At 37.8% G+C, this 72,089-nt stretch overlaps 2 protein-coding genes across 5 annotated transcripts; both read right to left on the bottom strand.

The window, feature by feature from the left end:
* Window positions 1-18,462: 18,462 nt before the first annotated feature.
* LOC147568837 (beta-glucosidase 4-like) lies at window positions 18,463-37,947 on the bottom strand. Of its 4 annotated transcripts, XM_086655229.1 has the most exons (17): window positions 37,397-37,525; window positions 37,202-37,268; window positions 30,386-30,444; window positions 29,789-29,864; window positions 28,876-28,950; window positions 28,555-28,642; window positions 28,001-28,220; window positions 27,737-27,852; window positions 27,373-27,581; window positions 27,242-27,279; window positions 20,631-20,721; window positions 20,438-20,546; window positions 20,152-20,360; window positions 19,663-19,920; window positions 19,360-19,491; window positions 18,924-18,962; window positions 18,463-18,704 (listed from the first exon to the last, which is right to left on the bottom strand). In XM_086655229.1, the coding sequence occupies exons 1-16, from the start codon at window positions 37,466-37,468 to the stop codon at window positions 18,925-18,927; spliced, it is 1,857 nt and encodes a 618-aa protein (XP_086511355.1). In that variant the 5' UTR covers window positions 37,469-37,525; the 3' UTR covers window positions 18,463-18,704; window position 18,924. The 4 variants fall into 4 exon arrangements, with proteins under 4 accessions (XP_086511355.1, XP_086511352.1, XP_086511353.1 ...); XM_086655226.1 differs by having other exon boundaries at window positions 19,360-19,920; window positions 37,397-37,947; XM_086655227.1 differs by having other exon boundaries at window positions 19,360-19,920; window positions 30,386-30,432; window positions 37,397-37,517.
* Window positions 37,948-43,297: 5,350 nt separating this feature from the next.
* Window positions 43,298-53,831, bottom strand: LOC147568838 (beta-glucosidase 4-like). Its single transcript, XM_086655225.1, has 16 exons — window positions 53,671-53,831; window positions 53,492-53,558; window positions 53,315-53,373; window positions 48,677-48,752; window positions 48,520-48,594; window positions 48,035-48,122; window positions 47,520-47,745; window positions 47,090-47,202; window positions 45,990-46,204; window positions 45,855-45,889; window positions 45,648-45,750; window positions 45,441-45,546; window positions 44,783-44,985; window positions 44,567-44,713; window positions 44,007-44,075; window positions 43,298-43,768 (listed from the first exon to the last, which is right to left on the bottom strand). Exons 1-16 carry the CDS (start codon window positions 53,743-53,745, stop codon window positions 43,665-43,667), a joined length of 1,761 nt encoding a protein of 586 aa, XP_086511351.1. The 5' UTR covers window positions 53,746-53,831; the 3' UTR covers window positions 43,298-43,664.
* Window positions 53,832-72,089: the final 18,258 nt, after the last annotated feature.

A 72,089-nucleotide genomic window follows, 5' to 3' on the forward strand; every position in this document is an offset into this window, starting at 1 on the left:
GAGACCATAAAGAGATTTATGGAGACAACATACTTTAGACTCCCCCTGAGATGAAAAACCAGGGGGTAATTTCATGTAAACTTCTTCATTAAGATCGCCTTGAAGAAAGGCGTTATTGACATCCAATTGATGGAGATTCCAACCTTTAATGGCGGCAAGCGAAAGAAGAACACGAACGGTTACTAATTTAGCAACTGGAGCAAAGGTGTCATTATAATCCAACCCTTCGATTTGGGTGTAGCCTTTGGCTACTAAGCGGGCTTTATATCGTTCTATGGATCCATCGGATTTGAATTTAATTTTATACACCCATTTGCAACCGATGGGCTTTTTGCCTGGTGGTAAATTAGTGATTGTCCAGGTTTTATTTTCTTCCAAGGCTGAGATTTCCTTGGCCATGGCCTCTTTCCAATGAGGGGACTTCATTGCTTGAGTGAAAGAGGTTGGTTCGGTAGTTGATAATACCGAAGAGAGAAATTGTTGATGAGAATTTGAAAACGAATTTATGGAAAAATAGTTTTCAAGAGGATATTTTATAGTGTTTGTATTGGAACACACATAGTCATCAAGATGACTAGGTGGGCGGCGAGACCGAACTGGTCGGCCGGAATCGGCAACGACAGAGTCGGAGCTCCTATCGTCGGATGAAGGGTTCGGCAATGAGGGGTCATTGCTCGGTGGTGGGTCGGACTGTTCTGGAGGCACACCAGAACCGGGATCCCCATCACGGTCTGCTGAAGGCACCCCTGATGGGGAAGACGGTCCTGTGCAAACAGGGCCTGTAGTCGGGTCACCAGGGGTGTCTGAAGGCACCCCTGTTCCTGGTTCCAGACTCGCGGGAACAGCGACAGCAGATCCATCAGTGGATCTGCTGCTGTCCGGCGGTGAGATGGATTGAAGTTTATCGTATGCCGGAAAGATGAACGTGTCGTCGTCATCGATGAAGATGGAGGGTGCCGGACGTGAGCTAGAGGGTTTGTCCGCCGGTTTGGATGACATCGGGAATCGGTTTTCAAAAAAGGTCACATCACGTGAAATATATATATACGTCGTGTGGATATATCATAAATTCGATAACCCTTTTGTCCATTTGGATAACCAAGGAAGATGCCGGCGGAGGAACGAGCGTCCATCTTAGTTTTGACCAAAGGGATTCGGGCATAACAAAGACATCCGAATACACGTAAGTGTGAAAGATTCGGAGGAGAACCCATGAGGACTTCATGAGGTGATTTTCCATCAAGGATAGGCGTAGGTAACTTGTTAATGAGATAGACGGCGGTTAGAACGCATTCTCCCCAAAAGGAAAGAGGGAGATGAGCTTGAAGACGTAAAGATCGTGCCACTTCAAGAATGTGACGGTGTTTGCGCTCAACAACTCCGTTTTGTTGAGGTGTATAGGTACAACTACGTTGGTGGGAAATTCCTTTTTCAAGAAACCAACGTTGTAGAGAATTATTCATAAATTCGGACCCGTTATCCGATCGAATTGTCTTAATGTTGCAATTGAATTGTGTGTGGACGTAATTAGAGAAATTCATAATTAACGTATTTGAGTCCGATTTGGAACTCATGAGAAATATCCAAGTACAACGTGAAAAATCGTCAACAAGGGTTAAAAAATAACGACACCCGGAGGTGGAGGGAATCGGAAAGGGACCCCATAAATCCATATGTATTATGTCAAAGATACGTGAAGAAGTAGTAGTACTATTTGGAAAAGGTAAGCGACTTTGTTTTGAAAGAGGACATAATTCGCACGGTACTTTATTCGATAAAAAATTAAAATTCAAACATGGAAGTCTAGAATTAAAATATTGAAAACGTGAAAAAGATGGGTGGCCAAGACGGCAATGCCATAAAACAAAAGACTCGTGACTAGAATTATCTCAAACTAGATTTGAAACTGAAAGGATGGGACGCTCCGTGCGAAGGAAGTAAAGGTCGTCATGAAGACTACCATGCCCAATCTCCGTCTTCGTTTTTCGGTCCTGAAAAAGACACAAATCACGGTCAAATAGGACGGTACAACGAAGTGATTTAGAAATCTGAGATATAGATATGAGATTAAATTGAAAAGAAGGGATGTGAAGAACATCCTTTAAATAAAATCTATTCGTAAAATAGATGGTACCAATATGATCAACCTTGACTCGGGAGTCGTCCGGTAATCGGACATATAAATCCGGTGGTGCAAGGGAATAAGAAGAGAATCTTGAAAGATTGGAACAAATATGTTTAGCGGCTCCCGAATCAATAACCCATGGAGGATGAGAAGAAGAAGAGTACTTACCTGTGAGATTGATGAGGGGATCCTTGTTGGTGCCGTTAGAGTGGTCGGTTGGTTGCCTATTTCGGTCCAATAATGCTAAAATACCTTGATATTGCTCATTAGTAAAAGATGACGCTACAGGCACCCCCGAACCGTTATGGTTCATGGCCGAACCATTGTTGTCCATAACCGAGGCAGTCACGACATCTTGTCGTGTTCGGTTCCTTCCACGTTGACCATAGTTGGGTGGATACCCATGTAATTTGTAGCATGAGGAAACATCATGTCCATGAATTTTGCAATTTTCTCAAAAAGGTCGAGGACGTTTAGTACGTTGTCTATCGGAACCGTTGACTCGGTTATGTGAGTAATCGTTGGAACCAACGGCAAGGGCAGCAGAATTAGAGTCAACATTCATGGGAGTAATGAGATTTTGTTGAACCTCTTCTTGCTTGATAAGTGAATGTATTCGAAGAATTGAAGGGAAGGGTTCAATTAACAAGATTTGACTCCGAATTGATGAGAACCGGTCATTAAGACCTTGAAGAAATTCCATAGCTCTATCTTGGTTGGTTCTTTCTACCAAAGAGCGACCATGACCACATATACAAGGCTCGGTGATTAGCAAGGAATTGAGTTCATCTTGAAGAGCCTTGAGATGTGTAAAATACGTAGAAACGTCTAAATTCTCTTGTTTGAGACAAGAAATAGCTCTCTTTAATTGAAAGATTTTAGGAGCATTGGTTTGATGAAATCTATCAAAGAGATTCTTCCATATATCGGATGCCGTCTCATCATATAAGATAGATGATCGAAGAGGTGGGTCTACCGAATTAATAAGCCAACTAGAAACGAGATCGTTACATCGTCCCCATTGTTCTAATTCATTAGGATCGGTGGGTTTATCGATGCTTCCATCTACGAAACCTAGTTTGCCTTTTGCTCTTAAAGCTTTTGACATTCCTCGAGACCATGAGGAGTAATTATCACCAGTTAGAAGTGGTGTAATAAGAATAGTAGTAGGAGAATCCGAATGGTGAACATCAAACGGCCCACTATTGAGATTAGTGTGAATTTGAGAAGTTTCCGAAGTTTCGGGAGTAGTCATGATTCAAAAGAAAAAAAAAAAAATTGAAGGCTCTTATACCATGTGAAAAGGTTAAACCTTTGAATGATAAACACACTCGAGTGGAACCGAGTGAAGATGAAGGAGATGTTCTTCTCGGTTGATAACAGAGAGAGAGTGAGAAAGATATTAGTCTCGGCTATAACCGAGAGGTTATGTGACAACTCTCGGTAAAGCCGAGAGTGATGATATGATACTCGGGTACAACCGAGAGAGAGATGAGTGGAGCTCTCGGTTATAACCGAGGATTGTTGATGATGATCTCGGTTGAAGCCGAGAGATGAAGATCGGTGAGCTTGTTGGTTGTTGTGTGAGAGAGATAGGTAAATACCTTGTTTATTAACACTACAACTTGTATATTACATTGTGTATGGATCTCTTTATATAGGTTTACATGATAGAGTTTAAAAATAACAAAACTAATCTAAACTAATCTAAACTATAATCCTAATATCTAAGGAATCCTAGTTGTAGTAGGATTCCTATTTGGACCAAGTCCACTCGGTTTGGCCGAGTGGAGTGGACCTTCCAACATTATAAGCATGCACAAAATTTAAAATGTCGAGAATACAAATGATATCCCGTGCTCCAAATATTTGTACCGTAACTTATTCATTTGATTACACTTATAATAACTCATTCGTCTTTTATTACAAAAGATATAAAAGATTTGTAGTTATGATTATTAAGAGTTGTAGTGTGAAAAGAAAGGAAAAAAAGTTGAAACCTAAGTGAAAACTTGGAAATATAAAAAGGCAAAAACGTTTTTTCCAATATGTTGTATTTGGCACAAAAGGTTATGCCAAACCAAACATGATCGTGCTTGGAACTTTAATTGGGAACATAAAGAAAGAAAAAAAAATTTGGCACACATAATTAAGCCTAACTAAAAATGACCTTGCTTGGAACTCTAATTGGGAACCAAAAAAAAAAAAGAAAACCATGCACGAGGTAGTATACTCTGAAGTCTCGAAAACATGACCTCTAGGCGAAATCGCCTCCCAACTTATTGAGCATTGGGGCAAATTAAAAGGCCTGGTGGTGGTATCTGTGATTCAGTGGTGGTGGTAGTGTGCAGAAAAGAAGAAGAGATGTGTTTAGTGGCGGTGGTGTGTTATGGGGTGTTCAGTGGTGATTGTGTGTGTTCAGTGGTGGTGGCGTGTTCGGTGGTGGTGCTTTGTTCCGTGGTGGTGAAGTGTTTGGAGGTGGTGGTGGTGTGTTCGGTGGTGGTGGTGGTGCTGGTGTGTTATGTGATTCAGCGGTGGAGGTGGTCTGTTTCGTGGTCTGAGATGGTGGTGGTTTTATGGTTAGGTCATGGTGGTTTCCTAGTAGTGGCGACAGTCTTTCAGTGGGGGCACAAATTTTCTGGTGATGGCGGCAGTGGTTCTCTTGTTTGGAGGCAATTTATGTTCTAGTACAATAAATTGTATGGCATTTAGGGTCTTTTCATTCTCGATCTTGATGATCTTTTCATTTTCGACCTTTAGGGTATTTTTATTTTGTTAGTGTCTTGTTAATTTCTTTCCCCTCACGAACCAGTCTACGTTCGAAAGTTCTGTGTAAATCTTTACTTATGTAACTCTCATGTAGTTCTAAGAGGAATAATTATTTTCATACCATGTAATGTTGTGGATTGATATTTTTACTTATGAATGTAATTATGGTGTTATTAATAAAAAAGTAAAGGGCCTCATTTGGAAAGGAGTGCCTGTAGAATTTATTTCAAACTAAGTTTTAAGTTGAGGTCTTATATATGGGCGACATTTCGTCATTCCTTATCCTGAGCTCTTTTACAAGTGAAAGCTATCGGAGTGAAGTTCGTGATCATACAATGAAAATGACTTTCTTTCGAAATAATCTTCGTGCCTTTGTTTTATTCGAATGAATTTTTTTCGATTTTTGAAGTGTTAAGTAATCTTTCTCGTCTATTTGGTTGCTTTAATGAAGGTTGTCTTGTTTTCTGACACATATCTATAGCAGTAAATAGAATTTTTCCTCAAATCCTTTATGACAAACTTGAATTTCATTACGAGGAGTTTGATTTTTATATTAAATTTGTGTCCTCCCAACTGAATACCAACTAAGTGCAAAGAAGAATTTATTTATCTATAACTTTGTGTGTTTTTTTGCCGGTTTTTTGGTTTTTTTGTTGTCGAGAGTATAACTTTGTTAATTAATTCATTTCGCAAACGTAAGAGTTGAGGCGCAATATAGTACCGCTTACGTATGCGTCATGTACCAAGTTGTTTTATAAATTTTCAAACTTGAAGTTTATATTTTAATTTATGAAAGACCAAGAAAATATCATTCAGAGGCAAGTTTGGCATATTTCCCAAGTTTTTGCTTATAGAGTACAAAAAGAATAAATTAAAACCGTGGTAAACTTATAAATATTTTCATGTGGGGCATGTTTTAGCATTCGTAGATTAATACATTTTTCTTTATTATTTTTAGTTATCCAATGTAGAAAAAAACAAAATTAATTAAGAAGTTTTGATAAACTTTGACATATTATATTGAAAAATGATAGTCTACCCGAAATGGCCGGCCGAAATCTGACCTGGCCGGCCACCTCGGACAGAGTTGTTTATGCAGCAAAAATATGGGTGGTTTTTGAGAAGCTCGAGATTAAGTCCCTGTACAATAAGTCATTTAATGGGCAGTCATTCCGAACAAATGAGGTGTTCATATAATCAAGAAGAACGACAAGATAAACAATTGTTCCTGGGTCTTCCAAAGGCCCAAAACAGAGTTTTCTTAATATTGGTTTTGGACATCATAAAGGATAAACAATTTTTTTGAAAGTTGATACGGGCAATCCGAAGACCCAAATGGATTTTTTCAAACAAATTGATTTTGAAAATCATTAATGATAAAACTGAAACTCACCATTAGTCGAATTCTGCAAATATAGACTTAAGGTTGGTCTGTGACATAGAGATGTCAACAAAGTATCTCCTGGATAATCATACATATATAATTGAGTGTGTTGAATATTATATGAATGCATGTGATGTGAATGCGGAAACTAATGTGGATCAAGGAATGAAACTTCGGTTTCGGTAGAAATTTCGGTCGGTCCAAAAGTGGAAATGTTTCGTGGAAACGTTTCGGTCTGTGTGGAAATTTTACAAATCTGCGGAATTGTTAATATCCTTACTAACGTTTCTTTAGTATGAAATGTGGATGTCGTAGGGGTCTTATATGCAATAAAATAGTTGAGTTAGGAGCCTAAATTGAAAATTTCACCCCTACTAACCCTAAAATAAGTAAGTTGGGATAAAACAGTCAATTTCGGGAGTAAATTGCACTGTATTTTAACTATTCAGTTAGTTTGGGGGCTATATTCAGTTAAGAAATTGTTTAAGAGTTAACTAAAAAATATAATTTAAAAAATAATAAATATTAGATTTTGTAGATTCTAAATATGCCCCTTTAGAGTATTACTGGCACCTCAGTAGGGCAATGGGATTGTAGGGGAATGGTTGCCCATAATTCTTTGCGGGGGTGCCTTTGGATATGGTTTTAAAGAGTAAGAAACCCTAACGTCATACTCATCCCGTTCTTCTTCTTATTCAGCCGCCAGCCTCTTTCTCTCTCTAGGGTTTCAAGTTAATCTTGAAATCTCTCAATATCTTGTCAAACTTTCTTACGATTTTCATGGTGAAGAAGAAATTAGTGAAATCAACACCAATTTTGAAGAAATTAACCAGGAAATTTGAAGATTTCGGTATTGATTTTGTTTTTTTTTTTTCCTTATTCATGTTTGTATTTTAGGTTAGTTTTGGATTTCGGCCGAAATTTAAGAAAGAAATCTATGTAAGCCCCTTTTCGTATCGGTTGTTGCTAAAACCGAAATATTTCGTCAATTTCGGTCGACATAGTTCGACATTTTATTCCTTGATGTGGATATAGAAAGTTCTTTTTCTTTGTTTCTTGTTTTAAGCACAGGTCAGTGCACGTTGTAATAATTTTAATCTCAAGGTTTATATGATCTATGTATCGTTCGAGTCTTATAATTAGAGTTTAGGATCGATGAGTCCATTGAAGAACTTCAAAGATGGAATCCTGATTCGAGTAAGAGAATTCGTATAATGAAACAATATCAAACTAGAAATCTTGATAAACTTGAATAAATTACATTTGTTTGACAAAGAGTAGTTCAACCTAGAAGTCTCCACCTAGTTAAGAAAACTAAATTTGATCTATCAATGTCAAAATACATGTTGTGGTAGTATAGTCTGACTACACTTTTTTTTTTGATGAGATAGTTTGACTACACTTATTCAAAATGTTTTGTTTTCAAAAGAATTGAGGTGTGAATAATTTTAGGATTGATTATCATAAGGTGAAAATGAAAAAGGATGAACTTTTTTTTTTGGTGTCCCTCTAATAATTTTGATACTGAGATTCGAAATTGTATTTCTCACTTTGAAAATTCAATCTTAATTATTTTGATATTAAGATAAATGAACTAAAGATTAACACATCTTGGTCATTCTTTGAACAAAAAAAGAAAAAGAAAAAGGTAGGTAGGTGGTTATTAGAGAAAATGGAAAAGAAGTTATGATCCATTTAGGAGGCATGTGCACCCTCATGCATGTGCTACTACTTATACATTGTAAATGTAATTGAATGAGAAATCGTTCCATTACAAGTAATACACTGCAGACTGGAGACGACTAAATAAGAATTGAGAGGGAAGTTTTATAGCCGCCTCCGATGATTGTCAAAGGCGCCTCTTTCCTCCCAAACTCCCACTTGAATTTGTCTTGAGGGAAAACACTTACAGGGTGCCATTAAAAATTTCCCATCAATCTCCATCATTTACACTTTTTTTTTGTTCAACCTCCTACAGAACTAAGCCATATGAGTTATCATCATCAAATGCTATTGTTATTTTTTGATTCCTACCTCCCGAAGTGAATGAGGGAGTAGACCCACTCTATGTAACTAGATGTGCAAGGAACATGTTTTTATTGCTACTTAAAACTCACTGGACATGGGTTGGCTGTTCAAGACCCAGTCTCTGGTTGGACCAGGGTACAAGCTAACTTGGCCCGGCCCAGTGTGAGACTATTTCGATTCGGTTTTGTTGGGCCCAAACCCGAGAAACACCAATACATGTCACTATGCCAAATCAACTCAGAAAACGATTAAGGTCTTTTCCTTCATACACATTGCAATGACATTTTTTAGGACCTTTGTATTTTATTTTAGATCGATTAAAGGTAATTTTTGAATAAACCATGATTCTAACTAAATTATAAGTCGTCTGTTTATGGAAACTAAATTGGCGCTTTTTTGGAACACCTAAATCGAGGCGGACGTGTGGTTCCATAACATCTTCTGACGAGAAAAATACCGGCGCAAATGATAAAGAGACCATCCGAAATATTGGGGAAGTAAAAACTATTTCCTCACAAGGACCCTTTTTTCTGTGTTTAACCAAATTGATGCTAGTTTTTTTGGGGATAAAAGTGACCCCTAGGTCATTTTTAAAATTAAGAATTTCTTGATGTCAATATTTAGAATTGTGAGTACATGAAATTCATATGAATAGACAAAGTAAGAATAAGTTTATAAGTACGCCAATCTAATGGCAATGAAAACAAATTCTATTTGTATAACTAGGTTTATTATTTTTAAGAATATTAAGTATGTAGTATCGTACGCAAATAGGTCGGTTTATGTATTTTTTTCGTTATGACAAAAAGCCTCCAGGGCTTTCAATAAGCCTTCAATCTAATCCGACTAATGTTAATATTTTGGGTTATGATTTACTCAAATGTCTGAGTACATGCCGAGTATATGAATAGACAAATGAGGAATAATTCTATTGTTACAACTATATGTATCGACGATTAATATATATTATGTTTATATGGTTCATTATTGTTAAAATAATATTACATTGTATGGTGCACAAGTAAAGTAAATTAATGATTTTTTTGTTAGGGCGAGAAGTTTCATGATTTCAGCTAGGGTGAGCAAACGTTTGGGTCCAAATTAAATTTTATTATCAATGGCTTTCCTAAGCCTCCATGTCTATGGGTCCAAATTCTAGAGTGGCACGGGAGATATAGGTAATAGTAGATACAATACAACATCAAAAGTTGCATGTGAAGATAGGCATAGTCTTTTATTGTTTTTTTTTTTTTTTTTGGTTGAACTAGTCTTTCATTGTTAGGAACTTGGAAAAAAAAAATATGTAAATGAGGAATTAATGATAGTGGAATACATTTAAATATATTAGACTTGATTGATACAAGACAAAACTCCCAATATGGGATCTGAAAATGTATTCATAAATAGATAGAATTGCTACATAAATTATGGAAATAAGTTTTTTTTTTTTTTTTGAAGGGAAATAATTAAGTATTAGTACTTGAAATGGTGATGTTTTGAAGAGGTAAGACTAGTAGTATTATTTATGGTTTCCATGTGATGTCCTCATTCCTTTTGTGTATCTAAACTAATTTGAAATACTTTCAACAAAAAAAAAAAAACTGATTTGAAATATTCTAAGTAGTGAACCCTAAGAGCATTATTCTATGAACAAAGAAATGACCAAATTAAGCCTTGTAAACAATTTTGGCTTAATAAAAGGTGATTAAGGGAATTTAGCTTCATGAAAGGTAAAATTATATACTTAATAAATAAATAAAAAGTAGTTTAATAGCTTGATTCAACAAAAGCTGTCATCCCATTATTGAAGAAACACTAGCTAGCATTGTGTTGAAATATAATGAAGATGATACAATTAGTTTCTTAATGAAATGTGATTAAGGAAGTTGATGTGAATTAAAGGAAAGAAATATCATAATTTAAACGAGTTATGATCCCTTGAAAGAAAAACAGAAATTAAGAACAAAAGAGAGGAAGAAAGCCATTAAGCCAACACAAACATTTCATTCATAATAAACATGACCAAAGTACAACATAATCCCTCCCTTGATTATTTTTTTCACTAGACATAACAGTAACACAACTTGCAAGAAAAAAAAAATAAAAATAAAAAACTAGAACATAAACTAGACACAACCAGGAACATAAACTAGACACAACAGGAACATAAACTAGCAAGAGAGGGGTTGTTTGGTCATGCTCTTTCTCCATGAAGCCATTAAGGAGAGTCATTTCCCTGGGGGAATATGGGGCGGCAACAACAGATCCTCACAACCTTGTTGCAACAATGGCTGTACCCACAGCCTTCAACGTGTAAGAACATGATGAACATGATGATCATCATGAGGATGAAAAGCATGGTGGAGGATAAGTTCTTGCTTGACTTCATTTGTAAAAGAAGAATATGATGAGCTAGGGTTTTTTTTTTTTTTGATATGAAGTAGATGGTGGTTGAGTAAGAGATGCACCACCCCAGCTGCCCTTTTTATAGTGTGGGAGTGGGGACAACCTATTCTCTGGTATTAATACTCCCCTACCAAAACAATAACACTGGAAAGAAATTGCCCAGCTGGTTTACGCATTTTTTTTCAATGCCTATATAAGGTCTCGGGTTCGAATCACCCCCTCCCTATGCCATAAGATTTTGATTGTTTTAACACATCCTCCTGACTGCAACCCCTACAAAGGCGGAAGGCCACTTGTGTCTCCGCCTCTAGTGCTTCGTCTTACTATATAGCTCTTTAACCTAGCTAGCTGTAAACATCATCCGACTAAATAGATGACTTGCTGAAAGCTTAGAATCCTTTCGTCGTAATAAAAATAATACATACATATTTCTCTGTACGATTCTATATGATATTTTCTTATATCGTACAAACATAATATACTTTCGTCGTCGATTTATTATTGATCCACTAAAATTATTCTCTCTATATTGCTTTCATGTATTACTACAGTTGAGTAAACCACAACACCCCAAAATATTAAACATCAAGAATTTCTTAATTCCCAAGAATGCACAGTTGAATGAGTTTATAAGGTTAAACAGAGGAAAAGGGATATGCTTACATTACTAGCACAAAAAGCCATATCATTATAATTTTGTTGCCTACCTTCAAACTTTTTGGGCATTGGGGGACAAAAAATTCCACTTGGGCTTTTATACTATTCTAAGTTCTAACCAATTAATAGGGCCGGACTTCCTCAATTCTGCCACGAAATTGAAGGGCCTCAGTTGACGGAAGTGCCTGTAGAATTTATTTTAAAACTAAGTTTTAGTTGTGCTCTTGTGGGTTTCTCAGGCCCACTTTTTTCCTTTTTTCATAGCAACTGGACCTTTACCTCCATCTTCCTTCAAATGTTCTACATTCTCCCTCACTGACTCATTTCTTTTTGACGACATAAACATTGCAAGATTTTATGGAAAAAGAAATTCCTTAATAAAAGAACATTACCTAATCTTTTAATAGTTAATAATTTAACGTACTCATTATATAACATTTCAAACTAATTGGAAATCCTACTTCTGCTCATATGATATATGAAATTATATGTGAAAAGGTTAAACCTTTGAATGATAAACACACTCGAGTGGAACCGAGTGAAGATGAAGGAGATGTTCTTCTCGGTTGATAACCGAGAGAGAGTGAGAAAGATATTAGTCTCGGCTATAACCGAGAGGGTATGTGACAACTCTCGGTGAAGCCGAGAGTGATGATATGATACTCGGGTACAACCGAGAGAGAGATGAGTGGAGCAATCGGTTATAACCGAGGATTGTTGATGATGATCTCGGTTGAAGCCGAGAGATGAAGATCGGTGAGCTTGTTGGTTGTTGTGTGTGAGAGAGAGAGAGATAGGTAAATACCTTGTTTATTAACACTACAACTTGTATATTACATTGTGTATGGATCTCCTTATATAGGTTTACATGATAGAGTTTAAAAATAACAAAACTAATCTAAACTAATCTAAACTATAATCCTAATATCTAAGGAATCCTAGTTGTAGTAGGATTCCTATTTGGACCAAGTCCACTCGGTTTGGCCGAGTGGAGTGGACCTTCTAACACTCCCCGTCAAGTTAGAGCGGGAATGGAAGTAACGCCTAACTTGCCAATTATGTTCTTGAACGGTTCTGCCCCAAGTGGCTTTGTGAAGATATCCGCTAACTGATTTTCTGTACTGGTGAAGCGTGTGGCAATGACGTTGTCTTTAATCTTTTCACGAACGATGTGGCAATCTATCTCAATGTGTTTTGTACGTTCGTGGAAGACGGGATTATCAGCAATGTGGAGAGCGGCCCGATTGTCACAGTAAACTGTCATCGGGTCAGAGTGGTCGATTCCAAAATCAAGTAGTTAATACTTGAGCCATTGTAATTCGCATGTGAGGATGGCCAAAGCTCGATATTCTGCTTCTGCCGAAGATTTGGCAACTGTGGGTTGCTTTTTTGATTTCCAGGAGAGAGGGATGGATCCCAACATTGTGAAGTATCCAGTAGTGGATCTACGGGTTGAAGGGCAGCCAACCCAATCTGAATCACAGTATCCTGTAATATGGAGAGGGCTGTCTGCGGATAAGAAAACTCCTTTATCAAGAGTACCCTTCAAGTATCGTAGAACGCGATGAGCTGCGTCTAAGTGTACTTGGCTAGGTGTTCGCATGAATTGACTGAGGTTGTTTACCGCGAAGGTGATGTCCGGCCGTGTAACCGTTAAGTAAAGTAATCTATCTATGAGACAACGGTAAACTGACGGATCTGGTAAAGGTGTACCGTCGGTGGGACTGAGACGGAGTTTTTGTTCCATGGGAAACTCAGAAGGACGTGCAGCGGTGAGTCCAGAATCTTTCAAAATATCAAGAGCATATTTCCTTTGACATAGAAAAATGCCTTGTGATGAGCGAGATACTTCGATACCAAGGAAGTACTGTAGACGGCCCAGATCTTTTAGTGAAAAGGCTTTATTCAGAAATATTTTTAACTGGGAGATAGCATGATCATTATTTCCCGTGATAATTATATCGTCTACATAGACAAGGACATAAATTTGAGTGGAGTGAGATCTAAAGGTGAAAAGAGAATAGTCACTTTTAGACTGAGAAAAGCCACGTTCGATGAGAACGGAGGAAAATTTGGAAAACCATTGTAGGAAGGCCTGTTTGAGACCATAAAGAGATTTATGGAGACGACATACTTTAGACTCCCCATGAGATGAAAAACCGGGGGGTAATTTCATGTAAAGTTCTTCATTAAGATCGCCTTGAAGAAAGGCGTTATTGACATCCAATTGATGGAGATTCCAACCTTTAATGGCGGCAAGCGAAAGAAGAACACGAACGGTTACTAATTTAGCAACTGGAGCAAAGGTGTCATTATAATCCTAACCCTTGCCATTTAATCATTGGCGATGCTCCTTAACCCGAGCATCTTGGTAGGCTCGTGTCCCTCTTGAACACATCCGAACGTACCACCGCATAAGTTCCAACACATCTCATGCAGCACCATACGGCTTACTACACACTGTCACACTCGACGTTGTCATATATCTCTGACGATCTGAACTTGGTTCCAACTATCACCAGAATTGGACGATGCTTAATGTCACCACGACACACCATCCTGAAATCCCATAACGTGAGCTGATCTCTTCTCAGTCACCACGTATTCATTGCACACTGTAGGCTTGAACTCGATTCCAACTTACCTCCAATGCATAACTCAAACATGGGCCGATCCACTTCAGATACAACGACCCTCATATTACTTGACGGCTTGAACTCGGTTCCAACTACCATCAGTTCTGTCTTGGTCTCGTGAATCTGTCATCTAGACTTCACACCAATATGACCATAAGCTTCAATGTTGGTTTCAGCTTACAGCACTCCATGCGACATACCAATCACAACCACGCTGGCATATCCATGTCTCATCTCAAGTGAGTCCATTCTCTTTGGAACTCAAATGCGCTTAGCATACACCGTGCCGAACTCTATCGCGCACCATACCACATAAGCACAACTTGATCTAGCACCAACTTGCCCAACGATGTACTCTGTCCATCTATCTTACCCTTGACCCCTGTCTTCTGTAAGTAGCTTGAACTCACGACATCCCAAGTCACTCGATGCTACCTTCGGCTTAAGCATAAGAGAGTATCCTGCAACACCTTGTTGCCATACCCTGCTCTAACGCTCAAGTATTACTTGGATCAACATAGCTCCACTCTTGGATGCCAATCCAACAAGCTTACTCAGACTAGCTTACCACAAGCTCTCAGCCTGACTCTACTTGCCATCTTGGTACACTTCCTACCAAGCATGTTGTCCACTCCAAGGACTCTATATCATGATGTACCCAATGCGCACCAAATCGTACTGAGCATTACTGCACTAAGCTCGCACATGACTCACCGTGCCATTCTCGGTTCACCCCATCTCTGCACTTGTCCTTACCCCTAAAGGACTCAAGTATATCTAGTACCTTCTTGTACACCAAGTCACACTAAACTCTTGCCACTGGGCTTGCACATGACTTCTTGTGTCAATACGGTTCCATCTCATATTTAGCATATGTCCTTCGTCTCAAAGGAACATAGACCCAAATATAGCTACCACCGTAGCATCCGTGCACACGGCCTATTCCTTCCATCGGAACTCTCGTCGCCTTATGCACCATGCATCCCTCGACAAAGGTCCCATCCTGTACCATAGCTTCAGAGACCCTGTCATCTTGAATGCATCTCACTCTGAAAGCCATCTCTTGAAATCATGCTCTCAACGTAGCTCTTCATACACACTCCAGTATACCACATACCATAGTGGGAGAATCACTAAGCTCTTCGTCACACTCTTCGAGCATAGATACCATCTCTTGAACCTGCCCTCCAGGCTCTAGAAGTATGCTTCCAAACATACCACATGTTCTTAGGCATATCTTCATGCTTGTCTTCTCAAGCTCCCAAAACACATCCATTTGCCACTATCACTAGGCTCTTGGAACGTATCTCGTAAGCTATCGAGCTCCCAATCCATCCATCACTAGGACCAGAGCAACATATTCGTTTGCCTATCGCATAGGCTAGTATACCAATTGTTAAATGGTTATCAGGATGCAATACATCTTCAACTCGTGCATCTCCATCCTGTAGCTCAGGCTCTGACATCCATTTCTCATCTAGGATCAGAGCTCCATACTCTTAAGCTTGACCAATCAAGCTCTGATACCAATTGTCAAATAGGTATCAGAGGGTAAAATATCTTTAGTCTTTCATCTAGGCTCTGATACCAATTGTCAAATAGGTATCAGAGTGCTATACTTCTCGGCCTGTACTCTTTCAGGCTCTGATACCAATTGTCAAATAGGTATCAGAGTGTAGTATATTTCTAGCCTGCACCTCTTCAGGCTCTGATACCAATTGTCACGGCCTTTTTGTCCCGTTAGGTCGACCCAGCATATTATGCTCAAAGACACGGGTCGATAGTGCGGAATATCAAATCCTAACGTGCCGTGCGGCGTCATGTACTCCCTCCTAGTACATAACCAGTCTTCCCGAACATATTTGGAGCATCTCGACTATCAAGTCATCTTGGTTCCCAACCAATAATGCGGCATGACATCAACGTGTCCCAACCTACGAGCATAGCTCGAGCCGTCCCGTATAACGCTTCCTTGAGTCATAGACTCTCGCCCACTATAAAGGATACCAACATATGTGCGGAGCACACCAAGCCGCATATGCGGATCTTGCCATCTAGTCTCAAGCATCCGGCACCTATCATCTCGGCTTACCATCCGGACATTGGGCATAGGAGCATCCATCTCTAATTAGCTACCTCATGCCCAACATAGCACATCAAGGCTGGCCCCTTGAATAGCTCAATCCTCCTTATAGAATATGCTAGCACGACGCACGCCTCGCCATGGCATGAGAACATGTAACACCTTTTCCAAAGGAACCCGCAGTAACCTATCTCCAGGTACTGTCCCGAGCCATTTCCTATGACAAGGGAACCCGTGCAATATGCTTCTCTCGCATACGCTAGGCCGGCCTCATGGGTTGCGCCACGAGGATGCTCACTTTCGTGCATACCATGCTAAGATGGGCGAGCTCCCATCCACGAGGTCTTGGCATATGCTGGATGCATATGAGGAAGGGAGACCACCCCCTCCTAAGGTGCAAACTTCTTGTTTTGCCTATTTCCACAAGGAAACATCAATCCTTTTAACCAGGCATACTCTCGTCCAAATGACCCTTTGTATCCTTGACAAAGTCTTGAAATGCCACGGATGTCCCCGTGCATGGCCTAAGGAAGCTTGCTGGCACTCTTGCCCTACTTCGACCTCGTATTCGGCCCTACAACCTATATGCTCGTACGTGCTCTCCTAGCACTCGTCACGTCATATGCATGCTCAACAATATGTACGTGACACTAGGTCGGCCTTGTATAAATCTGTTAAACATCCTCATTATTGGTAACAATAGAATCTAATGCAAAAAACATTCGCAACTTCCAAATAGAAGTAAAAATCCTCTTTCAAAGAAAGAGCATCACACCAAGGATCAAACTAAAACCTTTTTGTAGCTCCACTTCTGTAATGAGTTTTGAGTTTTACCAACGGAATATGAAAGCGACTCCAAACACTTATGCTTTGACTAGATGTAGCTAGAGTCGTCAACCAATCTGTGAGAAGAACTCCATATTTATCACGTAATAAGAGAGGAGATAAGAGAATAGTCATTCAATTTTTACTCTTAAAACCTAGTTTGTTGGAGTCGAAGCCAAATTTGGATCGGTTCCAATCGCCAAACTCAGAAATAGAGCATGCCTTTGTAATCTTCTTGTTGAACTCCTAAGTTTAGAGAAAAGAGTCACTTGAATCCAATTCCGGATCAATAAGATATATAAGTATGAAGTTTGGACGAAATATGATTCGAGTTAGGGACCAACCGACAATAAATAAACGTTTCGTTTGGGGGATCGTTTGTGCAAAATGAGTGCGCCCTCATCGGGCGGCACACATTTTTGCTAGCCAATATTCTAACGGTTGCGCAAAGGTCTTGGTGGGACACTCGCTAAGCATTGGAGCTGCGAGGATCCAACAACCCGAGTTTCACCTGTACCGGGCATGGGGTGGGATATCACGTTCCCTCCATCTAACGACCATCAGTGCCTCCAGTTTGGCGCACTTCTGGTAGATCCAAGGTATCTCGTTTCCGCCGCGATTTGAGCCAAGATTGGACGTCCCATATTGCAGCAGACCAAGATCTATTAGAGTTAAGGGAATAGTCACATTTTCTTGACAGATGTGTCCCTAAAAACCAATAGATGTGTCCCTAATGAATGCATCTATTTGTTTCTTACAAACATAACCAAATGAACTCCAAATTTTAAATAGATTTTTCCAGAGCATCAAGGATTATTTGAAGATCATTTTAAAGAGTCTAATAAAAACATTTAAGAGAATTTTCAAGGAGTTTCATAAGAAGGGAATTCGGTCCATTCGCAGTAAGTAAGAGGTTAGTATAGTTTCGAGTTCGACTTCTTTGTGATTCGAAGTACCATTGAATCGTAAAATTAATCATTGTATCATGTGACACAAACGTCGGGTATTATACATGTCGTTGACTGTCTTAAAGAAAAAAGAATACCTCGCCTCCATTAAAATCTTCTTTTTCTAATCCTCCCCGTTTTCCTTTTCTTTTTCATTTATCTGGTTTCTATCAAGAAGTGTGTTGATCTTAAAGTAATAAATCATAAAACAGAGAAGGACTACAATACCTTTTTTTTAATCTTAAATCAATGGTGAGATTTGAATACAAATAATCTATTTTGGATAACGGTTAGAAATACGAAACATGCATGTTGGATTTTCACTCCCTTTGTCTATCTTCGCTAATTCGAAACGAAAGTTTTTTCTGTTGATTTACTAATAAAGTTAAAGCTATAATCTATTTCACCAGTGACTCGATTAGTGACTTGATGAATCCACTCGTTCAATCTGTACACCGGAAATAGCATAACTAATAGTGTTGTCCCCTTTTTTTCTTCAATTCCTAGTATCAACATATTAGCCTAGAAACGGATCGTTTCTATGGCAGAACATATTGAACTGATATTTTGTGGTTTAGAAAAGCATGCAAGCCCGACCGACCGAACACCAAAATCAAACTTAGATTTAAATAAAAGGTTCTTCTCAACAACCAACACCAAAATCAAATACCTAAATAAATTAGAAAAATTCAGATTCAAATAAAAATGACATAAACATGATCAGTATTACAAGTTTTTCAGCCCTTGTAACCATTACATCCTTGATCACCTTGTAACTAATGGGAATAACCTGCATGTCGGCCCAAGCTCCTATCTTGTCCATCGAAACCAGAGCATTTGAAATCTTCAAGACAAAGAAAACTCATATTAATATATGTTATATCATTATATGATAGGCTTACGACAATTATATGATAAATTGTAATTTTGTTTGTGCTCGTAGTTATTTTATTATTTTAACTATAAATTGATTTTCAAGGACATGTTTTTTGGCAATGAATTGGAAAGTAAAAAATGATTTTGATGAAGGAAAAGAATGAGAGGAGGAATTTGTTATCTTCACCTTAGCACCTAGCATTTGCAGCCCCATTATACACACCACCTGCAACATTTGAGCATATAAGAAATTAATCAAGTGACATCAATCAAGTGGTTCGCTCTCTTATGTATGTAATTTGGCAATTGTAAGCAGGTGTAATACTACTGAAGCCAATGGTTTCGGCGTGCGAAGCATAGTTCTAATACATTTTCTTTGTCTATGTGGTTGGACTATATATTCTCATAGTTACTATTACAATGGGATGTAATAAAGTGCATGTCAAAGGCTATTACCCACCAAGTACATACATGCTTCTTAGGTTGATGAAGGGTGATTCTAAATTTTCAATAAGATTAGTCGATGTCTTTCCTTGTCCTAACGAAATTCACCGGAAAACCACATTGCCTAAAATAACCCATGAAATTTGAAGTAAAAATAAAATTCATCCCCAAATGCTTACTTGGATTCGCATTATTGTTGTAGTTCCCATAGGCTGGATTGCCTGCATTGCTTTTGAACCCTTGGTTGCCTCCATACCCTTGGTTTCCTCCATACCCTTGGTTGCCTCCATACCCCTGGTTCCCTTGGTTGCCTCCATAACCCTGGTTGCCTCCATACCCCTGGTTCCCTTGGTTGCCTCCATAACCCTGGTTGCCTTGGTTGCCTCCATAACCCTGGTTGCCTTGGTTGCCCCCGTACCCCTGGTTGCCTTGGTTGCCCCCGTACCCCTGGTTGCCTTGGTTGCCCCTGTACCCCTGGTTGCCTTGGTTGCCCCCGTACCCCTGGTTGCCTTGGTTTCCCCCGTACCCTTGGTTGCCTTGGTTGCCTCTGTACCCTTGGTTGCCTCCATTGCCTGGGTATCCTCCGTTGTCTGGGTATCCTCCGTTGTCTGGGTATCCTCCGTTTCCGGGAAATCCTCCGTTACCTGGGTATCCTCCGTTGCCTGGATATCCTCCGTTTCCGGGAAATCCTCCGTTGCCTGGGTATCCTCCGTTGCCTGTGTTTGGCCAGCTTGGATTTCCTATATACAGAAGAAATAGTACTTAGTTTGATTAGCGATGTGAACACAAATAATTGAAACATTACAATAAGGGTTGTGTTTTTCTTGTTGTGTAAGAAACTCTACTTAGACATAATTGTCAACCTTTTTAGGTCTACTTAGACATAATTGTCTTCTTTTCTAAGAGGAGGTACAGAAGACATGAAAATTTAGTATCAGCTGAAAAATAGCAGAGCAGATCCTTTTATTCACCTCCATTGTTGGGATAGTTGGGATTCCACGGTCGTTGTGGTTGAATTTTGAGAAAATCCTTCCACCACATGGTAGAATATTTTGGAGTACGCGCATAATTTTGGCGATTGACAGAAACTAAACCGAAACGCTTGGTGTAGCCAGATTCCCATTCAAAACCGTCGAGGAATGACCATACAAAGTATCCTTTCACATTACTTAACTGATCCCTGTCGATACATACATTTCTAAGTCATTTTCTCCTTCTTATATGTGATCAGTAAAAATGAAATTTGAGATTACTTACTGATGAATCGACTGACATAGAGCAGCGAGGTACTGATCAAAGTAGTCAGATCTCTCTGAATCCATCCAAGTAGGGTTTACAGCATTTACACCATCCTCATCAGCCATTCCTATTTGAAAAAAAAAACAGAAAATGAGGGTATTGGCAGAGGTGCTACTATGGCACATAAAAACCCAAAGTTATATGTACATACCATTCCCAGTAATGTAAATTATGGGTTTGTTGTAAGTGTTGGTTATATATTTGAGAAGCTTTTGCATGAAGAAAGATGCCAAGTAGAGCCCCTGTCATTTTTGATGACCATAGTATAGAATAAGACAGTAATTAAAGGAAAGGAAAATGCTCTGGCTGCTGAAATCCTAGGTAGATTTCGGAGAAAATCCCATATCAACGGAGAAAATCCCATTACTTCTTTTTTGATTTGTGATTCCAGTTGCGAAAAAATGTCTGGTCCTTGATTTAGGATTCCCTATCAACTATGCCTAGGATTCGGCGGGTCTATCACTAGAATAAAGGAAAATCTTGACCCAAAAATCTTTCTCGAACAAGGTCGAATGACGTCACATGTCTGGGAGTAGAGATGAGCATGTCACAACTCACATTAGTACTCAGGTCATGTTCGGGCATGATTTTCGGGACATCTAGCACGATTGGTAATAGTTATTGAAGTATATTGAAGAAAAGGAAGATATCTAGAAGATATCTCCCCAAGATAGAAAGAAATACATAATATAGCAATTGTAATTTTAATTGTTTCCTCTTTGTAATATTTCCTTATTTATTATTTCTCTACAAACCCTATTGTAATCTCTATAAATATGTACCCAAGTCTATCAATGAAATTACCTTTGATAATTATATCTCTTGTGTCTCCTTCAATTTATTATGGTATTAGAGCACAATTAATATTTCCTGGAGTTTTTCATAAAGATTATTGGTTTCTTCGGTTTTTATTCAAGGAGCTCTACGGATTCTTATTATTGTAATCTTTACATCATCTTCAAAGGTCAGTTACAATTTTTTTTATTATTTTTTCCAATTTTTTCGAATTTTTTTTCGAATTTTTTGCGACAATTTTTAACCAATTTTAGGTTAAAACACATTCTGTTCTGTTCCGGAACAGGTTAAAGACACATTCTGTTCTGTTCTGGAACAAGATTAGCCCTAATCCGGATTCATCCAATACTAGAATAGACCTAATCCGGTCTGTTCCCATACCAGAACATAACAATTTTAAAACCGGAATAGACCTAATTTTAAAACCAGAACATAACTCAACACGACCCAAATCGGAACCAAAAACAAATTTTCGGTTCCCGACTTCCTGTTGTCTTCTCCGACGACCTTACCCTTTAGGGTTTCGGATTTCCCGCCGGAATAGTGTGATTCACCTCTTCAGACGACAAGACCTCCACCAATACACACCTGGACCCTCTTCTCGTCGGAAATTCATCACGAGAACTTTCAATTTTCCTACTGGCCGAGAGCAACAGTTCCAGAGAACTTTCTCTCTCTACAAATCCTCACACTTGATCACTGTTGGTGGACGAACTCACTCGATTCGAACTCCTCTCCCTTTGATTAGCTTTTTCCCTAGGTTGATTACGACTTACCTATTGGTTTCAAAGAAACCCTAAATTCGGCTGGTTAAAACAACCTACCGGAACCCTAATTTAGCCGGCGGCAATATCCCGAATCAGGTGACGGAGTCAAATCTAATTGACTCCCGTCTTGCCCCATTGACCGGACTTTTTCACCGCCCTTTGACTTTGACCAGGACCACTCGTAATTAACCCCGACTCCATTGACTTGACTAAAAGTCAGTCAACTTTGACCGACCTAATTCTGTCATTGACCGACCAAACCATCTGACTTCTTTTGTGACATTCTGGACTGTCTCCTTTACTTCCCAACACTTCTGTTTGGACTATTTATTTGAGACAACATATACTGTCCCTTTTATTCCTCGCCAACACTTCTGTTAGTTGTGCAAATTCTGAACCGTCCCTTATATATTATTGTGACGTTGATTTTAAAATAGATTATTTTCTTCTATTCTTTACAGAACAATGACTTCTGGACAATCTGCCAACATCAGTGATCTGAACTCGAATTCAGATGACACTCCACCGATGACAGACACTACTCCTCCTCTTCAAATATGTGAGGCTTATTATGTGCATCCTTCGGACAATGCCACTTCCGTTGGTGTTAATCCCGTTCTTACCGGTCCAGACTATGCTGAATGGGCTCACAGTATGCACGATGCTCTTATCATTAAAAATAAGCAAGGTTTTATCGATGGGTCGCTCCCTAAACCGACGGATCCTGCGCAACTTCATGCATGGACCCGTTGTGACACCATGGTGGCTGCTTGGATATCCAATTCTGTCAGCGAGGAAATCCGACGTAGCACGAGACGTTCGGCTTCTGCTTTTGATCTTTGGAAGAATTTGAAGGAGCGTTTTGCTACGTCTAACGCTACCTACATTTATCAGCTGAAGAAAAAGATTTCTGCCCTTACTCAGGAGCACCAGACTATTTCAGCTTATTATTCTCAGTTGAAGTCTTATTGGGACGAATTGGATGCTATCATTCCACCCACTTCATGTGCTTGCCCTGTTGGCAAAACAACTATTGAATATCATCTTACCTCGCGTACGATTGAATTTCTCATGGGTCTTCATGAACGTTATTCTGCGACTTGCAATAACATACTTCTCATGGAACCACTACCTTCTCTGGCCAAGGTATATAATTTGGTCATTCAAGAAGAGCAGAAAAATAAGATCAATGCTCCTTTTGACTTTCACGCTTTCAACGCTAAGATCACGGCTGCTAACAAGTTGAAAGAAAGTGATTTACCTCGCCCGAAAAATAAGCGAGTTCGTCCTTATTGTACTAAGTGCAACCTTCATGGACACATTGCTGACACTTGTAACAGAGATGTAATGTGCACTCATTGCAAACGTCTCGGTCATTCTGTTGATCGATGTTATCTCCTACATGGTCGCCCCCCTCGTCCAGGTGGTGCCCGTAGCACTTCTCAGGGTTCCAGCTCTTCTCCAGCTCCAACTCTTACCAGAGAAGACTATGACCGCATTATGGCAGTTATCAATGCACAAACTCCTTCCAGTTCTGCTATGATGTCAGGTACTTCCCTATCTCACCCTTCTGTTTGGATTGTTGATAGTGGTGCTTCAAACCATGTTTGCTTCTCTCTAGATGCTTTTAGCTCTTATGCTTTAGCACCACCATCTTGTTATGTTCAAATTCCTGATGGCGCGACTTACTTAGTCAAATACATTGGCAGAGTCGTCTTTTCCGACTCTCTCTCTATTGACCAAGTTTATTACATTCCTAATTTCAAATTTAATTTGATGTCTGTAAATCAGACTTGTAAATCTTTGAAATCTGGTATTTATTTTGATTCAACTCATTGCCTTTTTCAGACGATCTCAAATCATCAGGAGATTGGTCGGGCTGATGCTATTGATGGACTCTACATTCTCCGTAGGAATTTTACTGCACTTGCTTTGAATAAGTCAATCGACGTCTGGCACCGTCGACTTGGACATCCTAATTTAGGCCGTTTACGTACTTTATCAGAACGTTTCCCGTTTATTTCCTTTAATAAGTCGCATGAATGCGTTGTATGCCCTATGGCAAAACAATCTAAGTTGGTTTTTAATAAAAGTAGTAGTTTTAGTACTTTTGCTTTTCAACTTATTCATGCTGATATTTGGGGACCCTTTCCGGTTCCATCTTTAACCAACAAGCGTTATTTCCTCACACTTGTTGATGACTTCTCCAGATTTACTTGGACATTCCTTATGCAAACCAAGTCTGAGACTAAAACACATTTAAACTTCTTTTTTCAGTTTGTTTCTAAACAATATCATAAGAAGATTAAATCTATATCCTCGAGTCCTGAAAATACATTTTCAAACCCGATTGAAACATTTCGTTCTGATAATGGAGCCGAGTTCTTATCCAATGATCTCCAAACTTGGTTCCATTCTCATGGAATTCTCCATCAACGCAGTTGCGTCTCCACACCCGAACAAAATGGTGTCGTCGAACGTAAACATCGTCATTTACTCGATGTTGCTCGCGCTTTGCGTTTTCAAGCACATCTCCCTTTAAAATTTTGGGGGGAATGTTTAAAAACGGCAACCTATTTAATCAATAGAATGCCGACTCCAATACTTTCATACAAATCTCCTTATGAAATGTTATATGATTCTCCACCGGACTACTTAGCTCTCCGAGTTTTCGGTTGTTTATGTTTTGCAACCAATACCAACATCCAAAATAAGTTCGATCATCGAGCTAAACCTGGAATATTTGTTGGTTATCCGCCTGGGAAGAAAGGATACACCATTTACGATTTAGAAACACACAATCTCTATGATTCCCGGAACGTGCGTTTTTTTGAGGATAAGTTCCCTTTCGCTGAACGTCAATCGACATTCTCTGAACCTACCTCCTTCACTCCGCTTTCATCGGACGCCTATTACTTCAGTCCCATCGACGATACCCACTCGCCTCATCCGGACTTGTATACTCTCCCGTCTTTGGTCGACGACCATTCACACTCTTCCACTGACGCGACCCCCATCCCACCTATTGTGTTAGACTCCTCATCTTCCGCTGCTTCTTCCTCGGAGGAATCTCCCGAGCTTCCTTCTGACTCTGTTATTCCCTCGCAAGGTATTTCCCCTCTGCAAGGTGCTTCTCCTTCGAAAGAACCTTCACCTTCGACTTCTGACACCACCCCGGTTTCAGCTACTTCTCCCGAAGAACCTTTACCTTCTTCTCGACCAGTCCGTACAACGAGACGTCCTGCCCATCTGGCTGACTATCTTTGTTCTTGTACTACTGCACCTACGACTTCCACCAAATATCCCTTAACTGACTATGTCAGTTTTGAAAAATTCACCCCTTCCCATCGAGCATTTCTTACTTCCGTTGTCAATACGGAAGAACCAACATCCTATTCCGCCGCCAAGGCTTTTCCAGAATGGCGTGCTGCAATGGATAAGGAAATTCAAGCTCTTGAACAAAATCAAACTTGGTCATTAACTCCCTTACCCCCGGGAAAGAAACCAATTGGTTGTAAATGGGTGTACAAAATCAAATACCGCTCTGACGGATCAATTGAACGTCATAAAGCGCGACTCGTTGCCAAGGGTTATACCCAAGTAGAAGGCATCGATTATCATGATACTTTCGCCCCAGTCGCCAAATTGGTCACTGTTCGTGCACTTCTTTCCGTTGCTGCCATTAAAGATTGGCCCCTCCATCAGTTGGATGTGAATAATGCTTTTCTCCAAGGTGACTTGGATGAAGAAGTCTACATGACTATTCCACCTGGGTTTTCCAGGACTGGTGACCACAAAGTATGTCGCTTGCACAAATCCCTTTACGGATTAAAACAAGCTTCTCGACAGTGGTTTGCCAAATTTTCTACCGGCTTACAAGCTGAAGGTTTTAAACAGTCATCTTCTGATCATTCACTGTTTTGTTTTTTTGATGGTCCGACTGCCATTTACGTCTTAGTTTACGTAGATGACATCATTATCACCGGCAATAATGCCTCGGCAATTTCATCTCTTCAATTACGTCTCGAGAAACGTTTTTCTCTTAAAAACCTTGGACGACTTCAATACTTTCTTGGAATCGAAGTATCTCGTTCCCCAAAAGGCATTTTCCTTTGTCAACGCAAGTACACGTTGGACATTCTTCGCGACTCGGGTCTCCTCGGAGCTAAACCAAGTCTTTTTCCCATGGAACAACACTTAAAGTTATTACCTACTGATGGTACGCCATTAGACGATCCAACTTCGTTTCGGCGTCTTATTGGTCGACTTTTATATGTCACGGTGACTCGTCCTGACATTTCATTTTCTGTGAATTACCTTAGTCAATTCATGCAAAATCCCCACTCCAATCATATGGATGCGGCTACTCGAGTTGTTCGTTATTTGAAAGGCACCATGAATCATGGCCTCCTTCTCTCTTCGTCCAGCACTCTAACTATTTCTGGTTTTACCGACTCTGATTGGGCTAGTTGTCCCATCACCCGTCGCTCGACCACCGGCTACTTCACTATGCTTGGTTCAAGTCCGTTGTCTTGGAAGTCCAAGAAACAACCGACTGTTTCCCGATCCTCGGCTGAGGCAGAATATCGGGCTCTAGCTACACTCACTGCGGAACTGCAGTGGCTGAAATATTTGTTTCAAGACCTTCGTGTCTCAATTCCAGAACCCTTTCAGGTCTTCTGTGACAATATGGCGGCTATGCACATTGCCGCCAATCCTGTCTTTCACGAACGAACAAAGCATATCGAGATCGATTGCCATTTCGTTCGGGAGAAAATTGAATCTGGTCTTATTAAGACGACTCACCTTCGCTCTGCCGATCAGATAGCTGACATCTTTACGAAACCACTTGGTTCAGATCCATTTCATCGGTTACTCTCCAAGTTGGGCTTGATTCAGATTCCTTCCCCTGCTCCAACTTGCGGGGGGGTATTGAAGTATATTGAAGAAAAGGAAGATATCTAGAAGATATCTCCCCAAGATAGAAAGAAATACATAATATAGCAATTGTAATTTTAATTGTTTCCTCTTTGTAATATTTCCTTATTTATTATTTCTCTACAAACCCTATTGTAATCTCTATAAATATGTACCCAAGTCTATCAATGAAATTACCTTTGATAATTATATCTCTTGTGTCTCCTTCAATTTATTAATAGTATTGGATTTGGATAGAGAAAAAAGATTAAGTATAGCTTACTTGCTGGTCCCTAAGACTCTGGCCTTGTGAGTTCCTTGCTGGAGACAAAACAAGGTATTAAGATATAAAAAACAATAAGTCACTTGTTATATAGTTAAAAATATAAAAGCTGGAAGAGATTATTAACTTACTTAGTGCTTCTATCTGTTGTTCTCGTTCAAAAAAGTCAAGACTTCTACTATGGTTGGCGATAAACCTGGATCCATAGTGATTAATTCCCAGAAAATCAATCGACCCTTTTATTAATTTTTTATTATCGTCGGTTAGCTTTGGAAGCCGAGTGCCAATAAGTTTAAGCATGTCTTCAGGATAATCTCCGTGGATTATTGGATTCAAGAACCTTCGCCAAAACCAAAAGGCATGTCAAATATAAAAGACAAGTATATATATATATATATATATATATATATATATAGGATTTTAGAAGTTATATTAGCTTAAGCCCATTCTAAGATTTAAGAGAATTGAGCTTTTATGGGGCAAGTGATATAATACCATCCAATTTGAAAATCCATGTGCCTTTTTGCAGCTTCTATATCTTCCGGCCTGTTCCAATTATCAGGCTCTCCCCATTGGCAACCAATTGCTATGCCTATTTCACCACCTTGATGCTAAATTACACAAAGTTACAACATATATGTTATTTTAAACGACTTGCAAAGACAATTTCGACATATGTTTCTTTAAAGTATATATTATAATAGTGAACTACAAAATTATTTCCCCAAAACACAATAGAGCATAGATCAAATAGAATACCTTGAACTTAGTTCTGTAACTAGAAACGACGGTCGCATGAGCTAAAAGCAAATGATATCCAACTTTATACGGTTCAGCATTTGATTTTCTACCAGGGGCATGTATTCCAGTACCGAACCCATTTATAGCAACTGAAAGCGGATCATTTATTGTGATCCAATGCATCACTCTATCTCCGAATTTTGTGAAACACATCTCAGCATATAATGTAAAGCGAGCCCTGTTAATTGACAAAAGTTCACATTATGAGATTTGAGGACAACCTAAATGGAACCCTTTTCAGTTCACATATATGTCCATTTTCATATGGACCCCTTGAAATTCTTTTTATTTTTATGAGAATTAGTTATCATGTTACAACAAAAAAATTGAGAAGTAATTTATCACCATTTGAATTTAAATTTTACTTGTTAGATTCTAAGGATTATTGAACTATTGAATCCCTATGAGTATGATCTTCAAGATGAGAAAATCGTCCTCGGAGAAAGATATCAAATTGAATTCATCAATAGCTAGGGTCACAAATTGAACAAGGGCTTAACTTATATACTTACACAATATTGGAACATAACCATCCATTTGTTGTAGTTTGGAGATGATTAGGAAGATCCCAATGGAATAAAGTTACATAAGGTGTCATTTCTGCAACACATAAATAAAGTGGGTTAGAATATTTCAAAATATAAGATGCTCATTAACTTATGAAATCACACTTTCAAGTCCCCGACTTCATCTTATATGAAAGTTCAGCCCCATCCTATTCCTATCTATACAAGTAAAAAAAATAAACATAAGTTTTAAGAAAGAGGAGAGAAATAAATAAGAAAGTAGAATAAAATGTGGTACAAAAGGACGAGTAGGAAGAAATAAATTACTTTTCTTTAATATGGCATTAATGAGACCATCGTAGTAAGCAACTCCTGCAGCATTAACCGTGGTTCCGAGACCATCTACAAAATGTGAAATATAAATATAACAGAAGTTTTAAATGCATAAAATATAACTAAATTCCATTTGGTAAGAGACTAGATGTTATTCTTTCAACAAATAAAAAGAGACTAGATGTTATTTATTTAGCAATGATATTTTTCTTATTCATTTTGGGATAACTTTCGTAGTTCTCTCATTCTGTTAGACAACATGTAATAGTTCGACGGTTGGCCTTTTAGGAAGTTTACATTATCTACTTTCTATCATGTTTCATTTCATTACAGGAGGAGGCGGGGATAGGGTGCATCATGCAAAATGACCAGGCAAATTTCCTTGCTGCAGCAGCTTTCACTTGTCGAGGTCAGAATGCGGAAGAGTGTGAATGCGAAGCGATCTTAAAAGCAATCCAATGGGCTCTTAAAAAAAAGATTGATTTCCTTCATATTGAGAGTGATAACCTTAATATAGTTCAAAAAATCAACAAGGAAAAGGTAGACATATCTTGGCAGTCGGAAAACATTATAGAGAAAGTGCAACAGCTGGAGGCCAATTTCACAAAGGTGTTATATACTCATATCCCAAGAGAGGGTAATCACAAAGCAGATCTTTTGGCTAAATGGAGTAGAAGAAATAAAGGAACATGGGTGTGGCTGTCTTTATTAGATCTTCCGCAGGAATTGTACACTCTATTTTAGTTTGTTTTTGGTTGTACCTCAACAAAAAAAAAAAAATCATGTTTCATTTCATTAGTGAGAGCTATTCTCGCCATCCCAATATAGAGTGTAGAAATTCGTCCTGATATACAATAAGATGCTTTCATGTTGGTAAACAAAAAAAATGAAGAACTATTTACTATACCAGCAAAAATACGAGACCATGATATGGAAAAGTTATAAGCCGTAAATCCAAGTTTAGCCATAAGGTCGAGATCATCCTGCATTCGACAAAAAAAAATTAGAACATGTCTATTTCTTTCTTTAGTTGTCCATATATATATATATATATATATATATATATATATATATATATATATATACATATATATTCTTTCATTACACCAACACAACATTTACTTAAATCGCCCACCACTTCTTGTTGTAGTGCTTGGACAAATACTCCACAACACTGGGGTCGCAGGTTCAATCACATAAAGTACAAATGTAGGATCATTGAACTTTGATATAAATAAAGTTGAAGAAAATCAGATTTGTGTGGTCTTTAGGTTCAAATCAGACAGTTATAGTGCTTATTCAGTTAGAGGATTGACTAGAATCATTTTCGATGTATTGGTGATTGGCAGATGCACCTAGCTTTTACTAAGGCTGGAGAAGGTCTGATCCTGAAGAATTAAAAAACCTACAGATTGAAATTTAGTAGCCATTAGTATTTTCTTTGGCTTCCTTTCACCGTTTTTAAGAAATGACCATTATACTGAGTAATTGTGTAGGATATTACATTGTAGCGATGATATTGATCAGCTGCTGTATCACCGTTGCTTCCATCTTTTATATGTCCTACAAAAATGACCATTACACTGAGTAATCGTGTAGGATATATATATACAGGGGCGGAACCAGGATTTAATACTAGAGAGGGCAAGCCCAAAGTCTCTATAAAGTAAACTTCTACATATAATACGTATGACCTTACAAGATACAACACAAAATAAATTTTTTAAGAACATCCTTTCATATCATGATTTCAACATTTATCTTGACAATCTAAACAAAACAGCAGAAGTAATATTTTGACTTAAATTTACAAATTAACGTAACATTGGATAATCCAATTGAGTACTAAAATATGAACAAAGAAGTCACATAATTTTATTATTCATTAATCTAAGGTCGTCGTGTTATAACTATTCAATGACACTTGAAGTAGAAAATATTACTTAGCCGAGAGTGTATCCGAGCAAAACAAGATTACCCAAGAAAAACAAGATTTTTTTAATAATTGTTCACTTAATTTAGGATCCCTGTTTGAAATCAAAATGAAAATTAAAAAGAAAACCAATTCAAAATGAAAAATAAGGAAGGCCGCCAGATTTGAACCCGTGCCTGTGGGGTTGGAAGCATAAGGCCTTCACCACTAGAGCTAATAGTAAACCACTGTAAGTAATGGTAGATTTGGTTAAATTTGTTGAGATCAGGGCGGGCAGCTGCCCGGCCTGGTCTCCACATAGTTTCGCCCATGTATATATATATATATATTCAATCCAATAGTCTATATTCTCACAAATTGGAGGAGAGAGAAGATCTCGCGTGACATCAGCATCTTGCGATTTTGCTCTCTCCCTTTTTCACCCAAACCCTAATAGAAACGCCCAAATTCATAATACAATCACAGAATCAATCTCCATTCCTCACCTAAATCACAACTCAAAGATCATCTAATCATCTATTCCTAACTATTACAAGTAATCCACCCTCTTCCACCAACAAAAAACCATGTAGATCTAGTTTTTTATTCAGCCAAGTAACCCTAACATTCACGACCTACTTCAACATCCACCCACCTAATCCTTCTCATCCAAGTATCTTCACCAGGAGCATATATATCTACTACATAGTAACCTACCCACTTCTATCTACTACATAATACCTAGATCTAGATTTTTGGTTTCAAAACTATTAGACCCTAACTGCTGATTGAGGGTCTCATCCTTGTCCTCCCACTCTAAAGAAACACTCACAGAAGAGAAAGTATCCACCATCAAGCATCGTCACACACATGCAAGGGGAGTTTCTCGAACCTTTTTATCTTCTTATTCAATAGACGAGGTCAAGGGGTTATCGATAGGACACAAACGCTCTCTAATCTTATTTCTGCAACCACAACGAGCTACATCAGGGAAGTCCTCTTATCTCTACTGTTAAGTTCTTAGCTTCATTCAACCTAGAGGGGAGTCTTTCTTATTCTGATTTTGCTTCACGTTCATTTTAAATTTTTTGATCTGGTCAGTTAGAAGTTAGAACCCTTAAGATACTTTACTCATACCTTTACATTGTTGCATGCCGGTTGCATCTTGATCCGTAAGCTCATGAATTTCATCCTGATTTATTTCTATATGGTACTCATCATTCCGAAGAGAATCCTAATATCTGATTTCAATTCTGTCGGTCGTCCGGTCATGGTGAACCTTTATGCATACTTCGTTCACAACACTAATCCTCGTTACATAATGTTATCATATCGTCGATCTACTTGCGGTAGTTTTGACCAGATTTCCATGTTAGTTTCATCCTTCATTAACTGTAATCAGCTTAGGAACATTAATCGAACAGTAGCTGGCCACGTTGGCCTCTGGATCAGCCGTATAACAAATAGAATACATCTTAACTTTCCTTTCGACCCCGGACGACACTATATCTCGAATATATTTCTCCAACTTTGCCGTGTAGTTTCTGTTGTTTTTCTTCCACTCCACTTTTTGTTGATTACCTTTGAATCTGGTTATCAAATTGATTTAACTTTCTATCAAAGTTCTGTAACATTTTCACTTCCACCCTTTGTCGCAATTCATTTGCGATCGTTTGTCGGATTAGCAGGGTATTTATACTCGGGTTATGACGGCGATCCCATTTACCAGGTGTCTGACCTGATTCTACTAGGTAGAACTCAAGCGGATATGGTCTCTGTACATGGAGAATACTGGCGGGATACCTCGGAATCATCTTTTGGTTCCATCTTGCAGACACTGTTGTTTCTTATTGGAACTATAGGTGTTTGTTTAATCCATCTTCAATGTTACAGGAATTTAGATAACAGTTTCATCATTCAACCAACCAGAAGAACAGGTACTAGTTTCATCTTTCAATTAATCGGAAGGACTCTCGAGACCAATTGGCATATCATCCTCTTGAAGAGCTATAGGGCTTATAAGCTACAGAATGAAGGAAGCATCACTAAACGAAGCTTTTTTGTGCAATTCCTCTTTTCGGTTTTATGTCGTTGTACTTTGTTTACCTTTATGTTGGTTTTTATTTTGGATATTGTAAAAGACTCTTAAGTTAAATGTATTTGCTTTCAACAAAAAAAAAAAAAAAAAATATTCTCACAAATTGAAAACAGTCGAATGTACCAATTTTAAACTACCCATACATGTGGGATATTGTACGAGCGGTACTGCATAAATTTGGAAGTCACAAGATCGATATTTGGTTATAAATCAAAATTTGTATTTTGTTTGGTTAAAAACTCAAATATTTGTATTTTGTGTAGTTAAACATCTAATATTTTTTGTCAAACTCTTGCAAGCTGTTGCAAATTTTCTGCAAACAGTTGCAAACCTCTTGCAAAGTTTTCTCTTGCAAAGTTGTTGCATACAAGTTGTCGCAAATTATAAAAGTACTTAGAGATGTGAAGACTGGAAAAAAAACCGAGTGATCCTTTTTCACGAAAGCGAAAAAATCAGTGAGAGTTTTGACCGGTTTTGCCTAAGATAAAAATATGAATAATCGAGTTTTGATGCTCGTAAGGTCTTTATATTAAATATCTTAATGATGACAGTTATATCCCTTATCATATTCTCTTCATATTATATATATTCATGAGGTATATATGAACGATATGTATTGACTCTTAAAGTCTATGTCAAAAATAAAACTACCACACATTTGTTAATGGATCAATATGTGAAAGTAATCAATACAAAACTGTAAGATAAGAAAATAAAGAAAAACCTTATACTACATACATTTGTTCCTCTCATATATACGGCAAGATCTACCCATGATAGAATAATGATACCAAAATGTACAATTTCCAAGGTAAAAACGAAGCGGGAGTGCTACATGTACAAGATCCTTGACAAAATTTGTGACTGGAGACCTACTTCTTTTCAAGTCTATGAACAAGAAGTATGAGCACCAAATCTCCGTCCGAGCGATTCACCCCAATTACCCCATATGACTAAATCATTATATAAAGTAATTGGGAATAGATGGACTCTCAACCCTTGTAGAAAAACTTTAAAGAGTCTTTCTATAGTCTTTAAAGTTACTTTAAAGATATCTTAATGAAGATGCTTATTTAATTCATGATATATGTTCATATTATGTTTTTCATGATGTTCTATGTCATATTATGAACATAATGAGTTTTGGAGTGCAGGGAGAAAAATGTAGACTCATGTTGACTCCGAATTTGCGATCAACTGATCGTTTTGGTCGACAAATTTGTCGTCTAAGTTCTATAATTAGTTTGGGCCCTCATAATTTGTCGCCTAGAAAAGACTTTTCTTATCCACCTCGTCTCTCTCCCTCCTCCACTTCACTCTCTCTCATTTACTTCACATCTTTTTCTTCTTCAATATATCCGTGACGGGGCGATCGATCCTCTATTGGTGAACTCCACTAGATCCAAAAAGAGATAAAAATTCATTTCGTTTTTCTTCCTCGTTGTTGTTTTTGGATTTACGAGTTCGATTCTTGACAGTCGAATAATATGACACTATTTTAATATATAAACATGGAATAAAAATTTATCTTATTCCATGATCGAGGCGAGTGGTCACTCTTTTCTTAAAACAATTATATCCAGACGACGGTGCTAACGTACCTATGGACATTAGTCTCTCAAGATACAACGATCGCGTCGTATAAAAAGAAATATTACAATTTTATACGCTCCAACGAACTTTCTAATTACTATACTCTCATTTTCGACAATAGACGACTAAACTTTTGTCTTCAAATACTTAACTAAATGTTGTCCAAAACATTTTTTTAAAAGAGAAATCGACTTGATTATTTATAGAGTTAATCGTGACTCTACAAAATCTACAAGATACTTCTTCATTGAGTATTTATAGAGTTAATCGTAACTTGAGACTTTTCACAAGTACTTATTTCATATAATTTCACTCAATTAAAAAATTATTTATATAATAAACAGTTATCCGACACAACTTTCGTTGATCAGTTGGGTCTAACCGTGTTATCTTACTCAATTGTTGTTACTTTCTGAAGACGATTTTTGCACAATCTCAGACTGGGCATTTGACAAATCAGTCAATTCAAGATGTTTGGTGATTAAATTCTAAGTTTTTCTTCTTCTGAAAGATCAACTTCAGATACATCTACCTTCAACAAAAAAATAAAAAAAACTTCACATATATCTAGCACCCAAGTCAGACGTGGTGTGCTAGTATGGCCCATAAACAACTCTAAGTTAAAAGACCACTGGGTCGGCTTTGGCGTTTTTGCTACTATTAGTCATGTCTTGGCCCTACAAATCATGTTCTCGCTGTGGAACTAGATACTTAAAGGCCGCGGCTTCGGGGAATAAAGAAAAATCTCCGGGGAATAAAGACATATTCATTTTCAGTCCAAAAATTATTTCTTTTGATCTCTGCTCCTAAATCTTCATCTCCTTCTCTCATCCTCTTTCTCCTACTCCTCTCTATCTCTCTCTTTTTTTTTTTATTCTTTCTCTCTTACTTTTTCTCTCTCACTGTAGACACCACCAATCAATAGGTTTCGGATTTTTTCAAGAGAAATGGTTTGAAGTTTGAAGTTTTTTGTACTCAAATCAATTACTTAGAACAAAAGGGATAATTGAGACTGAAATTTCAGAGGTTTTAGTATGACATGAATTGACTTTTTAATTCTCCGATTTGAGTAACCTCCAAGTCACAACATATTCTTATGTTTGAAAAATGACGGCATCAAATTGACTCAAGAATTGATCATCCATCCAGAATTAAGTAAATTAAACAAACCCAAATCTATTAAGCCAAATAAGTGTCTATTCAGCCAGGAGCTGTGGTGTGTTTGAACAACGTGGGGGCTTGACCGAGGAATTCTCTTTCTCTTTCTCTCTCTAGAAACAAAGAAAGAAAGAAAGAAAAGGAAGAAAACCTTTTTATCATAACTCAGTCAGTTTCTTGATGGTCGTTGGTTGGTCGGTCGGTCGAGTAAATACAATTCCCACTCTCTGCGTGTGTTTTAAGTGATGATCCTACTACTAACTACAAGGGAACCCCTAATCTCTCTCTCTCTAATTCTTTGATCATTTTCTCTTTCTCTCACTGAAAACTCATAAGTAGTACCCAGCTAGCTAAGTCCCCAACTGTAAGAGGCAGTTTCTAAAAATTGAAGAGGAGGTTTAAGAGGCAGCTATAGGCAGTTTCCAAAAATTGGGATGGTTTCCAATTTTTTGGCTCAATAGGCAGTTTCCAATTTTTTGGCTTATAATATATATAAATAGGGGTTGAGTGCTTTGTAATCAAAACACCAACACAAACAACAACTCTTCTTTAGAGAGCTAGAGAGAGAGCAAGAGTGAGAGAAATTTTTCATAGTTTTTGAGCGGTGTTAAATTTCTCGGTCGTCGAAGATTTAGTATAGAAGGTTATTACTATACGGTACCATCTTGGGACGAACTTGCGGATTGTGTTAGTCGTCTTCATCTATCCTTCAATAAAGATTTCTTGTTCGCCCGAGGACGTAGGCTTTAAAGCCGAACCTCGTTAAATTCTGTTCGCATATTTGATTTTGACTTAGCTTTTAGATTAATCTTCATAATCGGATCAATTTCTAGGATAGGTTCGATAGCTTCCGCGACTTTTAGTTATAACACCAACATTAGTAGTGCTCAGAGAATGCAATCAAGTGAGAGAGAGAAGGAATAAAAAAGAGAGGGATAGAGAGGACGAGCAGGAGAGAGGATGAGAGGAGGTGAAGATTAAGGGGCAGAAATCAAAATAATAAATTTTTGGACTGAAAATGAATATTTCTTTATTCCCCGGAGATTTTCTTTTATTCCCCAAAGCCGCGACCATACTTAAATATAACACTAAATTTGATATAGAGTATTGTTGTAAAATATTGATAATAAATTGAAATAGAAACTACTGATATAATTATACTCAACTAAAAAATTATTTACATACTCCGTAATAAATAATTATTCAACAACTTCTTTGTCCACCACCATTTCGACCTCCTCCACCACACATCTCCTCATTTTGTTCATTGTTCAGGGGAAGAAGAGTCTCTCTTTTCACAGAAATCTTTCGTCTGAGAAGGATTATCCTTTTTAGATAAACATGATCTTCTTCTGAGCTTGGGGCCAAGAAGAGATGCATCTTCTTATTAAAAAAAAGGAAATTTAAACTTCATTTTTACTTAAAAGCTACCACTACTTAAAAATATGATTGGCTAGACAAAATCTTTTGTTGTTGTGGATTTCCAAAAAAAATGATTAAGGAAAATTTGATATTAGTATCCACCATTATAATGGAAACTAGAAAAAGTAAGTACGTACCACTTTGGCGTGCGAAGACATCCCAAATACTTTCACCTCTCCCACCTTCCTTAGCAGCCCCTTCGACCTTCATAACAAACAAGCAAGTTCATTGTTAGAGTTTATCACAAATTTTATGTCAACCTAGATAAAATCTAATAATCGACAAAAAAATGGTTAATCGGATGTATGAATAAACCAAATTTCCGTATCTACCTGATAAGCTGAACTTCCAACACCAAAAACGAATCTCCGATCAAAATCATTAGCAGTAACTATAGGCGCCATTTGTTGATGTTATTTGGTAATAGAAAGATCAATGCACAAATATGTTCCTGAGTTATTATTTGCCTGGTCTATGGGTCCATTTATATACTAGTTCCAAATGTGGGTTACAAAATGACATAAACATCCCTCAAGAAGATAAAGATACGTTGTTTATTATTGATGACTTCCAATATTGGGAAACTTCTATATAATACTTTTTATTATTGACCGATTTAAGTAAAAGAAATTATATCTATTTATCTATCTCTCTATTTGGTCTCTCTCCCAACTCTCCACCTGATGTGACGACATATCGCTTGAACGTATAGCAAATGCAAAAAAAATATGTTCGAGTGAATAGCCGCCACATCAGGTAGAGGTTTTCTAAACTTCTCAATATTTTTTTAGTCTCCTATCTAAATAATGACCTGCCAAGTCTTCCAGAGAATTTCAACAAAAAATATGTCTTGGAGAGAACAATTTTATAAGTAAAACGTTCTGTTAGTTTTAAGTTCTTGTTGTTATTTCAACAACAAAAAAAAAAAAAAGTTATGGTTGTTAGTTGGCATTTGTTAGTTGGCAGTAACTTTAGTCCAACTTCAAAACTGCAACTACATTTACTATTTAGAGGGCCAGGAGTAATTTTAGTCCAAGTACAAAACCCCAACCACATTTACTATTTAGATGGCCAGAGAAAGAAGTGGTTAAAAATGGAGTTCAGATAATTTTAAAGGAAAATTTATCATATTCACATCACAAACAATTTATTGATTTATTCCTGTGTTCCAACTTTAGAATATTAACAATCCGAATTTTCAATTTTTGATTGTCTAAGTGGTTGTTAGTGTTGACATAAATTCCAAAATTCTGGAGGTCTCAATTCTGATTTTTGGAGAAAGTGGAATCCGTAGTTATTGAATTTGGGTTATTAAAAGTATAAATCTATATAATAAATCAGAAGGGGAAACGGTGACTAGAACAACATCCTTTTTCTAATAAAGGATATTATCTAGAAACCTTCTCAAAATTTAAAATATAGTCCTTTTAAGAAATAAAATAACGTATTTGAAGAACAAAAATAACCGTGTCCTTAAAAAAAATAACTAATTTAAGAAAAACAAAAAGAAACAATAACTATTTCGAAAGTTAAAAAAAAATTAAAATCTCTCTCAATAAAATAATAAATAATTTAAAATAAGGAAACAAAAGAAAATAACACCAAAAAATTTGGATATCCAAAATATAACAGTATTAAATATGGAAAGTCGGGCGACATGTTTGGAGAGAGCACCTAAAACAATAATATGGGACGACTCTAGAAACACCGGGTTAGCAAAATTAAACAATAAGTTTGTCTGGATTTAAGCTCCATGTTTTTGGGCTTTAGGCCTCTTCAGTTATTGGTTTAACTTATGCGATTATTGTGTTTATCAAATTTTGATGACGTATCACCTCTCTGTAATGACTAACGTCAATCGCAGTCGATTTCTCAACAAAAAAAAAAGAGTTTTTGAGCTTACTCCTTCGTCACTAATTGGTAATTGAGTTCCCCCCCCCCCCCCCCCCAATGGTTGGTAATTAAGCTTACCCCCTTACACATTATTATTGACAAAAATAAAAAAGTTGTGTCTGACGTACGTGAAATAATTGTGACTACCAAGAACAATTGTTTTTCAATGTGATTCTTAGTAGAGTTTTTACCTTAATTTATTGTTTGATTTAGTCGCGAATATGAGTATTAAAGATTGATTTTATTTACATATTATTTAACTTAATTATTTTATTTTCACCTGCTAAAGATGGCATTCGTAGTTTTGACAAAACATCTAAATTTAAGGAGTAAGCTCAATTGTCAATTAGTTTTGAAGGGGGAAGCTGGAAAAGCCCAAAAAAATTTAAATTATTAATTCTAGATATATAATTTAAATTTGATATTATTCTAGAGTGAATTTTCAATAAAACATTAGAGAGAATTCGAAAAAAGAAGACAATGAAGGTAAGAATAAAAATTTGGGTGAATCTCCTTTGTAGGGGTTGTGAAGGTAAGAATTCGCGGGTCAAGAAGTCAATGAAGACTGGACCGTTGACCGGAAGTCGGACCTTCACTTGTTAATATTTTTGCCCACCAACGACGTCATTGGGCTTAACCTGTGACAAAAGAGACAACAACACACGTGACAGTGAGGTCTCAGGGGACACACAGGGATGGTGTCGTCCTAAGGGGGCTCCGACGGTTAAGTCAGTAAACTTGACAAATAGTAAATAGGAATTGTAAACCAGAGTTGGAGCTATCGAGTTAAATATGTTGTTTGAGCAGGACGATCGTTGGGAGAAAAGGTGATACAACCTGGTGTATGTTTGCCTAGTTCTCTGGTCGTCGAGTGAAATAAAGTACTTGCACCCCTTAGTCTTGTGGAGAGAGAAATGACCAGTCGCCTTCCTTGAACAGGTGGTCCTTAGGAGAGAGAAAGATCACCCGTCCTCTTTGATCGAGTGGTCGTCTAGAGAGAGAAAGTTCACTCCTTTCCATGGTCAAGTGGTAGTAGCAGTCGTTGGTCGCCTGCTAGAGGTTTGGATGATCGATGTGAGTGAGAAAATAAGTGGTTAGTTGATTGCCGGTGACTTTTGATGTCGGGTGTTGTTATCCGTAGTTGGGTGATTTAGTCGATTACTAGCCGATCCTTATATAGAGTTTTGTGGTCAATTGTTCGTTTTGGTCAACCGTCACCTGGTAATGAGTTGTTGCCTTAAATGTGATAACGCATGGAGCTATTACCATGAATGGGGATCTCGTAACTCCCATCCAACGGGTACATTGATGATATTTTTGGCCAACTGTCATCTTGAATAATAGTAACGCCTCAAAGGGTATACGGGAAACAAGTCTGCTTAGAAAATAGCAACCGACCGGTTTAAGCAGGGTTGACCTCTTTATCAATGGCTTCAAGGCTGACGTCTTGAGCAGGGTTGGGCTCCTCGCTTAATGTGCGCGTATTTTCTCGTTGCTCCGGATATCCGAATATGAACGGGTCAGACCCACTAGCCATTAAATCATGGACTTGGTCACTATGTAGGCCCATTAATCGTGGATTTTTTGGGGCGCTCCTGGTGACATATTTTGGCCCATACAGGGATCCACCCTAAATGTAACCGTTGGAGACCCACAACGGTTATTGGGGATGGTAGCTCCTCAGCCTAGGCTCCCAGCACCAAAGCTCCCCCGTTGTAGTCCAATGGGGCTAGGGCTCTAAGCTCCCAAATTCGAATTTGGGAGCCCACCCACATTGGACCTGGCCCAAAAACTTTTTAAAACTAGTACTAATTAACGAGACGAGTGATCCCTTTCTTCAATAAGTTAGAAACCCATGTACAAGAATTTATAATTTTAGGACTTAATGAAATTAATCAATTTTTTTTTGAGAAATCAATTACGATCTATGTTAGTCGTTACAAGGCATTGATACATCATGAAGATGTGATAAGTACGATAACCGCGTAAGTTAAACATATAATGAAAGAGGCCTAAAGCCCAACAACATGAAAGAGGTCTAAAGCCCGACATACTTATTACATTATTTATACCTTTAACAACCGAAGTTCAATCACTATGGATTCCACCTCCAATGAGAATCGAACCTAGGACCTACAGGTTTTTGGAGTTTATGCCAACACTTTAAACCAGTTGGGCAACCAAGTGTTAACAATGAGATTGATCAATTGATATATTGGATCAGTGAATAGATGAACAAAAACTTATAATAAATCTGAATTTGTATCAAAATTGTAAGAATTCATTGTTTGAAAGGAAGTAGTTGAATATGGACCCTAATAGTGCAATAAGTCCACTATTAACACAAAATAGGCCAAAAGTCCAAAATAATTACAAATTTTAAAATCTGCCGAACAAATCTTTTTTTATATACCATTTTTAGAGATTCGCCAAAAAAACATTTTAGCATGACAACGTTATCTTATTGCATTAAATAAAACGTAAATAATCTTATACATTTTACTGTTGAAGTTCACACGTTTTGACTTGTGTTGCGTACAAAACAAACATATTCTTACACATAATCTACACATTTACAAAACAATCAACAGATTAGGGATACATTTATATATTTGTACAAGAAAAAAATAAGTATTAAAAAAATTAGACTTCTTACATATTTTATATTAAGTTTAAACCTTAAACCTAATTTATTTTTTATTTTGGACTATTTGCCCACAAACTCTATTTGAAATACATATTTTCAAATGGGAGATTTTATAGGCAATATCCTTTATTGTTAATGGCAATATATTTAGCAAGCATAACTCGGTCAATTCATGATGACCAAGTTTGGTTCAAGGCAATGCTACCTTTGAGTTGTATCAACCGGCGAAATTCGTCGGCCGCCAATCTCTGGCGGGCGACCTTGATTAAAAAAATTCCTTCTTCATCTTCTCCCTTCCTTCTTCTTCTCCTTCCTTCCTTCTTGTTCTCTTTCCTTCTTCTTCTCTCCTTTTATCTTTCTTCTCTATCTATTCCGGGTGAAGGGGAGGACCCCCTTAGCCTACGGTCTGGTAAACCAAACCGTTAAGGTCGTCTGAATCTGGGGAGCACAACCTTTCGTTATATCTGATGATACATAGAATAGTCAACCGTTGACTAACATTAAGAAGTCCAAAAAATGACCATCTCTGCTATCAGTTAGGAAAAAGAGACTTTGATGTTGGATTGTCTGTTTGATTGAGCTTCTGTCTAGAAGAACAATACTGCTGCTCCTCTTAGCTCCTGCTCCTTCCTTCTGGAAACCTGGGGGAAAAACCTGCAAAGAGTTCGGAAATCTCTCTGGTGCTCAAGATAGTAAGATTGCACTTTGTAGTTAAGGTTTTGAGTATTGATTGGTCCTTGGGGAACATACCTCGTTGAAGGTGATGAGATGCCCTTTTATAGGCTGCTCCGACTATGATAGATGGTGTGTATGAAGTAGTTTTGATCCACCATTCGGGACTAAGACAACTCTTCGGTAGTTAGGAGATTTCGGGTTTTCTTTTGAGTTTATCTCGTATTTATGATAATTAGAAGTTCCTATGTTCAAGGATACTCTTACCGAGTTGATAGATCTTCTAGGAAATGTTTCCTCCTTTGAGACTCTTGAAGTCCAAGTTAATTAAACACTTAGGTACGTAGTCGAATGAGATCTTTAGGAATATTCGGGGTTAAGTCGGTAAGCGTGCATCACGCTTCTGCCTTCCCATGTTCAGGGCGTAAAGCATCGGCCTTTCTTACATGGACCCTCCCTATACTTCTTACTAATCCCATGGCAGCAGACCTGGTTGTGTTTTAGGCGGACCATAGCTGGAGCATCCTTAGATGATCTGGCCGATCTCCCGGTTCTTAGCTTAGGTGGCGGCGGACCCCTTCTTCATCTTCTCCCTTCCTTCTTCTCCTTCCTTCTTCTTTTTCCCTTTCATCTCTCTTCTCTCTATTCTCGGTGAAGGGAGGACCCCCCTCTGAATTTGGGGAGGAACCATGTCCAACCTTTCGTTATATTCATCATGCACGTGTTTTGGCTGAGAAGAAGAATTGTCAAGATCAACTTTTCGCTTGGGCTAAACTTATTTATCTATATAAACTCTGCCATATCAAATCCTCTAGTTTTCACACTGTTCATCCTACTCCCTTAAGAGGTTTTGGTTCTATCATATGAAGGAAACACAGTAGTCGTATCAAGTGGAACTATGTAAGTGTTACCTTTCATAGGGGAAATTGTACTGTTTTTTACCACATCAAAACTCCAGACCCATTTTTAAATTCTTGCTTCTAACGTCTCTATTTTAATGTTTATTTCTCTTGTAAAACTCTTTATAAAGATTTTATGTAATTGCTAAGAATATCAAATCAATTCAATACAATTCTATTTTCTTTCGAAGAAGAAGAAGGAGAAGGAGAAGGAGGAGTAGAAGCAGAAGGAGAAGAAGAAGGAGAAGAAGGACAAGAAGGAGAAGAAGGAGCAGAAGGAGAAGAAGGAGAAGAAGAAGATGAAGGAAGGAGAAGAGAAAAAAAAAAAATTAATCAAAGTTGCCGGCCAGATTCGAGCGACAGTGGCCGGCCACGCTGTTAGGTCAAACTTTAGTTGATGCACCGGATCTTAAACACACATATAGCCATCAAAACCTATCCAAATTATGTTGTAAATTGAAGGCCAAAAGCATTTTTGTGATCATCATCTCAATCATCCTCTTTCAGCAGTTCTGCCACCTTTAAATTCCAGCTATTAAGGTCGAAATAAGCATGTGGATCTTCAACAATTTGCCTCAGATTGGGAGTCGAATCTGTAACATAAGAGAAATTTGAAAGGGATTAAGAAACAGAGAGACCATCGACCTTAATCTTGTTTAACAATTAATGACGAGATTTCCATAAGTTAGTCCTTATGGGTTTTTACTCGGGGGTCAGAAGTACCTCACAAATTCAACAGTGTATACTATTCTGGACTTTGTTTGATCAACTAAAATCGCTTAAAATGAAATCAAAAGAATTACGTTTTTACTAAATGTTAGAGAATCGTACCAGAATAGCTTGTACTTGAACTTCCATTACGGTCTTCTATGCTTGCTTCATAAGTTGGATGCCTGAAAACTTTAAGAGGACCAAAATAACAAAAGTATGATTATCAATGTCTAACTAGATGATCTTCGTAAATAACAGATCGTTAGCTGTTGCTAAATATTTTGACGTGCTATACTAAGAATATCTTGTTTCGAATTTGAACCGCTGAAGATGAACTAGTGAGATCAGAGCAAAATTTTCGCTTTAATTAGGTGAAAACTAGACAAGACAGTGGTAGGAGTAACAAAGTCGATAACATTTCGGAGAAAAGTGTGCATGACGATAAGATGACAGAGTTGTATCTGTTCCCAATCGATAAGGCTTACTTGGCCAGACAAACATGGCCCGACCAAGTAAAATTTGAACATGACGCAACACTCAATTTTTGCTTCATAGGGTCAAGTAGCATTTTCCTTCCAAACTTGGCTTCCATTTAAGTACTGATTCCATTTACGAGAAGAAGGGTAGTGAAGTGGATGTTAGTAATTTAGTAAGAAAAAAGACTAGTCAGGAATGCTTACTTGCTGAACTCATTAAATTGTAGTTTCCGTAGTTTTGATCATTATCATATGCGTTGTAGTCTCTGTTATCTCTGTAGTCTCTGTACCCTCCATAATCTCCGGACCCTCCGTAAACTTCGTTGCCTCTGTATCCATTGGCTGGTTCAACTGAAACACACGTAATTTGATCAACTAGACATTCAAATAAAAGAAAAGAAACCAATTATCTATATTCACCTCGTCCTCTGTTGCCATATGATGGTCTCCGTCGTTTGGGTTTCAAAAATTCATTCCACCACATTGCGGAATATTTTGGGTGTCGAGTGAGTCCATTTTTTCTGTCCAAGTAAAACAGCCCGAAGCGCTTGGTGAAGCCTTGGCCCCACTCAAAGTTGTCACAAAATGACCATGCTAAATACCCTTTCACCTTCACACCATCCCTGACAATATATGAAGTTTATTTAGTTATACATTTGAACATAATATGACCATTCAAAAATTTTGTGGACGTAAAAAGGGATTGGAATGCGTTAGAATCACAAACAAATACAATAAATTCACGTTTTCCAAGCGAGTTATAAATGTTATTACCAGGAAAAGTAATCGTGTGATTTGATTTATGAAAAGTACGACACTTAAGTCTAACACTTTGTTGAAGTCCCCATAAAACGGTGATTCTTGTTATATACTTAAGTTGGTGCTTGACACGAAGAAAAATAGGAAAGGAAGTATAGTTTCAGTCTCCTTTAGTTATAACTTGACCAGAAGATCACACTTGTTTGCATGAAAGAGAAGTGTACAAGGAGAAACATACTATCGAAATCAAAAGCACCTGAGGGGCTTGTAATAACAAATGAATGTAATGAACTTCACTTGACAATTGAGGATTACTTACTGGATTGACCTTGCTACCGCGCCAAGATAGTCCTCATAAAAATTTGCTCTTTTTATATCTATCCAATCAGGATTTAGAGCATGCGGTTCATCTTCCTCATCCATTCCTGCAAAATTCACAAGGATCCAGACTTCACAACCTATAATAGGGAAAACACCAGTCACAATTCATCTATTCATGAAATCTAAAGATTGTTTTTGTTCATACCATTCTCAATAATATATATTGGTGGGTTGTTGTATTTGTCTGATACGTAATTGAGAAGTTTTTGCATACCCCAAGGTACTATATACAACCACTCGGATGCAGCCTGACATTACAGTGAACATAAACAAGCCGATCAACATATAATTGGGACAAAAATAATAATGCAAATATTGCAAAGGAAGGAAGACAATATATGCCCATATATACCTTATCCCCAATGTCCTCGCCTCGTGAATTTGTAACTTGCAACAAGAAAAGGTAGAAAGTAATACAATCAATTTTATTAAAAAAAAGGCTATTTGGTTGGTAAAGAGGGAAACAAAATTGTGGTAATTAACAAACCCAGTCTTTCTATTTGTTGTTCTCGAACGAAAAAGTTAAGGTCAAAGCATCTTTCATAATGAGCGACAAATCTCGATGTATAATGATTAATACCCACGAAGTCCACTGAGTTTCTTAGTAGCTCTCTGTCTTCATATGAAAAGTTGGGAAGCCTATCACCAAGTTTCTCGCGCATGACTCGAGGATAGTCTCCGTAGAATATTGGATCCAAAAACCTTCATAACGAGTCAAAGGCGGTTAAGAAAAATCCGAATGCAGGATTTTTTTAAATGTGAATGTCTTAACTAGGTGTTGGGACAAAAGAAACACCCCAACCTTAGTGACTCTCTAAGTTTCTAGGTTTTATTCTGTTTCAGTAATAGTTTTTCGAAACATTTCAGTATATATATATATATATAATCAACTTGTTTTTTTTTTGTTGAAAATATAATCAACTTGTTGAGCAGAAACATATCAAAAGCACACTGGACCTCAACTACCTTTTCATACATATCGTTATTAAGTGTGCTATTTGGGAAAATTGACAGTTACTAAAAAAAATGATATAAGTTGTAAGGGGATGGATATTAAAAGAAAGAATTGTGGAAGTTAGTGAAATTGACGAGTTAACAAATTTCATAAATGACAAAGTACGCAATAAGGAGTGGAAGAATACAATCAATCATGTGATTAGTTGGTTGTTGGTATGGATCTAAATAGAAGATATCATTCAAACAAAGAAGAAGTACCAGACAAGATGTGGGCAACTATTGAAGAACTATATCCACTTATGGCTTCGTCAACTCATGTTGACTTTCCTCTATGATGGTAAACTGAAGCAGGTCTCAATGTCTCATGAAGGACACCCACCGAAAGGGAAAACATGGATTGAAAAATCTTCATAATGACGCTCCAGTCGGAGAATTGACAAAGTTAAAGAGAGGACAAAATAGTTTACTGGTCAAACGTTTTCGGCTAACCGAACAAGTTGATCACGTGCTGGGGAAAAATGAGAATGAACCCATAATGTTTAACTGAACTTTTCTTTTGATCTATCGGGCTGAATCCCTTAACTCTAGTTTATATTCGAAAAAGAAAAGTGATACTGCAAAAGGAAATACCATCCGAGTTGAAATTCAATATGCCTTTGTGCAGCATTCTTATCTTCCATTTCTGGAGAGAAGGGCTCTGACCACTCGCAGTTAGGTGCTATGCCTATTTGACCACCTTGATCCTAGAGAAAAGTAGCAATAAATTGTTTCAAACAAATATAAATGGAAATACCATATGATATTTGTTCATTTGTGGTCACCTACAGAAACGTACCCAGACATTATATTCTTGGTTAATAGATCACCCTTCTCCTGTGTGAGACTATTCTCACGTATTCATAATAATTATCATTGCTATATTTTCATGTGTATTTGATCTGGTTTTAAAGATTACTTGGAGAAACAATTCATTTTATTTTTTTAATTTAATTATCTTGTTAGAAAAAAAAAATATTAATGATGCTTAAAAGACAATAGTACGTACAATTAAATAGAATACCTTGAATTTCTTTCTGTATACAGAAACAGCTGTTGCATGAGCTAAAAGTAGATGATGTGCGGCTAAATAAGGTTCGATATGTGAATTTTGTTTCCTTCCAGGAGCATGTGTTCCAGTTCCATAACCATTAACAACAATTGGGAGAGGCTCATTAAATGTAACCCAATGCTTTACTCTGTCTCCAAACCTTGCAAAGCATGTCTCAGCATAGATTTTGAAGTAATCACTGAACCCATGGATGTTTCCCAAATAAAAATTGTTAGATGTACATAAAAAGAAATGTAGGAAGCAAAAAGTAGATTGACATAAGTTAAAAGGGAGGCCTAGATTAAACAGATTGTCAGAAGCAAAGAAATCAAAAAGTCGGATCACCAAAGAAAGGATCTGATTCAACGGAATATACAACACACAAAAAATGTAACTCAAAGTATGTTGAAACTTACATATTTGGAGAGCATTTAACTAGACCTTAATTTTAGAGTATAAGGTTTCTTCAGTTCTTACTATAAACTTACACAATTTTAGAATTTAACCAGCCTTGCATTGAAACTTGAAGATTGTCAGGGAGATCCCAATGATATAGTGTTACATAAGGCTCCATTCCTGCAAATAAAGATATTGATCCATGACCCCAAGTGTATGTTTCATAAAGTACCTAGAATTTTTTTTATTATGGGAGGGTCTATAGGCGGCCCAAATTCCCGCCGCTCTCTTAGCACTCTCTGCGGGCCTCGAACAGTCGAACTGAGCCGTTTGAGAACCACAAACAGGGTAATCCGAGGGCACACGGACTGAACCAAGTGCAGGCAGTACAAACCCAACACAGATTAGGCCCAGCCCGAGTGCCCTCGGATTGCGCTGTCCGAAGGGCACTATTACAGAGGGTGGGCCTATGGCAAATTTTGTGGGCTCCTATAGACCATCCCTTTTATTATTTATGATCCTCTATTTGTTTATTCCTTTCACTGTTTTTTGCCCTTTGTTAAAAAAGAATTCGAACCTTTTTCCAAAACAGCATTAATGAGATTGTTGTAATAAGTAATTCCCTTTTCGTTAACGTTTGTTCCCAAACCATCTGCAAACATTGACATAGATTATTGTTATTTTCTTAGTGAGGCTTCCACGTAAATAAGCAGAAATAAAGATATATTACATACCGGGAAAAATGCGAGGCCATGATATGGAAAATCGGTAAACTTGAAATCCAAATTTAGCGATAAGGTCAACATCTTGCTGCATTTTGAAAGGAGATTCAAATAAAAGGTAAGATATTTTTTCTAATGGCTAGCTTTATATAGATGTGGTTCGGATACCTAGAGAATACTTTGAAGGAGATCCATAGAACTTCTCAATTTAGGTTGTGTTTTTTTCTTTCTTTCGCGTCTGAATATGAATTGGCTAAATTTTTTTTTTTGAAGAAGGATAATATATTAACCGAGTGCTTAGGAAGCACGAAAAAAGAACTACAAAAGCAACGGAGATTAGGAGACTTTACATATTAGAAACTATAGTCTCCCAAGAATTTGAAAAAAAAACCACAGATAAATTCTCAAAGTACCTAGTCGGCAAGCCCCAGTTGAAAATGGTGGCCTTGATCGACATAATAACTCTATCAGTGGAGTTAGCAACATCACGGAAAAGACGATTATTCCTCTCTAACCATATACACCACCAATGGCAAAGGGAGTAATCTGCTGAAGGAATCCTTTCATCGTATCAGACTTGTCAAACTTCCAAAACCTGAAGAAAGTATCCAAAGTGGATGGCATTGGAGACGGACAATCGATCACCGAGAGGAAGTATCTTCATATGGTTTCAGTAAAGCTGCAGGAGATGAGCAAGTGAGAGGCATTCTCTTCAGCCGATCTGCATAATAGGCACATGTTTGGGTATTGAAAGCCCTTCCTTTGAAGCATGTCCATAGTGGGGGCTGAATTGAGGATACAAGCCCATAAAAGGAAGGAGACCTTAGTGGGTACCTTTTCCATCCAAACTTTCTTCACCGGAATTGGGCTGGACTATGATCTTGATTGGAAGCAATGTCATACAAAGATTTTACACTAAAGATTCCATCCATGGACGATTTCCATTTCCTATTATCCGACTCTTGATTGAGAGTTGGAGGTTCTCCAATATACTCGAGAAAGCTAGCAAAGTCTTCCAAAGTCGAGTCTCTAGATGTGCTCCTTAGTCCCAGGTTCCATGCCTTGACACTTCCAACACCTTGAATACAATCCGCTAAACAACAATTCTTTTTATTTGAGTTTCGCCAAAGAGCGGGGAACTTGTTCTTTAGAGTTTCATTATCTATTCATTGGTCCTCCCAATATCTAACTGATTTTCCATTGTGAATTTCAATTGACGTGTGAGCTGCCACCATATTCAAATTCTTTGAAATGCTCTTCCAACTACCTACACCGTGGGATAAACAAATTAGATTAGGAAACCAAGCATGATCTTGTCCACCATATTTTGTTTGAATAACCTTTCTCCACATGCTATCCTTTTCTTCACCATATCTCCAAATCCACTTCCCTAATAAAGCCGTGCTAGTATTCTTAATCTTTCTAATACCCAAACCACCAAACTTTTTCTTTCTGCAAACTTTATCCCAACCAACCCAATGCATCTTTTTCTTCAAGCTGCTATCTCCCCACAAGAACTTCTTAATGATTTCCTCCATCTTAAGAATAACTGAACAAGGTGGCAACGATATAGATAGAAGGTAAGTGGATATATTATTAAGAGTGGATTTTATCAAAATCAACCTTCCACCCTTTGAGAGAAATCTTTTTTTCCAAGGAGCCATTTTCTTCTCCATCTTTTCTGGAATGGTATCCTAAATGACGATGTTCTTGATCTTGGAACCAAGAGGGATGCCCAAATAAGACAACGGCAGCGAACGAATACCGCAACCTAAAAGATTAGCACATTCAACAATATTACTCGTATCACCAATAGGGATCAAAGAACTTTTTGAAAGGTTAATCCTCAAACCTATGAATTGGCTAAATTGTTCTGTCTGAATTTTAGTCTGACAGTTGAACCCTTAATTATAAGTGAGATTTCTAATTGTTTCTATATTCACTGTATTTTGACGAGGAAGATGAACAAGTTTCAGAAGAGGGTTTTGGTCTGCTTTCTCTCATCTGATGAGAGGCATCTTAGCTCAACCAACCTGTATAATCAGAGTGCTTATTTTACTTGTATGCTTTCAACTTCTGTAAAATGATGATGAATCATTGATTTTCTTAGTTGATACCCATTACTCATCGATTTCGAAATGCAACCCAGATGGGAGAAGAAGAATATGGAAGTTTAAACCCATTCGTTCAATCAAGAAACCCTAAAACAAATCATCTTACCTTGTTTCTGCTAGTAGAGAGAGCACAATTGAACCTAGAGAGGGACTTCAATGAACCCTAGAATGAGAGTGCTCTGCACCCTAGAAAGAGAGTGCGATTGAACCTGAAGATCTCGATCAAGGTTTCATTTTTTTTTTCCTTACAAATCGACTACAGTCTACATTACTCGTTACACTGCATTGATACATTATGAAAAAGTGATGAGCAGGATAACTACCTAATTTAAATACATAATAAAAAAGACATAAAGTCCGACAACACGAAAGAAGCTTAAAGCCTGAAAATTTTATTATATTATTTACTTTATATATTGCGTAAATTACATGCGATAAATCTTTGAGTGCAAACTGCTTCTACCGAGATTCGACCCCACGACTTCATGGGCTTAAGAGGGGTGTCCAATCGCTATACCAAAGAGTGGTGGACTAAAGTTCAGTTGTTCGACTGAAGAAGACGGATGAGAGAGTCGACTTATCGAAAACATTAAAATTTGCCGGGTTATAACGGTTAATTGATACATTTCACATGCTGCCTTTAGTTTAGACTTGTTATGGAGTGAAAAGATTTTGATAACAGAGAAAACAAATATCGCAAACCCAAATTAGGACCTATATCAGATCTGAGTGTCTATAGGCGCCCGCAAATTACTCTTCCCTCTTGGCGCCCCCACAAATTGGGGCAACTCAGACTAGGCTTTGTCCGTGCTGGGCTTGAGGGCACGGACTCAGACCAGACCAAAACCCTTGGACTGCTCCCTCTAAAACCCAAAGGGAGTGCCAAGAGAAGAAAAAAGAAGGCGGTAAGAGACTCTCCTGGCCCAACCCTAGACACTCTATGATCCTTTTTCAAACCTGCTCCCATTTCGAGTCAATAAATTGATAAATAGACACATCACATTGCACAGCTCGGGGACGTTCGTAGTGACTAAGGGGTGTCGAAGACCAAGAAGCCATCTATTTATACCAAGTACTCTTCTTATGGCTACATCTAATCTCCTGGAGAAAGAATTTCACGTTCTTCTTATCGGGAAGGAAGGATTAGGTAAATCTAATTGATTGCAGCTTTCTCCAGACTTCCGGGAATAGCATGAAAAAAGGCTCGCATCATACGGTCCCTTTCTCACCCCTTTCATTCTGTGGTGATCTCGTAGTTCTTGGTATGTGGAGATGCGTTGTTAGGTGCTCCATTTTTCCATTGCGGTCGAACCTAAACCTGTGCTCGGGAGATAGATGTCCATACACTGATAAGGGATATTGAGATTTTTTCCAACACGCGATTGATTTCTAAGATCATTTCCGAATTTAGCTAGCCCTTTTACTACTTAGTCCCGGTAAAGCCCCCAAACGACGTATCTTTTTTAAACGAGGCGCTCGCTAACGAGACATAAAGACTCCTTATATTGAAATTTCAATTTACATAATAAACCTAAATTAAGACTGAACTAAACGAAAACGATAAACGAAACAAAATTTACAAAAGTATTATACTACAAAGACGAATGAGATGAATTCTATCAAAATTCAGACTCTTTTGCATATATAGCAAGGTAAGGATACTTTTCTTGATTTGTTCTGTAGAGGTCTAACTGCTCAAGTCCGTTTGTTATTCATAGTTGGAAGTTCTTAGAACATAATGGATCAATGACTTTTTGAGAAAAAAAAAGTCTTTTCAATATTCTTGAGTTCAAGGAGACATTGTCAATCATGTAAAAGTCTAAAATCCAACAAAGATAGAAAAGCCGGTTATCGAAATTGAACCGATGACCATCGCATTGCAAATGCGACGCTCTAACCTCTGAGCTAATTAGCGGGCTCACCATAGCAGAAACTGTGTTGTGCATGGGAATTCAGTAAACTATTTGATTTGGATCTTACCTGTTAGAGTTAACTAACTATTCATAATGAATATTATATTATTATATGACATTAACATGGATTAATTTAACGATAAATAGAATGATTATATGATATCCAATCTCTTTTTTTGAATTAAAAAAATGAATTGAACATTGATAGTTTTTCAAATCGCGTTGGAAAAATGAGAGTAAGAGAGGCATATGTATGTGGTACATATCCATCCACATTGAATTGTGGATACGTCAATGACAGAATCATTTTTTTATTAGACCAAATACTGAACGTCCAACTGATATGAAAGAAGATAGATAAGAAATCAATCAAATCCTAGTCAAAAGTAACATAGAAATTGTATCTAATTCCAATGATCGATATAGAATATTTATCTAATTCTAATGAATGCACAGTTCCATCATAAATGAAAGAAAGAAGGGGAAATACAACCTTACTATAATTTCTTCCAAGAAAATCCTTATTTTATTTTCAGATTTCCTTCCTAATCTTTTATTTTTAATTTCTATCTATGTACTTTACAAATTACATTTCATTATTCTTTAAAGAAAAGTAATAGTACCTTGTACTGATGATACTGGTTAGCAGCAACATCTCCACTGGTTCCATCTTTTATCTTTCCTACAAAACGCAAATGAAATAAAAACATCAAACTAGAGAATTCTAGATGCAATGGAAAAGATCTTAGTTCGGGGAAAAAACAATACTTGAAACAAAAAAAAGTTTGAGAAAATAATACCGGGTATTCGTGCAAAAGAATCCCAGATACTATCACCTCTTCCATCTTCCTTAGTACAACCTTCAACCTAGAGTCGAAATAATCAAATCAACTTTTTATTTTAGCACGAGATAGAAATTGAAATCGAATCAACATAAAGAACTATGTAGAATATAAACACAACTAACGATTCTTGTTACCTGATAAGCTGAAGTACCGACACCAAATACAAAATCATGGGGAAAATCATTTCGAGTGACATTTTTGGGAGCCATCACAAATGAATGAAAGTTTTCAATTTTTATTTGCTTGCATCAAAAACTTGGGATCTCATGCTGAAGTTAATTCTCTGCTTGTGATTATGAAAAGAAAATAGTATTTGTTTCTATTTAAAATTCAAACTACAATTTATTGTTTTTCAATTCATTTCTTTAGACCTGGTACTTTTTACTTATTTTTTAAATTTGGGGTCTAAAGAAATGCTCAAGGAAGTCTAGAAAAATTCTTAAACTAGTGTAAAAGTCAAGGAAGAGGCACATTCCAACTTGCTATATAGATCTATTTATTACTCCAACAACTTGTTACAGATATTTCATAAAAAAAAAACAGCTTGTTACAGATGGGCTCTTATATTAGCCTGTTTGACTTAGAAAATAATTAATATAGAAATCCAATTATTTTTAATTTAAATTTCGACGGTTCATAGTTTTAAAGCATCTCTAATGCAAAGCTCAAAAAAAATCTCAATTAGTTATTTTGGAAATACGCGAAGATTTGATTTCTATTGGTTAAAATTCAAATATTGATGAGTTAACAATTAGAGATATTTTAAGAGAACATTCTAGAAATAGAGTATTATCTTGAGATATCTTTATTAAACCCATGACACGTCATCTTTGAGATTTTAGTTGAGTTTTGCATTGGAGATGATTTAAAAAAAACTCCGAAAATCTTACGTAACACTTCGGGTTTCTAAGATTGAGTTTTGCATTGGAGATGCTCATATGATGGATCATCTTTATAGAACATCAGGAATTTTGGGTATTTTCCTAAACTATAGCCAAACAAACATGTACACTTTTTTTTTCTTCTTGTCTCTACAATTAACCCTATCAAACATAAAACATTCGAGATCCGTATCGTATTGGAGAATGCATCAAGCAAGATGTTAATATAGAAGAACAATTGAAGGTAGAAGATGGTGTAAAACTGGTGTCATTATCATAAAAGACCAAGAGATATAGCTATGGATGCTTGGTGTTACATGGGGGGTGCCTACTAAAGAAGATAAGACAGTAAATAGCATTAAAAGGTTGTTAAAATGTTAGTTAGTTTGTTAGAGGGAAGTTAGTTATGAAACAAACTTTCCCAACAAACTATTTTTTTTTCTTTCTTTCTAATTCTCTATAAATAGAGACTACAAGTTTGTAATAAGCTGAGTTAGTTGAAAATCAATAAGAAATCGTTTCTCTCTTTCTCTCTCTCTCTTAAACTCTGAAATACCATTTTCATCTTCATCAAATCTATCTTCATCTCTTCTCCATTAAAATATCTTCCGCCATTAATCAAATCTCACTAAATTCAACATGGTATCAGAGCCTGTGAAACGATAAATTTATATTCAAAACGAAGTAAATCGAATCAAGCAAGTCCTAACTTTCATTTTTGTTTTATCAATATATAAATCAGATGGAATCATCGAATTCTTCTTCTCAAAATCTGAATTCAAGTACGAGTGTTTCAATTTCAAATATATCCAATTTCATCTCTGAAAAATTAGATGGATCAAATTTTTTGTTATGGAAGGATCAGTTCGAAACTATACTGTTAAGTACAGATTTATTAGGATTTGTAGATGGATCTGTTATATCACAAAGCAAATACATCATTGAAAATGGTTTAGGGGTATTGAATCCGTCTTTTCTCACATGGAGAAAGACAGATAGCTTCGTCAAAGCTTGTATGAAAGCAACTTTTACAAGAGCTGTATCTTCTGATGTTTTAGGACTTGATTCAGCTAGAGAAATCTGGAAATTTCTCGAAATGATGTATATAGAGGAGTATGAAGCTAAGATTGCTTCACTAAAAGAGCAAATTCAGAATATAAAGAAAGGAGATCTTTCTGTGAATGACTATTTTCGAAAAGTTAAGAACATAGCTGATTCATTGATTGATGTCAATAACAAGGTACCTGAATCTGAGCTATGTCGAAAAGCTCTTAAAGGATTAGGTAGGGATTACAAGCAATTTGTCATTGCCACACATCAAAGGGAATCGAAATTGTCTTTTTCAGAATTAAGAACAAGACTTATTCATCATGAGTAATGGGTCAGCACTCAAGAAAGTGAGGAGATTAATGAATCTACTTATTTAGCTAGAAGAACACAATTTAGACAGCAACCAAAATTAAACCAGATGAATCAAAATCAGTCAAGAAATCTACAACCTCCGCAACAAAAGTTTTACAACAATCAAGAACAACACAACAATCAACATAGCAATTATAATAGCAATCAACATATCAACTATAATAGCAACTACAACAACAACTATAATAGCAGCAACAATAATAACAATCAAAGAGCAAACTACAGCAATCAGAAGAATTTACAATCAGGAGAAAGAGCAACTGATGTTGATTTTACTAGCATTCCTTGTGGTATATGCAGAAAATGGGGTCATACTGCCTCAAAGTGCAGATACAGGTATGCTCCTGATGATTCTCATAAACCATATAATAGCAATAATCCAAATAATTTCTATAATAGCACTGTTAAGAATTTTTATAACAAGGAAAGACCAAACTTTGCTGGTCTTCATTTATATGAAGAAGGTGAAACCTCTGATATGATCAAAGAGGATAAACAAAGTGACGAGGAAGCTTATGATGCTCAATTTGGATATTTCCAAGATAGAAATGAATTTGAGGAAGCCTTGATGGTCTAAGTAGTTGACACAAAGGATTCTCCCTCAGCAATTTGGTTAGCTGACACAGGAGCAACAAGTCATATGACTTGTGATGTTAATGCTATTCAAAATGAGAGAACTTATTCAGGTTCAAATTCTGTTATGGTTGGAAGTGGAACTTGTATTCCCATTTCTAGTACTGGTAACACTAAACTTATCACTGATCTTCATGTTTTTGATCTCATTAATGTCCTAGTAGTTCCTAATATCAAAAGGTCTATCTCTAAATTCACAAGAGATAACCAATGTTTAGTGTAGTTTTTTCCATGGGGATATAAAGTTATGGATCTCTGGTCTGGTCAGGTATTCAATGAAGGACCTATGATTAATGATTTGTATCCTATCAATTTTCCAATACAAAGGTCTCATGAGGCTCATATTTCAGAAGTTATTCCTTCTTCTTCTATATGGCATAATCGACTAGGTCATAATTCTAATTCAGTTCTTCACTTTCTGGCTCGAAACAAAGTTATAACCTTTGACTTCATACCAAAAAATGGTTTGTGTCATTTCTGTCAATTATCAAAAAGTAAATCACTACCATTTTCTCACTCTGAGAGCTACACTTACACACCTCTTTACCTTATTCATTCAGACATTTGGGGTCCAACACCAATTTCCACTTCAAGGGGTGAAAGATATTATATTCTTTTCTTGGATGATTACAGTAGACACTTATGGATTTATCCTCTTAAGAAACGATCTGATAGTATCTTATGCTTCAAGCATTTTAAAGCTCTCTCAGAAAACTTACTTAACACCAAAATCAAGTATTTTCAATCTGATGGTGCTCATGAATTGGCTAAAGGGGATTTCAAGCTTTTTCTTGATGAATGTGGTATCTTCCGAAGCTCTTTCCCTTATACTCCTCAACAAAATGGCAAGGCTGAGAGAAGAAATAGGCAAATTACTGAAGTGGGGAATTCTCTTCTTTTTCAATCCCATCTTCCTAACGAATACTGGTATGAAGCTTTCTCATCTGCTGTGTTTATTATAAACAGATTGCCTACTAAGTTGCTAAATGGCTCTAGTCCTCATGAAGTTCTCTTTGATAAGAAACCTGACTATACTCAATTAAGGGTATTTGGCTGCTTATGCTATCCTCATTTGGGTTATACTCGACCAAATAAACTGTGTCCCAAATCTGCTGCCTGTGTTTTTGTTGGTTATAGTCTTCACCACAAGGGTTATAAATGTCTTGACATTGAAAGGGGAAAGATTATTATATCCAGACATGTGGTATTTGATGAGTGTGTGTTTCCTTTCTCATCTGTATCAACTCCTTCTCCTTGTGTTTCTTCCACAACCTTGGAGTTACCACATAGTATTAAGTTTGGGACTATTCCTGCTCCTTTACTTCATAATCAGCCTATTCAACCTACACCATCTACTCAGTTTGTTCTATCTTCTGAGCATCCTAGCACTTCTGCTTCCCCTATTCAATTTGCACCACCTACTCAGTCTGTTCATCCTATGAGAACAAGACTTAAAGCTGGTATTTCTAAACCTAAGCAGATTCCTAATGATTTTGCTCACTTTAGCAGCTGTCATCCTCTATCCATGACTTATGTGGCACTTCTAAATCAGCCAACTGAGCCTAGTACTTACAAGCAGGAAGCTAAAGACCCAAATTGGTGTAAAGCTATGCAGGAAGAATATGATGCTCTCATGATCAATAACACATGGGTCTTAATTCCCATTTCTCCTTCTCTGAATATATTGGGATGCAACTGGGTCTTTCGAATTAAATATAAGGCAGATGGTACTGTGGAAAGGTATAAGGCTAGGTTAGTAGCTAAAGGTTTTCATCAAATGGATGGTCTTGACTACTTTGAAACCTTCAGCCATGTGGTCAAAGCTACTACTATTAGAATAGTTATAACTATTGTTGTTTCAAATTATTGGGATATACTTCAGCTGGATGTTTCGAATGCTTTCCTTCATGGTCTGTTGGAGGAAGATGTATTCATGTCTCAACCTCCTAGGTTCACTGATGCAACTTATCCCACTCATGTGTGCAAGCTCCAAAGAAGTTTATATGGGCTTAAGCAAGCACCAAGAGCTTGGTTCACCAGATTTGCCTCTTTTCTCTTTACCTTGGGTTTTCGAAAAAGCTCTCATGATCACTCTATGTTTGTGAAATCACACAGCTCTTCTACTGTCATCCTATTGCTCTATGTGGATGACATTATGCTCACATGAACTTATCCTCAAAAGTTTGCCGATTGATTTCGATTCTCAAATCAGAATTCCCAATGAAGGAACTTGGCCCATTGAATTTCTTTCTTGGTATTGAAGTTTCAAGAAATTCCTCCAATGAGCTTCTTCTTACTCCGAGAAAGTGTTGTGCCCAATCGGGGTTAATGTGAACAATACGAGTAATTCAAGACAAGCAATAGGAATAGTAAAGAACAATCAAGAACAAAACACAGAGATTTACGTGGTTCGATTGGTGAGACCTACTCCACGGCGACAACGGCGCGATGATTTCCATTATGATAAGCAAACAAGTATACACAAGAGATTCGTGAGATTGTGTCTTACTGATATCTCCTTAGGGTTTAGTTTATGTAGCCACTAAACCTTAATCCCACCGCCTCACCGACCCCCTCTTTAGAACCGACATTATACACGGATACGCTAAAACTAATAACCGACATAAGCCTAGCTTCGCATTCCAGCTCTGTCTCGGAGTCCAGCTTTGCCTCAGAGCATTGCTTCGCATACTAGCTCTATCTTAGTAATCAGCTCCGCTAATGGGTCCAAGCTTCGGTAGGTTGTACCGGGTTCGATATCAATCCATATTCGAGTCACTTCTAACAATTCTCCACCTTGACTTGAATATGCTTCTCTTGACTTAGATCTGCCACCATCATAGCTCAACGCCTCTGAGCCATCGTCGCTCCAGCCCTGGTAGGGCTAACATCTGGAAATCCCAATCAAGTCTAAGCAATGCTTAAACTTAAAAGTTGTAACTGCCTTGGTTAGTATATCCGCTGGATTCTCTGTCGTAGAAACCTTCTTCATCGTGATCTTCCTTTGTTCAATCACGTCCTTGATAAAGTTATACCTGACGTCAATGTGTTTAGTTCTCTCGTGATACATTTGATTTTTGGTCAAATGAATAACACTCTGGTTGTCGCAGTAGACCTCTATCACCTCCTGCTTCAGGCTCAAATCCCGAACTAAGCCACTCAGCCATATTGCCTCCTTCACAGCCTCTGTTGCTGCCATGTACTCTGCTTCCGTTGTAGACAGCGCTACCACTGATTGCAGCACTGCTCTCCAACTAATGGCACTCCCACAGAGTGTGAACGTATAGCCCGTCAGCGACCTCTTCTTATCAAGATCCCCTGAAAAATCCGAATCTACAAATCCAAGTACCGAACCAGAAGTGTCAGCCCTTCTGTCGTAAACCAAACCAAGCTCCGGAGTTCCTCCCAGATACCGCAGTATCCATTTCACAGCCTGCCAATGATCTTTCCAAGGTCTTCCCATGTATCCGCTTACTACACTAACAACATGTGAAATATCAGGCCTTGTGCACACCATAGCATACATAATGCTACCTACTGGATTTACATAAGGCACCCGAGACATGTACACTGTCTCGTCATCAGTTGTTGGTGACAGTTAACCCGAAAGCTTGAAGTGTGCTGCCAATGGAGTACTGACAGGTTTTGCCTCAGTCATACCAAAACGTTCCAACACCTTCTCGATGTACGTTTTCTGAGACAAGAACAGTTTCCCAGCAGATCCATCTTCCCGTATCTCCCTACCCAATATCTTCCTTGAGGCACCCAAGTCTTTCATTTCGAACTCACCCTTTAACTGATCCTTTAACATGTGGATTTCCGACATATCCTTGCAAGCTTCAGCATGTCATCCACATACAGGAGTAGATACACATAAGAACCATCCGATAGTTTCCTGTGGTACACACAACTATCATACCTGCTTCTGTCATAGCCGTTTTTAACCATAAACGTGTCAAAACGCTTATACCACTGCCTAGGAGACTACTTCAGTCCATACAAAGACTTCTTCAGCAAACAGACCTGGTTTTCTTTCCCGAGAATTTCAAACCCCTCTGGCTGACGCATATATTGTTCCTCTAGCTCGCCATGTAAGAACGCAGTCTTAACATCAAGCTGCTCCAATTCCATATCATACAAGGCAACCATAGCAAGTATCACTCTAATAGAGCTATGTTTAACAGTAGGAGAAAATACCTCATTGAAGTCTATCCCTTCTCGCTGTGTAAACCCCTTAGCTACTAACCGTGCTTTGTAACGTGCATCTTCCACCCCTGGGATTCCTTCCTTCTTCTTGAAAACCCATTTGCTACCAACAATCTTCTAACCCTTAGGCAGCTCGGCTAATTCCTAGACCTGGTTCTTCTGAAGAGACTTAATCTCTACATTCATGGCAAGAGACCACTGCCATGAATCATCGCTCCTCATAGCTTCTTCATAGGTGCATGGTTCACCTCCATCAATGCTTTCTCCCACACTAAGTGAAAATGCAACCATATCTGCCATCTCAGACCTTTTCAGTGCCCGGATGTCTCTCCTTCCCCTGTTCCTCGCAACACTATACTGAACCAGATCTGGTTCAGCTTCCTCAGCTTGCTCATCTACCTGAGGCTGAACCTCTTCCGGAGTGTCTATCTCAAACTCCCCCTGCTCCCTATGATCTTCCTGCTCCACCTGTTTACCAACACCCTCCCGAGCATCTACAGACATTACCTTCTGAGTTACCATGACTAACTCATCAAAAGTAACATCTCTACTTATGAGAAACTTTTTCGATTTTCCATTCGGATTCCACAATCGATAACCCTTAACTCCAGGCTCATACCAAAGAAATACACATTTCTTAGCCCTCAGATCAAGTTTACCTTCTTTACCATGTGCATAAGCCGAACAACCAAAGATCCTCAAGTTCTCATAATTACCAGGATAACTACACCATGCCTCATTAGCAGTTTTACACTCAATAGATGTACATGGTGAAATAATCACCAGATACGCTGCCGTGTTCACTGCTTCAGCCCAGAACACCTCCGGCAGCCCTGCATTCGAAAGCATACAACTAGCTCGTTCCAATAAAGTTCTGTTCATACGTTCCGCCACCCCATCTATTGTGGGGTCTTTCTGACCGTATGGTGTCTCGCTATCCCTTCGTCTACACAGAACCTATTAAACTCGTTTCCGCAAAATTCCATGCCATTGTCAGTCCTCAAGCGTTTGATCGATTTTCCAGTCTGCTTCTCGATCAAGGTCTTCCACTGCTTGAACTTGACGAATGCCTCATCTTTGCGTATCAGTATGTAGACCCATACTTTTCTGGAAAAATCACCTATCAAGGTTAACATGTATCCACCCCCACTATTTGAGCTGACCCGAGAGGGACCCCAAAGATCTGAATGGATGTAATCCAGAGTTCCTTTGGTAGTATGAACCGCTGTATTGAACTTTATCCGACATTGCTTCCCGAAGACAGAATGTTCTCAGAATTCTAGTTTTCCAACCTTCTGCCCACAGAGTAAACCCTGCTTGCTCAGTATAGCCATCCCCCTTTCACTCATATGCCCTAACTGCATATGCCATAGCTTGGTAGTCTCAACTTCTTTGTCTGATGATGACACCGCTACAGATCCGGTAACTGTGTTACCCTGTAGCACATATAAACCATTCTTTTTCAACCCCTTCATAACTGTAAGACTCCCCTTAGAAACCGAAGAACACCACCTTCACCAACATATTTGCAACCATTATCATCCAGAGTTCCCAAAGAGATTAGATTCCTCTCAAATATGGAAATTCTTCAATGATTGCTAAGACACTACCATCATCTTCTTCGATGACTGCTGCCTCAGTTGGCTTCTTCCTAAGCTCAGGATAATTCCTTTTGAAGTGCCCCTCCTTCTTACAGTTAAAGCATCTGTACTTCTTAGGTTTCGATTTAGACCGTGAATGGCCCTTCCCATCGACCACATGCTGCGACCTTCCCCTTACAACCAAACCATCACCTGAGCTGCTTTCTTCCATTGACCTCCGTCTCAACTCCTTCGAGTTCAATGCTGCTTTAACATCCTCAAAGGTTGTAGTTGTTTTTCCAGACATAAAAGAATCAACAAAGCTTTCATATGATGGTGGCAGGGATGCAAACAATAACACTGCCTTATCTTTTTCTTCGAATTTGACATCTATGTTTGCCAAATCTAAGAATACTTGGTTGAGTTCATCCATATGGTCTTTCAACGGTTCCCCTTCTAACATCTGTAAACTAAATAATTTCTTCTTTAGATACAAACGATTAGTCAGAGGTTTAGTCATATACCTTATCTCCAGCTTACTCCATAGCCCATCGGCTGTAGTTTCCAGCATACTCCATACCCTTATGTTGTTAAATTATTTAAGCTTGTGCCACTTTGCTAACTTAAGAGTAAGAATTCTTCAAAAAAAAACTTAAGAGTAGGAATGCTAAGTTGTTTATAAAACAAGATAAAAAGGTAAAATTGTAGACATATCATTTTCTACGAGATAAAGGTAAGAATGTCATTCACACTACGTAAGAGTAAAAATATCATTTTGGTATTATATGAGGGTAAAAATGTCATTTTGACAACATAAGATAAAATGTCAATTTGATATTCTAAAAGGGTAAAAATGTAATTTTGGTTGTATAAAGCCAAAATATCATTTTGACAACTTGGTAAACATGTCATTTGTTAAGAAGGGCAAAAGTGTCATTTACCCAATGTATAAGTGAAAGTTTATTTTGCTAAGTTTTATGGGTAAAAATGTCATTTTGAACATATATGGGGATAAATATTAGATTTCAAGTATCCAAATATGTTAGATTTCAAGTTCAACAAAAAAAAAAAATCCAAATATGTTAAAATGTTTTTATTTTGATTTTTGATTTTCCACGGAAACTAATTCCTATGGGAGCAAGGAATTAAAAGTGGACTATTTCGTGGAAATAGATTCCTTAGGGAATTAAAGTCATGGAATTACACTTCGTACCAAACGGTGGAAATACCCATTTCCATGAAAAATCTTTTATTTACATGGAAATAGGAGATATCAAACACACCCTTAGTTTTCTACCGCAAAAAAAGTTTAACAAAAAAAAAAGTATCCAAATATGTTAAAATGTTTTTATTTTGATTTTCCACGGAAACTAATTCCTAGGGGGGAGCAAGGAATTAAAAGTGGACTATTTCGTGGAAATAGATTCCCTAGGGAATTAAAGTCATGGAATTACACTTCGTACCAAACGGTAGAAATACCCATTTCCATGAAAATTCTTTTAGTTACATGGAAATAGGAGATATCAAACACACCCTTAGATTTCTACCGCACACAACCAAGTTCTCTTTCTCTGTCAGGCTTCTCATAATCTACCGTCATCTTTCCCATCCAAAACCCTAACTGAAAACTCTATTTCTACCTTTGACGATATTTTCAGCCATCAATTGCTTCTGATTCTGTTGATTCAATACAAAATGTGATAAAATCTATGGTGATTTCTTCAAATACGATGAAATTAAAAGTAATTCTGGTCTCTTTGATTTTATGGTTGGTTCAATTTTTTCCCTTTCTCTCTAATCTCTCATGGTTGTTGTTGCCATGTGTCTTTCCGATTGAACTACCAACCAAGTTGCAGGTCTGATGAGTCCTCTCTTTCTCAGTCCACAATTTTTTTCGTTATCTAGATCTCTGTTTACATGTGAATCAAAAGTAATCAATGATCTATCTTTTATTATTAACCTTTGTGTTTGACATGTTCTTCTATTATTTCTACTTTAATTTCTTTCTTTCGTTCTCAACTTTCTCATTCAACAACTAAACGTAGAGAGAAAAACGACTTAGTTATCTATGATGGAGAACCAAGGAGATAGACATTAAGGTCGCCCGCTAATAGCCCCGCCCACTAATAACATTCCAGTTGGGTACTTTTAGCAAGACCGTCAACATTCTTATGAAGTTTCATAGTTTACTTCTAAACTATGAAGTTTCCTAACAAAGTTTCAAAGGTTATAAAGTATTGTTTTTGTTTAAAAATAACAAAACGTACTTGTTATTTATTTTGCTCTCGTGTTTATCTCTCATCCTTTTCTGTTTGCAACGTTTTTGTTAAAAGATCGAAACATAAACTACTGTTGTGAGAGCATTTTACTAATTTTCTATGACCTAATTTTGTTGGTGTTTGATGGCCCTAGAAAGGTTACCCTAAATAGGTCACCACCCGCAAGTATACGGGCGTCAAGTGATAGTTCCGGTAAGACCGGTTCGTTCCTCAGAGACTAAGTCAATCTATTCTGACTCCTATAACTAATTTGGATTTACTTCGGTGTAAAATGTTGTGGTGGGAAAAATAATAAATAATTCAAAATGACGGGAAAATAAAGTGTAAAGAGAAGTTTTATATGGAGAAAGTCTAGGGTTTCGGAATCCACCTAAATATGCGTAAACTATTGTCTAATTAGTGACAACTCGATCTTCTATAACTCAAGGAGAAACAAATCTATCATCCTCGGAGAATACAACTTTCTTAGAACAAAATATAATGTTTTGATTTCAAAAATAAATATTCAAGTGATAATCTAACTATTAACTATCAAATCTTAAGCATGAGACATTAAAGACACTTAGTCTAAACATGAATCATCAAAATATAAGTATAGTTAATGAAAGACATATCATGAATTTAAATAAGAAAAATCAATTTATCATTTAAAAGTACTTCGAAGATTTTAGGTATAAGTTGAAAAAGTCAGACATTTACGCGATACTAAGATTTCATCCTAACCCTAGATTAGATAAATTAGCTATTCATAACTAAAGAGATCATACTCATGGTAGGAGAGATAAAAATCAATAAAATAAGTGAAGGAGAAAGAATTGGAGAAGAAACAACCTTTTTCTCGCAAATTTTCCTTCTGATTTGCAACCAAACAGACCCTAGAAGATGTATTTTCCTGCTGTTCTTTCCGGAATTCTGCCAAACAGACCCTTAGGGAAAATAATTTTCTCGTCTTCCCGGAAACGATTTCCTGGTGTGAAAATTATTTTCCTCACCTGGTTTTTCTCTCTCTCTACTGTTTTCTCCTTCTTTCTTCCTCTAGACTTTCTCTTTCTCTCTCTATAAACCAGAAATGTATTCTCTCTTTCTCTCTCTAACCGAACAGTAAAGAAATGAAAAATAATGAAATTTTCTTTGATAAAATTGATCAATCTCTCTCTCTACAGTATATCTCTCTCTCTCTCTCTTAACTCTTTCTATCTAATTTTCTCTTTCTCACAAAGAGAAGAATTAAAATACGAAAAAGAAACAAAGACAGAAAAGAAAATTCAAACTCTCCCTCTCTCTCTTTAGCTCTCGGCTCTAACAATGGCCGACCCTTTTTTCTCTCTCTCTCTAACTCTTTTTATCTTCTTCTTTAGCCGTGAGGAGATATCCACTGTGTCTAGCTCTCTCTTTCTTTTATACCCGAGAAGAAAAGACCATTGAAACAGTCGACCTCCTCTCCTCCTTCTCTGTCTCGGTTTTCTTTCTCTCTCTAAACAATCTTTTCCCCCAATCCTCTCTTTCCTTCTGGGTTGAATCACAATTCTCTTTCTTTCCTTTCCTGCTAATCTTTCCTTTTCTCCCACTCTATTAATCTCTCTTTCCTTCTCTGTCTCTTATATCCTTCCATGTCTCGGTTATAAGAGGGCGGTTGAGAGAGTGAGAGGAAAGGAAAGATTCTTCCCAAGATTTTGGGCAACTCACGGTTAGAAATCTGGATTGGTGATGGTTGACAAGAGAGGCAGATCCGGTGCATCGCGGACGAGCTCAAAAAGTTACGGCGCCATCTCAGATGATTCCACGCGTTGCTTCGTCAGCAGGGACCGTTCGATACGCTAGGGATACTGTGACAGTATGGGATCGGGTGTACTGAAACGGTAATCCCATTGAATTCCCCAGACACACCCATGATGACCGAACATAGCCCACTTAACGTCTTCACCGTCTGATCTGGTACCATCTTGTGCGCCATGTGTCATTGAAATCCCTAGGTTGACCTGATTTTGACCACAACTTTGACTAGCTCTATTTCGTACATCCGGACTCCGATTTGACTTCCGTTTTCGCCGTTGGATTCACCTCGGATTCTACTTTCATTCGAGCATCAAAAATTTCCAATTCACCAGACTATCATAATCTCCAAATGACTAAAATGCCTATGGACCTGTCTTTCTCCCGATTTTATCCGATTTTATCCGATTTTCGCGCTGAACTCCGTAAAAGACACCTGAGAATGAGAAACAAGTAATTCATCAGAGTAACTGCTCGAAATGGACTAACTAACCCAATTTAGCAGATTCAAATGAGACATTTTCATGTCTCATCAGTGTTTATGACCTTGCAGATGAACGAACAGTTAAATGTACTCATCAGTGTCCAGAATATGTATGAGCAAAGTTCGACAATTAAACATCTTCACAAGTATCTCTACAAGGGTGAAGATTGTACGATTATAGTTGTGAAAGGAATCACAGAAGATTTGTCACAAGAACTTCTTCCAAAAGATCATACGGTTGTGGTTGTGAAAGTAACATCGAGATTCAGAAGGATTCTGTATTCTAATTTGTAAAACTTAAAACTATTCCAAATCTAAATCTAACAAAATCTTTATCATCTGTTTTATTTAGTTTATCTATAGGTTTGCTATAAGTCTAAGAAATTTATATTATTAGCTTTTTTGAGTCTTATCTACAAGATTTTCTATATGTTTTTATGGAGTATATTTCGTTAGTAAGTGGTAATATTATTTATTTTTCTCTCAAGTTATTCCAGTGAACTCTTTCGATAAATAATTGTTATATAGACTAGGTATCTCCCGCGCCCCGCGGGCGCGGTCAATCCCGTCGGGCTTGCGCCAGTCGTCAAACACAACGAGTTTAAATATTCATCGGAGTGCACATAACTCGATGCCTATCTAAATCGTTGTCTGACGTCGCGAAGACCGAGCAAAAACCTAGACGAGCTAGCATTGTGTGTTTATGTCATGCAATGCTAGCACGTCTAGGTTTTTGCTCGGTCTTCGCGACGTTAGACAACGATTTAGATAGGCATCGAGTTATGTGCACTCCGATAAATATTTAAACTCGTTGTGTTTGACGACTGGCGCAAGCCCGACGGGATTGACCGCGCCCGCAGGGCGCGGGAGATACCTAGTCCCACACAAGATGACTATCAAAGACTTTTGGATACCAAGCAAAAGTGAGACATGTACTTAAGTGATTAATATTTTTGGATTGAATTTACACATAATGAAGTGAAGCGACAATAAAAAATAAAATATGTAAGTGAAATTACACTTGAACTTGGTGATTCGTGGTTAAGACCCCCGTAACACATGTGATAAACGTTAACTTTCCACATTCTCTACGATTCATTCATGTTCATTAAATAGGACCTGAACAAACCTTGGGTCTAACGAGTAGTCTAGGAAGAATTATTCGTGTCTTCTATAGAAGACGACCTTTCACTCTGAAGCTCACATAGGTGATTTTCTTGAAGTCTACTTTTCTGTAGACAAACCCCTTATACAAGTTTTGAAATTATTTAGAACCCTTATAAGTTCATCTTCATCAACCCCGAAGAAGGTCAGGAGCCATGCCCCCCATGCCGCATAGGTCAGCCCTGTTCGGGTAGGGCAGACAAAGACGTTAACCCTTCTTTAGCAGGTCAGACCAACCTTAACAGGCACCAAACATAAGATTACTGATGCACCCGAAAAGGTTGCACACCCAAGCGGAGGTATCAAGTAGTAATCCGGCAAAGCCGGGATCGTTCCAAGGATAGGAAGGTAGTTTGGATGTCGAAGGGTCTTATCTCCCGGTCTAGATATCAAATGCCAACTTAGACTAAAAAGAAAAGGAAACAAAGATTAATGGGGTTTTAGATTGAATGACACAAAACAAGAAAGCAAGCAAAACTAACTAAACAATATAAGTAAAACGGGCGAGAGAGATTCGAGAAAAGAGTCGGAGGAACAAGAGTCGGGAGACGGTAAGACTCGATTCGGACAACAAATAAGTGAGAGAAGTGTCGAAGTCCGGGAATCCATAATGATAAACCTACGACTATGTGTAGTCCGATTTAATGTGTCGTAGTACAATCGATATTCGACTCCTAAAGTAGATGTCTCTAAGTACTACGTATATCCGGAGATCATACTTAGTCAAACAAACGTCTAAATCGGTTGATCCCGAGTCAACGAAAGTGTTGTCTAGTCGCCTAACTATGTGAAGTGCATGACAAGACACATGAAATCATGACTTAGACTACGATCGATATCGAATACTTCGTTTCGTCTAATAACTATGCGAAGTGCTTGACAAGGATTGATCCAGCGGTTGGATGCATTGGTTGTGCATCAACGGGAACCGACTTCACCAAATCGTCACTCGACCAGGGACGGTGGGTCTATGGAATATGATTCTGATAATCCTTTTGCAAGAGTTATGCGGGGAAGAAGGAACCAAACCAACCACGATTCTTGAAGGTGGGGAGCAGAGTTGAGAATTGATATCCCAAAATTTAGAGGGTGTGGTCAACTTGTATACTTCCTCGACTGGCTAACTATGGTTGATGATATTCGAGGGGATTAAGGAGGTACCTCATGATAGGCAAGTTCCTCTTGTGACTACTAGACCTCGTGAGAGGAATACTGCATGGTGGAAACAACATTAGTTAGTGCGGTTCAGAACAGAGAAATCAAAGGTCAATTCGTGGGAGAAGGTGAAGAAATATATGCATGCAACTTTTCTTCCACATAACTACACCGAGTTAATGTATCAGAAATTGCAACAACTGAAACAAGGGTCTCACAATGTGGACAATATCTATTGAGTCTCACAATGAACTTGTTGAAATAGAAGAACATTAGTCATTCGCTACATTTGTGTGTTGGGTTATGATTCATACTAGTGTTCTAAGCGGAATCTCAGACATCTCATGTTTAACACTAGCATTCCTAGGATCATCATGCATAAGCTAATAATTAACGAAAGAGTTTTAGGATTACCTTAATCGCTAGTTTTTCCCTCGAACCTTTCCAATTGAATGCGAAGACCAAGAGCCCCACGTGTTGCTCCTCTACTTTAGACACCTGAATAATCAATTGATCTCCCACCTTGTAACTATCTAGAACTCTAATGGTGGTTTGATATGAAGAACACCGTCTTCTTTATTGACTAGTTAGATAGTTTGGGAATTAGCTCACTTTCTCTTCTCTACAACTCTACTTGATGTTGTAGAGTAAGAAAGCTTCTTGAGAAATTTCACACCTTATTCAAGTCCCTAAGAGACATTATAAAGAGTTCTAAATTAGAGTCCAACCCTAATTAAATTTCTAAAAAGTCTCTTTTTGAATAAGATTAAGGAAATAGTCAAAAATATAAACTAGTTTCTATTTTCTACTTACCTTAAGTTGTGGCCTTCCAAATCCACCCAAATTGAGCAGATCTGACCGCCCCCATTAGGGAAACTGTCCAACCAAGGGCGACCCCAATCCGGGCCCAAAAAGTCACCTTTTTTTCCCCCGACCCAAAACCTATCTTTCGGGCCTTTTGTGATATCTTTGCCTAAACTTCTTTTAGGCCTATGAGACATGTTTATGGAACTCTCTCATGATTATATGTCTCATTCTCACTAGTCATATCAACCGATCAAATAGACATTCTTATGTGTAACCTGATGTAGGGTCCGGTCGAAGTTAGCCGCGAATTACTTTGTAATTCAACGTTCGTAGTTGGTTTCCAGCTAAACAATACAACCCCTAAATCTTTCGAACTTGATGATCTTCTTCATCAATTGTCCTATCCAAAAAATTGCTCGCATTGCATCTTTGGTCGAAAGACATCTCTTTCAGACTCCCACTTGTACTTAGAACAAGTGCAATGCTCGATTCCCGTGTCAATTTGTATCCCATCTGATACGTCACATCTTTCAGACTTTCTTGATACTGAGTACAACTGTCAAAGACAAATGATTAACTTTTAATCCATTTGAGCGCGGCCACGTATTTTCAGTTGCTACTCGTCAAGTGGCCTTGAGACACGTTTACCTAATGTAATTAGGATGACACAATCCATTCTTGGGCTCCCACTCAACTTCATGTTTATTATGTCTTTCCCAATATCCGCTTTTATAACCTCCTTTTATGACGAGGCATTTGGCCGAACCAAAGTCGGGCATTCCTTACTTGAGAAGGAAAACTTCTGGGCATTTCAACGAGGGATATGACATCTACAAATGGTGAGTCAACATAAGTTTGGGGCAGACTCTTTTTAAATGGAGTCGGAACCCCAGGTATGCGTGTAAGTAAGGCCTCTAGGTCTGCTAGCCTTTTTGCCAAATTCTGCTATAGAGAATTATCTCTAGGGAGTACGAGTGTGTAGGGATGTAAGTCCCATTAGCCTGCAACATAGGTACAATAAGTAAATGAGGAAAGATGAGAGGAGTGAGGTGCAACCGTGGTATGCGTTGTTGGATGTTGGTTGTCATCCAGGTCTGGTTGACTAACTGGTCGGCTTGAGGTACCGCCTACTTCCGTCTTGGTTGACTGCTCCGGAGCTGTCGAGCGAAGGATTGGTTGGTTAAGCATGCCTCCTGCTTCGGTAGCCCTTCCAGCTCGCTCTTCGGGATCTGACTCAATCTGCCTAGGGGCAGCTGGCCTTCGAAGTGGTACGGTTACAGACAACTCCGTGATTTTTTCCTGCAATAATTGATTCTCGGCTCTGACCAAGATGTTCTCCTCTTCCAAAGCTTTGTGTCGTTGCGTGTTCTCTTAAATTTGAGTTGATGGCATTGCAAGTTGGGATGCTACGTCGAGTGGAGCGTTGGTCATCTCTTGTGCCATCGGGGTAAGCTCAGTAATTAGTAGTCGGGCCCCTCCTTCTAGTGCCAAACTGTGAGGGTAAGAAATCGCGGGTCAAGAAGTCAGCTGGACCGAACCGCTGACCGGAAGTCGAACCTCCACCTGTTAATATTTTTGCGGGCACCGACGACGTCTTTGGGCTTAACCTGTGACAAAAGAGACAAGAACACACGTGACCGTGAGATCTTAGGAGACACCGGGATGGTGCCGGCCTAAGGAGGCTCTGACGGTCAAGCAAGGAATGAAATGTTGAAATATTTCGACCGAAATGGTCGAAATATTTCGGTTTTTGAAATTAGGTAGACGAAACTCTACTTACAGATGTTTCGAGCAAGATATCGTCCGACATTTACCGAAATTTTGGTTGAAACTTCAAAATATTCGAAATCAGACCGAAAACTACAAAATCGATTCAACAAAAGTAACATTTTTGGTCGATTTCTTCTTCATTTGGTTTACCGAAACAATACTTGTCATCTACTTGGTTGGAACTTGAAGAAAATTGAAGAGATTCGTTTTCTTCATCTGTAGAAATCTTAGAGAGAGAAACAACGGCAGAGAAGAAGGAAGAAGAATGGCTATGAAACCTTAATGTTACATTTTGTGGAGGAGTTTTAAAAGCACCCATTTGAAGTTTTAAAAGCACCCACAAAGGCAAATTCGTGGAGTAGGAAAGAGGTGCTTTAAACACTTATGAGAAGCGCCTAT

The sequence above is a fragment of the Eschscholzia californica genome, unplaced genomic scaffold, assembly GCF_041429995.1.
Source record: "Eschscholzia californica isolate CP2 unplaced genomic scaffold, dmEscCali1.0.p SCAF_1, whole genome shotgun sequence".
Lineage (NCBI taxonomy): Eukaryota > Viridiplantae > Streptophyta > Magnoliopsida > Ranunculales > Papaveraceae > Eschscholzia > Eschscholzia californica.

Coding starts and splice junctions, on each gene's coding strand:
- LOC147568838 (XM_086655225.1), bottom strand. CDS start 53,745: ATGGCTCCCAAAAATGTCACTCGAAATGATTTTCCCCATGATTTTGTA. Junction 48,753..53,314: donor ACCAGTATCATCAGTACAAG/GTACTATTACTT, acceptor TTCAAAATGCAG/CAAGATGTTGACCTTATCGC. Junction 47,746..48,034: donor TGGTTAAATTCTAAAATTGT/GTAAGTTTATAG, acceptor CCATGGGTTCAG/TGATTACTTCAAAATCTATG.
- LOC147568837 (XM_086655226.1), bottom strand. CDS start 37,468: ATGGCGCCTATAGTTACTGCTAATGATTTTGATCGGAGATTCGTTTTT. Junction 30,445..37,201: donor TGTCTTCGCACGCCAAAGTG/GTACGTACTTAC, acceptor TCATTTTTGTAG/GACATATAAAAGATGGAAGC. Junction 28,221..28,554: donor TGGTTATGTTCCAATATTGT/GTAAGTATATAA, acceptor GTCAATTAACAG/GGCTCGCTTTACATTATATG.